Source organism: Cololabis saira, unplaced genomic scaffold (assembly GCF_033807715.1).
Source record: "Cololabis saira isolate AMF1-May2022 unplaced genomic scaffold, fColSai1.1 scf112, whole genome shotgun sequence".
In the NCBI taxonomy this organism is placed as follows: domain Eukaryota; kingdom Metazoa; phylum Chordata; class Actinopteri; order Beloniformes; family Belonidae; genus Cololabis; species Cololabis saira.
In genome coordinates this window covers 25,001-96,029 of record NW_026906276.1, presented here as the reverse complement: position 1 = coordinate 96,029, position 71,029 = coordinate 25,001, and the positions used below count along the sequence as shown (strand labels likewise).

The window sequence follows — 71,029 nt, the reverse complement described above, 5'->3', positions numbered from 1 at the left end:
AGAGGTCCAGAGAAGCTGGTGATGAAGGTGTGGAGGTGGATCAGTCTGTCAGAGACGACTTCATAGAAGGACAGAGTTCCAGCAGGAACGTCCACGTAAACTGCTGCTCTGCCAGAGCGTGGACATGGAGATGAGGAGGTGGTGGATGTTTCTCTGTTATTGTGACGGACATAGTACTGACCACCTGGACAACAGTCCAGCTTCCAGGAATGATCGTTTCCTCCAAACCTACAGTCATCAGAGTTTCCTTTCCTGCTGATTCTTGTGTAACTCACTGATACGGAAACACGTCCGCTCCACTGGACCTCCCGGTGACAGCGACCCGTCAGAACTTCTCTACACAGCAGCTGGTACCAGAGATCAAACCTGTCTGGATGATCAGGATACGACTGATCCTCCCCCACATACATCATCTTCCTGTTGTCATCAGACAGTTTGATGTCGTTGTGGACTGTGTTTGTGTCGACGGTGAGTCGACAGGAATCTGATGGAGAGAACAAACAAGCAGCTGCAGTTATTATTGATCAGTTATTGATCACTGATGGACTCATGAAGGAGTGAAGACGGTTGAATAAAAACACACTTACACTTCCTCAGACCTGGTGTCAGCCATCGTTGTCCAGCAGGCTCCACCCTGGAAGGAGGAGGAGGGTCAATTCAATTCAATTCAATTCAATTCAATTCAATTCAATTCAATTCAATTCAATTCAATTCAATTCAATTCAATTCAATTCAATTCAATTCAACTTTATTTCTATAGCGTCTAATACAACAGATGTTTGTCTCTAGACGCTTTTCAGAGATCCAGAACATGAACATGAACATAAACATAAACCCCTGAGCAATGATTACATAAACAGACCGGCTCAGTCTCTCTCAGAGGAAGCAGAGATGTCACAGCTTTTTCTCAACATTTACACTTCTTTCTCGAAATTTCAACTTTTTTCTCGAAATTGTACTTCGACATTCATTTTGACATTTCAACATTTTTCTCTACATTTCCACTTTTTCCTCAAAGTGCATAATGAAAAGAAAATCTTCCTCCTCTAAAATATTATTTCTATTTTTCTCCTGTCTAGCCCTGATACTCTCCCGTATTGTGGTCATGTGACGATAACGATAATTAAATATACAATGTAATATTGTACAGGAATAAAAACCGGACTAAAATGTAGACTACAAAATAAAAGCTCTGCTAAAATGTGTCTTCATTTTCGTTGTCCAAAACGAGACCAGGGCTGAAACGATTCCTGGAATAATTTGAGTAATTGGATTAGAAGACATGACACAATATGAAACTTGTATGATTTGGGGACCTATAAGCAGTGGCGGAGCCAGAATGTAGCTAATGGGTGGGCCTGCAAAAATTTGGGTGGGCCTGATTTTTTATAAGTTCAGATGTGCGTACAAATAATATTTTGTAAAAAAATCTGGGAAGTTCGTTTTTATATTTTTTTATTTTAAATTCTAAATGTTAAGAAAATAGTTACACAGTTATACTTTTAAGGCAGACACAATGGTAACTGATCATGAATTGTCAATGGTTGAATTGAATTGGCCGAGGGGGGGGTGCAGTTCTGTGTTCCTGCCACGGCACGGCGACATTCTTTCCCTCGCCCCTTCCTGTTGGCGCCGCCACGCCCCTTCCTGTTCCCGCCGAGAGTTTGTCACGCCACTTCCTGTTCCCGCCGAGAGTTTGTCACGCCCCTTCCTGCTGGCGTCCATCTTTCACACGTTGCAGCCTCCCCGTCAGGTGGACGCCTCATCTCCTCCGATCCTCCAGGTAAGGATGAAAATGGTGTTTTAAACCGAGTTGTATCGGTTGCTGGTGACGCGGAGCAGCTCCTGAGCTCTGTATTGTTGAATTCCGACCTTTCTAGAGCGGCGGGACGTCGACCGACGGGATGCTCGGCATGGTGGGGAGCCTGGGGCCGCACCTGCTCCGGGGGAAGGATCCGAGCTGCACGTGGGTGAGTGAGAACGCTCTTTAGCCTCTTATAAAGGCATGTATTATTAGATTATGTCCGTGCTCGTCGGCTAGACGGCCTCGGAAAAGGCTCTAATGCTGTGTGGCCCGTGTTGCCATGCTGCTTAGCTGCTTAGCTCCGGGCTTAGCCACTTAGCTGCTAATTGCTTAAAACATGCTTAAACCTGCTTAAAACATGCTTAAACCTGCTTAAAACATGCTTAAAACATGCTTAAAACATGCTTAAAACATGCTTAAAACATGCTTAAACCTGCTTAAAACATGCTTAAACCTGCTTAAACCTGCATGCCTCTTAGTTACTTTGAACCGAAATTAAAGGGGGCCCTTTGTCATTTTTGTCAAATTATCTTTGCATTTGTGTGACTGATAAATGTCATTGTGCCGTTGTTTTGGCCGAGGGACGGCGACATTCTTTCCCTCGCCCCTTCCTGTTCCCGCCGAGAGTTTGTCACGCCACTTCCTGTTCCCGCCGAGAGTTTGTCACGCCCCTTCGTGCTGGCGTCCATCTTTCACACGTTGCAGCCTCCCCGTCAGGTCGACGTCTTCATCTCCTCCCATCCTCCAGGTAAGGATGAAAATGGTGTTTTAAACCGAGTTGTATCGGTTGCTGGTGACGCGGAGCAGCTCCTGAGCTCTGTATTGTTGAATTCCGACCTTTCTAGAGCGGCGGGACGTCGACCGACGGGATGCTCGGCATGGTGGGGAGCCTGGGGCCGCACCTGCTCCGGGTGAAAGATCCGGGCTGCACGTGGGTGAGTGAAAACGCTCTTTAGCCTCTTATAAAGGCATGTATTATTAGATTATGTCCGTGCTCGTCGGCTAGACGGCCTCGGAAAAGGCTCTAATGCTGTGTGGCCCGTGTTGCCATGCTGCTTAGCTTCTTAGCTGCTTAGCTCGGGGCTTAGCCACTTAGCTGCTAATTGCTTAAAACATGCTTAAAACATGCTTAAACCTGCTTAAAACATGCTTAAAACATGCTTAAACCTGCATGCCTCTTAGTTACTTTGAACCGAAATTAAAGGGGGCCCTTTGTCATTTTTGTCAAATTATCTTTGCATTTGTGTGACTGATAAATGTCATTGTGCCGTTGTTTTGGCCGAGGGACGGTGACATTCTTTCCCTCGCCCCTTCCTGTTCCCGCCGAGAGTTTGTCACGCCACTTCCTGTTCCCGCCGAGAGTTTGTCACGCCCCTTCGTGCTGGCGTCCATCTTTCACACGCTGCAGCCTCCCCGTCAGGTGGACGTCTTCATCTCCTCCCATCCTCCAGGTAAGGATGAAAATGGTGTTTTAAACCGAGTTGTATCGGTTGCTGGTGACGCGGAGCAGCTCCTGAGCTCTGTATTGTTGAATTCCGACCTTTCTAGAGCGGCGAGACGTCGACCCACACACACACACACACACACACACACACACACACACACAGACACAGACACATTCTCAGACACAGACACATTCTCAGACACAGACACATTCTCACACACAGACACATTCTCACACACACACACAGACACATTCTCACACACACACAGACACATTCTCACACACACACACACACAGACACATTCTCACACACACACACATTTTCACTCTCACACACACACATAGACACACACACACACACACACATTCTCACTCACACACATAGACACACACACACACACACATTCTCACTCACACACATAGACACACACACACACACACACATACACACACATAGACACACACACACATTCTCACTCACACACAGACACACACAGAGAGAGACACACACACACATTCTCACTCACACACATAGACACACACACATTCTCACTCACACACATACACACACATTCTCACTCACACACAGAGACACACACACACACACACAGACACACACACATTCTCACTCACACACATAGACACACACACACATAGACACACACACACACACATAGACACGGACACACACACAGTACTTTCAATGTATTTATTCAAACAGGCTGTGAATGTAACACCAACATTGTATATTTCCACAGGTGAACGGAGATGAAGATGGTGGTGATGAAGACGACGATGACCACGTGGTGAACTGTGAAGACGCAGATCAATAAACCAGCCGTAGACCGCTAGTAAGTGTTAGTTAACCTGTAGTTATCATGTAAATATGATCTCTGTCTTCCTCTCGTGGTGAAAACATGAATTATTCTATGTTCCCACAGGTGAACCTTCGGCGGCCTCCACCCCCCTCCCCCTCTGGTCGTCCTGCTGCTGACGCTGACGACGTCCCCGGCCGGCCCCCCACCTGACGGTCCTGAAGGAGGGATGACGGCGAATCGTGGGCGTGGATTTCTTCAGCTGCTCCGGCCTCCCTGCACAAATAAATGAATTAATCCATTCACACCCACTGCAAAACATCTTTACCAGTAGTCTGATTTCTAGCTTAAAATGTCTCATTTTTAGTCCAGAAACCCTTTAAACAAGACTCACTACCAGAAAAACGACTTATTTGACAATTGCCACTTGTTTCAAGTGGATTCTCACTTGAAACAAGTAGGAAAAATCTGCCAAGGGAACAAGATAAATCTTGTTCCACTGGCAGATTTTTCCTACCTATTTCCAGTGAAAATCTACTTTGAAACGGGAGGAAATTGTTGTTTTTTCCAGTGATGAGTCTTGTTTAAAGTGTTAGTGTTAGGTAGCTGCGTGGTAAGTGTTGGTTAGCCAGGAAAGTAACTGATTGGACAATTTTCACCTGTTTCACGTGGATTTTCACTTGAAACAAGTAGGAACATCTGCCAGTGGAACAAGATAAATGTTCTCATTACAAGCAAAAAAGTCTTGTTCCACTGGCAGGTTTTTCTACTTGTATTAAGTGGATTCTCACTTAAAATGAGTAGGACAATCTGCATGTGGAACAAGATTTATCTTGTTCCACATGCAGATTGTCCTACTTATTTGAAGTGGAAATTAACTTTGAAACAGGTGAAAATTGTAATTTTTTTCAAGTAATGAGTCTTGTTTCAAGTGTTGGCCTCTAGTGGTTAGCCGCTACTTAGCGGCTAACTAGCTGCTGGTTAGCCGCTACTTAGCGACTAACTAGAAGCTAGTTAGCCGCTACTTAGTGACTAACTAGAAGCTAGTTAGCCGCTACTTAGTGACTAACTAGAAGCTAGTTAGCCGCTACTTAGCGACTAACAAGCACCAACTAGCAGCTAACACTTTAAACAAGACTCGTTACCAGGAAAATAACTTATTTGACACAATTTCCACCCGTTTCAAGTGGATTTTAACTTGAAATTAGTAGGAAAACCTGATTTTTCTACTTGTTTCAAGTGGAAATCTACTTTGAAACAGGTGAAAATTGTAGTTTTTTCCAGTAAAGAGTCTTGTTTCAAGTGTTAGCCTCTAGTGGTTAGCGGCTAACTAGCTGCTGGTTAGCCGCTACTTAGCGACTAACTAGCAGCTAGTTAGCCGCTACTTAGTGACTAACAAGCACCAACTAGCAGCTAACACTTTTAACAAGACTCATTACCAGGAAAATAACTTATTTGACACAATTTCCACCCGTTTCAAGTGGATTTTAACTTGAAATTAGTGGGAAAACCTGATTTTTCTACTCGTTTCAAGTGGAAATCTACTTTGAAACAGTTGAAAATTTTAGTTTTTTCCAGTGATGACTCTTGTTTCAGGTCTTAGTGTTAGGTAGCTGCAAGGTAAGTGTTGTTTAGGTTACTACTTATGTTAAGTGGATTCTCACTTAAAATTAGTAGGACAATCTGCATGTGGAACAAGATTTATCTTGTTCCACATGCAGATTGTCCTACTAATTTTAAGTGGAAATTTACTTTGAAACAGGTGAAAATTGTAGTTTTTTCCAGTAATTACCAGGAATAACTACCAGGAAAATAACTTATTTGACACAATTTCCACCCGTTTCAAGTGGATTTAAACTTGAAATTAGTAGGAAAACCTGATTTTTCTACTTGTTTCAAGTGGAAATCTACTTTGAAACGGGTGAAAATTGTAGTTTTTTTCCAGTAATGAGTCTTGTTTAAAGTGTTAGCTGCTAGTTGGTGCTTGTTAGCCGCTACTTAGCGACTAACTAGCAGCTAACACTTTAAACAAGACTCATTACCAGGAAAATGACTTATTTGACACAATTTCCACCTGTTTCAAGTGGATTTTGACTTGAAATTAGTAGGAAAACCCGCCTAACTAGTGGTTAAGTAACACCAACTAGTATATTTCTCTTATTTCTAGTTAATATGTCTCATTTTGAGTCAAATCTCATGACACCTGCAAACAGGCCTCGTTGGCAGGAAAATAACTGATTTGAGCATTTTTAACTGTTTGGAGTAGATTTGTACGTTTTATCTTGGGAAAATACGTGAAACGGGCGAAAATGGTTGTTTCTGTCCAGTAACCACTTGTTTTAAGTGTCATGAGATTTTTCCTGACTAAAAACGAGACATTTTAACTTAAGACCAATATATTCCCGGTAAGATGTTCAGTTTTGACAACAACACGGTGAGTGGTACAAGTGTAACAGCATGACACTTGATAAAGTGCAAGCTCACAACTTGTTAAACGTCACAATTGTCACAAATACAGGGAGTGTAAGGTGAAAATACGAGAGTAATGAACCAGTTTGTCGTTTTTCTTCAAGTCCTGTGAAAGTTGTAACAATAAAAGATGATAAAAAAAAAGGTCATTTCCTCCTCCTTTCTTCAAGCACATGACGTATACTGAACAAACACAACATGACTGTTCACGTTTGTGAACTGTACAAATACGTGTGTGTGTACATTTTATAAAGTTTTTGTCTCTTTTATCTGAAACTTGTAATTAGACATAAGACAGTCAAACCAGATATAAGATCCTTAGTAAAAGTGTACAATATGAAACTTGTGTGATTTGGGGACCTATAAGAACAGTATATAATAGTAATTGTACATACAGACGGACCTGGTGACGTCACAGCCGCAGCAGCCGTGTTCTTTGGCCGTTATTGGAATAAATGTTGTTAAAACCTCCCCGTGTGTAAGAAGGATAACAAGATTAATTTCTGATATTTCACACTCTGGTAATTCCAGATGAAATGATGATGTTTATAAATCAGACGCCAGCAACCACAGTGTTATACCAGTTACCATGGTAACAGCATGGTAACAGCATGGTAACAGCATGGTAACAGCATGGTAACAGCATGGTAACAGCATGGTAACAGCATGGTAACAGCAGCAGCAGGAGCATCCCGCTCCGTGAAACACATGCACGGAGGAAGATGTGGATCATCTTTAGCCGTTTTGGCATGTTTATTGAAGACAAAGCAGAACACTGGGTCTTTACTGTCCGGGACCAGCTCGTCTCTCCTCCACCTGCAGAATTGCGCTTTGGGAACCCGGAAGTCGGCTGGAGCGTCGCGCATCACGGCACGGCGGCTTTAACCGGGCAATCGGACCGGTTCCGACCGGAGTAACTGGTGGCAGGGGCTCCCGGGGACCGACCACCGGAATTTCAGCCCGATCTGCAGCGGGGAAAGCGGGATTCGGACCCCGCAACCGCACGTGCGGGCGCCAGGCGCGTCCTCCGTGCATGCGCATCCTGTGCGCATCCTGTCGCTTCCCGGGGATCAAACCGATCAAACCCGGTCAAAATGCCCGTGATCCCACGGGGGTCCGACCTGGGACGGACCCCAGAGGATCCAGCTGCTTTGACCGCCGGGAACCTGCTGATCTAAGCCGGATCCCCCAGCTGTCAAACCAGATGCGCTCCGCCGCGTCAACGGCGCATCAAACCGATCAAACCCGGTCAAAATGCCCGTGATCCCACGGGGGTCCGACCTGGGACGGACCCCAGAGGATCCAGCTGCTTTGACCGCTGGGAACCTGCTGATCTAAGCCGGATCCCCCAGCTGTCAAACCAGATGCGCTCCGCCGCGTCAACGGCGCATCAAACCGATCAAACCCGGTCAAAATGCCCGTGATCCCACGGGGGTCCGACCTGGGACGGACCCCAGAGGATCCAGCTGCTTTGACCGCTGGGAACCTGCTGATCTAAGCCGGATCCCCCAGCTGTCAAACCAGATGCGCTCCGCCGCGTCAACGGCGCATCAAACCGATCAAACCCGGTCAAAATGCCCGTTCCCCCGCCGGGATCCGACTGATCCGACACCCCACGACACCCAGCTGTCAAACCCCCCCCCCCCGTCCACCAGCCGGCTCCGACCCCCAGAACCCCCATCCAAAAACCCTCGCGGGTTTGGATCGAGGAAAAAAAGCCCTCCCAGAGCCGGCTCGGGAACCTCGCTCTCCGTTAATCCTTGACCTCCCACGATTAAGCCCCCCCACTATCTACGTGCTGAGCATTATTAAAGCCAGCTGGCCGAAAAAAAAGTCCACGGTCCTGGTACCATAGCCCATTTTTGGCCCGCACAGTGGAGACCTCTGGCGGCCGAAAACAGTACTGCACCGGATTTTTTGGGCCGCGTTTTGGCTCCATCTAGTGGCCGAAAAAAAGTACTACAATTAATGAGATCAAAGAAAATCTCATTTATGATCACACTGAAACCTTTGGTTTCAGAGAAGAAGTGATGAAGCTGAACTTCAATCATCAATCACATTTGATTCATATAGCACCTCTCATCCGGGTACATGAAAATACAAGGTGCTTTGACATTCTGATTGAAAAACAAGCAAGACCAAAAAGATAAAAACTGGGAGACCAATGCCCCCTGACGTACAACATAGAATGTATCCAATGTACAACAAGGTCAAAGTTCAAGGATTAAGGCTAAAAAATAATCAGTCCACAACAATAAAAAAAAGTAATAAAAAAAACATTATAAGAGATAGATAGATAAATAAATTAAACAGATAGCTTTAAAAAATGTTCCTCAGGTTCCTTCTCCGGTTACTCCGGTCCGGTGAGTTTGAGGCTTTCATGGTTCTTTCAGTGGTTTTTCCAGCGGTCCCCCGGTCCCGGGGGAGACCTGAACCCTGATATTTAACACTCTGGTTATTCCAGATGAAATGGTGACGTTTATGAATCAGACGCCAGCACAGTTATGTCTGTTTATGAACATTTGATAACTGGATGCTTTATTAACCGCTAAACCACGTTTTAGGAGAAAATACTACAATTTGTTGGAAAAACTACATTTGGAATCAAGTGTCATAATCGAATTGTACTTAGATTTTGTTTTAATTAGTTCAGGTAATAATAGTAGCCGAGAAGTGAAAATGGATGAGCGTGTGAAAGTTGTGGGTCCAGTGAATGAGGAATTTACATTTCTAAACCGCCCCGAGACAGAGTCGGAATCAAGAATAAAACAAGAATAATGAGGTGAAAATCTCATTTATGATCAAACGTCAACATTCCAGTAAATAATAGTATTTACAGGTGAAGAATATCAAATAAAAACACTAAACCAAACCAACCGAACCAAAAAAAACTAAACAAACGGTGATCGTACCATATTGATTATTCATCAGGGCAAAAGTACTAAATGAACAGCGTGTGCAATTTTGCTCATTTCAGAGACGCAGTCGTCTTTGCACGATGTTTGTAGATCAGCTGGCACTTTGGTTTGCGGGTGCTGTCAAGTTTGCACACGTTTTAACACACGCAAACCTTTAGTAAATCGGGCCCATTGAAGGTTAAGACAGAATAAGATGTCTTTAATAACTTTCTGAAGGAGGTAAAAGATAATGTCGACTTCAGCGACTCATTCAAGTCATTCCAGAGTTTTGGATCTAAATGTTATATTAAATTGATGACCAGATGTTGGACAGAAGGCTAAATGAAGATTGCCACTGTGTCTTGTTGGATATGAATTAAAATCAGATGAAATTCATGTTTATGATTCACTTATCTAAAAAAAAATCATTCAAATCTTTGGTAACTCAGACTTATAATAAAGAGAATAAGCAGAAACATGTGGGGTGGGGGGTCCGTGGTTGGGCTCAGAAAGGATCCGGAGGGATCTGGATAATGTCTGCAGTTTCTCTGATGGGACAAAGCCGGTCCTGATTATCTTTTCCTCTGCAGACGGGGCCTCGTTTATAAAAGAGTGCGTAGGATTCATGCTAAAAGTATACGTGTGCAAGAATTATGTAAGGACAGTCATAAAGGATCCCGGTCCCCGGGGGGGACCGGGGACAATTTTTCCCATTTACTAGAATCATCATCATCATCATCATCATCATCTTCATCATCTTCATCATCATCATCATCATCATCATCATCATCATCATCATCATCATCATCATCATCATCATCATCATCATCATCATCATCATCATTCATAGAAGGACAGAGTTCCAGCAGGAACGTCCACGTAAACTGCTGCTCTGCCAGAGTCTGGACATGGAGATGAGGAGGTGGTGGATGTTCCTCTTTTATTGTGAAGGAGCCGGTACCGACCACCTGGAGAACAGTCCAGCCTCCAGGAATGATCTGATACATATGATGACTGATACATAAACCTCTCCGCTCCACTGGACCTCCCAGTAGCAGCGACCCGTCAGAACTTCTCCACACAGCAGCTGCTCCCAGAGATCAGACCTGTCTGGATGGTCCAGCAGCAGCAGCAGCATCAGGCTCCACCACCCTGACAGGAGGAGGAGGACGGGGGTCAGACCGGCTCAGTCTCTGTCAGGGGGGGGGATGGTGGGGGGTGGGGGGGTGGTGTCTAGAGGCCCCGGGGAGTGCCCGCTGGGGCCTCTAGACACCTGTTTAGAGGCCCAGCCACCCTCCCCCCCCGACGGGAGGAGGGGGGGGGGGTGGTGTTTAGAGGCCCCGGGAGTGCCCGCTGGGCACTCCCGGGGCCTCTAAACACCACCCCCCCCCCTCCCCCCCTCCTGACGGGAGGAGGGGGGGAGGAGGAAGATGTTCCTCTTTTATTGTGAAGGAGCCGGTACCGACCACCTGGAGAACAGTCCAGACTCCAGGAATGATCGTTTCCTCCAAACCTACAGTCATCAGAGCCTCCTTTCCTGCTGATTCTTCTGTAACTCACTGATACAGAAACACGTCCGCTCCACTGGACCTCCCAGTGACAGCGACCCGTCAGAACTTCTCTACACAGCAGCTGATCACAGAGATCAAACCTGTGTGGATGATCAGGATACGACTGATCCTCCCCCACCAACATCATCTTCCTGTTGTCATCAGACAGTTTGATCTTGTTGTGGACTGTGTTTGTGTCGACGGTGAGTCGACAGGAATCTGATGGAGAGAACAAACAAGCAGCTGCAGTTATTATTGATCAGTTATTGATCACTGATGGACTCATGAAGGAGTGAAGACGGTTGAATAAAAACACACTTACACTTCCTCAGACCTGGTGTCAGCCATCGTTGTCCAGCAGGCTCCACCCTGGAAGGAGGAGGAGGGTCAATTCAATTCAATTCAATTCAATTCAATTCAATTCAATTCAATTCAATTCAATTCAATTCAATTCAATTCAATTCAATTCAATTCAATTCAACTTTATTTCTATAGCGTCTAATACAACAGATGTTTGTCTCTAGACGCTTTTCAGAGATCCAGAACATGAACATGAACATAAACATAAACCCCTGAGCAATGATTACATAAACAGACCGGCTCAGTCTCTCTCAGAGGAAGCAGAGATGTCACAGCTTTTTCTCAACATTTACACTTCTTTCTCGAAATTTCAACTTTTTTCTCGAAATTGTACTTCGACATTCATTTTGACATTTCAACATTTTTCTCTACATTTCCACTTTTTCCTCAAAGTGCATAATGAAAAGAAAATCTTCCTCCTCTAAAATATTATTTCTATTTTTCTCCTGTCTAGCCCTGATACTCTCCCGTATTGTGGTCATGTGACGATAACGATAATTAAATATACAATGTAATATTGTACAGGAATAAAAACCGGACTAAAATGTAGACTACAAAATAAAAGCTCTGCTAAAATGTGTCTTCATTTTCGTTGTCCAAAACGAGACCAGGGCTGAAACGATTCCTGGAATAATTTGAGTAATTGGATTAGAAGACATGACACAATATGAAACTTGTATGATTTGGGGACCTATAAGCAGTGGCGGAGCCAGAATGTAGCTAATGGGTGGGCCTGCAAAAATTTGGGTGGGCCTGATTTTTTATAAGTTCAGATGTGCGTACAAATAATATTTTGTAAAAAAATCTGGGAAGTTCGTTTTTATATTTTTTTATTTTAAATTCTAAATGTTAAGAAAATAGTTACACAGTTATACTTTTAAGGCAGACACAATGGTAACTGATCATGAATTGTCAATGGTTGAATTGAATTGGCCGAGGGGGGGGTGCAGTTCTGTGTTCCTGCCACGGCACGGCGACATTCTTTCCCTCGCCCCTTCCTGTTGGCGCCGCCACGCCCCTTCCTGTTCCCGCCGAGAGTTTGTCACGCCACTTCCTGTTCCCGCCGAGAGTTTGTCACGCCCCTTCCTGCTGGCGTCCATCTTTCACACGTTGCAGCCTCCCCGTCAGGTGGACGCCTCATCTCCTCCGATCCTCCAGGTAAGGATGAAAATGGTGTTTTAAACCGAGTTGTATCGGTTGCTGGTGACGCGGAGCAGCTCCTGAGCTCTGTATTGTTGAATTCCGACCTTTCTAGAGCGGCGGGACGTCGACCGACGGGATGCTCGGCATGGTGGGGAGCCTGGGGCCGCACCTGCTCCGGGGGAAGGATCCGAGCTGCACGTGGGTGAGTGAGAACGCTCTTTAGCCTCTTATAAAGGCATGTATTATTAGATTATGTCCGTGCTCGTCGGCTAGACGGCCTCGGAAAAGGCTCTAATGCTGTGTGGCCCGTGTTGCCATGCTGCTTAGCTGCTTAGCTCCGGGCTTAGCCACTTAGCTGCTAATTGCTTAAAACATGCTTAAACCTGCTTAAAACATGCTTAAACCTGCTTAAAACATGCTTAAAACATGCTTAAAACATGCTTAAAACATGCTTAAAACATGCTTAAAACATGCTTAAACCTGCTTAAAACATGCTTAAACCTGCTTAAACCTGCATGCCTCTTAGTTACTTTGAACCGAAATTAAAGGGGGCCCTTTGTCATTTTTGTCAAATTATCTTTGCATTTGTGTGACTGATAAATGTCATTGTGCCGTTGTTTTGGCCGAGGGACGGCGACATTCTTTCCCTCGCCCCTTCCTGTTCCCGCCGAGAGTTTGTCACGCCACTTCCTGTTCCCGCCGAGAGTTTGTCACGCCCCTTCGTGCTGGCGTCCATCTTTCACACGTTGCAGCCTCCCCGTCAGGTCGACGTCTTCATCTCCTCCCATCCTCCAGGTAAGGATGAAAATGGTGTTTTAAACCGAGTTGTATCGGTTGCTGGTGACGCGGAGCAGCTCCTGAGCTCTGTATTGTTGAATTCCGACCTTTCTAGAGCGGCGGGACGTCGACCGACGGGATGCTCGGCATGGTGGGGAGCCTGGGGCCGCACCTGCTCCGGGTGAAAGATCCGGGCTGCACGTGGGTGAGTGAAAACGCTCTTTAGCCTCTTATAAAGGCATGTATTATTAGATTATGTCCGTGCTCGTCGGCTAGACGGCCTCGGAAAAGGCTCTAATGCTGTGTGGCCCGTGTTGCCATGCTGCTTAGCTTCTTAGCTGCTTAGCTCGGGGCTTAGCCACTTAGCTGCTAATTGCTTAAAACATGCTTAAAACATGCTTAAAACATGCTTAAACCTGCTTAAAACATGCTTAAAACATGCTTAAACCTGCATGCCTCTTAGTTACTTTGAACCGAAATTAAAGGGGGCCCTTTGTCATTTTTGTCAAATTATCTTTGCATTTGTGTGACTGATAAATGTCATTGTGCCGTTGTTTTGGCCGAGGGACGGTGACATTCTTTCCCTCGCCCCTTCCTGTTCCCGCCGAGAGTTTGTCACGCCCCTTCGTGCTGGCGTCCATCTTTCACACGCTGCAGCCTCCCCGTCAGGTGGACGTCTTCATCTCCTCCCATCCTCCAGGTAAGGATGAAAATGGTGTTTTAAACCGAGTTGTATCGGTTGCTGGTGACGCGGAGCAGCTCCTGAGCTCTGTATTGTTGAATTCCGACCTTTCTAGAGCGGCGAGACGTCGACCCACACACACACACACACACACACACACACACACACAGACACAGACACATTCTCAGACACAGACACATTCTCAGACACAGACACATTCTCACACACAGACACATTCTCACACACACACACAGACACATTCTCACACACACACAGACACATTCTCACACACACACACACACAGACACATTCTCACACACACACACATTTTCACTCTCACACACACACATAGACACACACACACACACACACATTCTCACTCACACACATAGACACACACACACACACACATTCTCACTCACACACATAGACACACACACACACACACACATACACACACATAGACACACACACACATTCTCACTCACACACAGACACACACAGAGAGAGACACACACACACATTCTCACTCACACACATAGACACACACACATTCTCACTCACACACATACACACACATTCTCACTCACACACAGAGACACACACACACACACACAGACACACACACATTCTCACTCACACACATAGACACACACACACATAGACACACACACACACACATAGACACGGACACACACACAGTACTTTCAATGTATTTATTCAAACAGGCTGTGAATGTAACACCAACATTGTATATTTCCACAGGTGAACGGAGATGAAGATGGTGGTGATGAAGACGACGATGACCACGTGGTGAACTGTGAAGACGCAGATCAATAAACCAGCCGTAGACCGCTAGTAAGTGTTAGTTAACCTGTAGTTATCATGTAAATATGATCTCTGTCTTCCTCTCGTGGTGAAAACATGAATTATTCTATGTTCCCACAGGTGAACCTTCGGCGGCCTCCACCCCCCTCCCCCTCTGGTCGTCCTGCTGCTGACGCTGACGACGTCCCCGGCCGGCCCCCCACCTGACGGTCCTGAAGGAGGGATGACGGCGAATCGTGGGCGTGGATTTCTTCAGCTGCTCCGGCCTCCCTGCACAAATAAATGAATTAATCCATTCACACCCACTGCAAAACATCTTTACCAGTAGTCTGATTTCTAGCTTAAAATGTCTCATTTTTAGTCCAGAAACCCTTTAAACAAGACTCACTACCAGAAAAACGACTTATTTGACAATTGCCACTTGTTTCAAGTGGATTCTCACTTGAAACAAGTAGGAAAAATCTGCCAAGGGAACAAGATAAATCTTGTTCCACTGGCAGATTTTTCCTACCTATTTCCAGTGAAAATCTACTTTGAAACGGGAGGAAATTGTTGTTTTTTCCAGTGATGAGTCTTGTTTAAAGTGTTAGTGTTAGGTAGCTGCGTGGTAAGTGTTGGTTAGCCAGGAAAGTAACTGATTGGACAATTTTCACCTGTTTCACGTGGATTTTCACTTGAAACAAGTAGGAACATCTGCCAGTGGAACAAGATAAATGTTCTCATTACAAGCAAAAAAGTCTTGTTCCACTGGCAGGTTTTTCTACTTGTATTAAGTGGATTCTCACTTAAAATGAGTAGGACAATCTGCATGTGGAACAAGATTTATCTTGTTCCACATGCAGATTGTCCTACTTATTTGAAGTGGAAATTAACTTTGAAACAGGTGAAAATTGTAATTTTTTTCAAGTAATGAGTCTTGTTTCAAGTGTTGGCCTCTAGTGGTTAGCCGCTACTTAGCGGCTAACTAGCTGCTGGTTAGCCGCTACTTAGCGACTAACTAGAAGCTAGTTAGCCGCTACTTAGTGACTAACTAGAAGCTAGTTAGCCGCTACTTAGTGACTAACTAGAAGCTAGTTAGCCGCTACTTAGCGACTAACAAGCACCAACTAGCAGCTAACACTTTAAACAAGACTCGTTACCAGGAAAATAACTTATTTGACACAATTTCCACCCGTTTCAAGTGGATTTTAACTTGAAATTAGTAGGAAAACCTGATTTTTCTACTTGTTTCAAGTGGAAATCTACTTTGAAACAGGTGAAAATTGTAGTTTTTTCCAGTAAAGAGTCTTGTTTCAAGTGTTAGCCTCTAGTGGTTAGCGGCTAACTAGCTGCTGGTTAGCCGCTACTTAGCGACTAACTAGCAGCTAGTTAGCCGCTACTTAGTGACTAACAAGCACCAACTAGCAGCTAACACTTTTAACAAGACTCATTACCAGGAAAATAACTTATTTGACACAATTTCCACCCGTTTCAAGTGGATTTTAACTTGAAATTAGTGGGAAAACCTGATTTTTCTACTCGTTTCAAGTGGAAATCTACTTTGAAACAGTTGAAAATTTTAGTTTTTTCCAGTGATGACTCTTGTTTCAGGTCTTAGTGTTAGGTAGCTGCAAGGTAAGTGTTGTTTAGGTTACTACTTATGTTAAGTGGATTCTCACTTAAAATTAGTAGGACAATCTGCATGTGGAACAAGATTTATCTTGTTCCACATGCAGATTGTCCTACTAATTTTAAGTGGAAATTTACTTTGAAACAGGTGAAAATTGTAGTTTTTTCCAGTAATTACCAGGAATAACTACCAGGAAAATAACTTATTTGACACAATTTCCACCCGTTTCAAGTGGATTTAAACTTGAAATTAGTAGGAAAACCTGATTTTTCTACTTGTTTCAAGTGGAAATCTACTTTGAAACGGGTGAAAATTGTAGTTTTTTTCCAGTAATGAGTCTTGTTTAAAGTGTTAGCTGCTAGTTGGTGCTTGTTAGCCGCTACTTAGCGACTAACTAGCAGCTAACACTTTAAACAAGACTCATTACCAGGAAAATGACTTATTTGACACAATTTCCACCTGTTTCAAGTGGATTTTGACTTGAAATTAGTAGGAAAACCCGCCTAACTAGTGGTTAAGTAACACCAACTAGTATATTTCTCTTATTTCTAGTTAATATGTCTCATTTTGAGTCAAATCTCATGACACCTGCAAACAGGCCTCGTTGGCAGGAAAATAACTGATTTGAGCATTTTTAACTGTTTGGAGTAGATTTGTACGTTTTATCTTGGGAAAATACGTGAAACGGGCGAAAATGGTTGTTTCTGTCCAGTAACCACTTGTTTTAAGTGTCATGAGATTTTTCCTGACTAAAAACGAGACATTTTAACTTAAGACCAATATATTCCCGGTAAGATGTTCAGTTTTGACAACAACACGGTGAGTGGTACAAGTGTAACAGCATGACACTTGATAAAGTGCAAGCTCACAACTTGTTAAACGTCACAATTGTCACAAATACAGGGAGTGTAAGGTGAAAATACGAGAGTAATGAACCAGTTTGTCGTTTTTCTTCAAGTCCTGTGAAAGTTGTAACAATAAAAGATGATAAAAAAAAAGGTCATTTCCTCCTCCTTTCTTCAAGCACATGACGTATACTGAACAAACACAACATGACTGTTCACGTTTGTGAACTGTACAAATACGTGTGTGTGTACATTTTATAAAGTTTTTGTCTCTTTTATCTGAAACTTGTAATTAGACATAAGACAGTCAAACCAGATATAAGATCCTTAGTAAAAGTGTACAATATGAAACTTGTGTGATTTGGGGACCTATAAGAACAGTATATAATAGTAATTGTACATACAGACGGACCTGGTGACGTCACAGCCGCAGCAGCCGTGTTCTTTGGCCGTTATTGGAATAAATGTTGTTAAAACCTCCCCGTGTGTAAGAAGGATAACAAGATTAATTTCTGATATTTCACACTCTGGTAATTCCAGATGAAATGATGATGTTTATAAATCAGACGCCAGCAACCACAGTGTTATACCAGTTACCATGGTAACAGCATGGTAACAGCATGGTAACAGCATGGTAACAGCATGGTAACAGCATGGTAACAGCATGGTAACAGCATGGTAACAGCAGCAGCAGGAGCATCCCGCTCCGTGAAACACATGCACGGAGGAAGATGTGGATCATCTTTAGCCGTTTTGGCATGTTTATTGAAGACAAAGCAGAACACTGGGTCTTTACTGTCCGGGACCAGCTCGTCTCTCCTCCACCTGCAGAATTGCGCTTTGGGAACCCGGAAGTCGGCTGGAGCGTCGCGCATCACGGCACGGCGGCTTTAACCGGGCAATCGGACCGGTTCCGACCGGAGTAACTGGTGGCAGGGGCTCCCGGGGACCGACCACCGGAATTTCAGCCCGATCTGCAGCGGGGAAAGCGGGATTCGGACCCCGCAACCGCACGTGCGGGCGCCAGGCGCGTCCTCCGTGCATGCGCATCCTGTGCGCATCCTGTCGCTTCCCGGGGATCAAACCGATCAAACCCGGTCAAAATGCCCGTGATCCCACGGGGGTCCGACCTGGGACGGACCCCAGAGGATCCAGCTGCTTTGACCGCTGGGAACCTGCTGATCTAAGCCGGATCCCCCAGCTGTCAAACCAGATGCGCTCCGCCGCGTCAACGGCGCATCAAACCGATCAAACCCGGTCAAAATGCCCGTGATCCCACGGGGGTCCGACCTGGGACGGACCCCAGAGGATCCAGCTGCTTTGACCGCTGGGAACCTGCTGATCTAAGCCGGATCCCCCAGCTGTCAAACCAGATGCGCTCCGCCGCGTCAACGGCGCATCAAACCGATCAAACCCGGTCAAAATGCCCGTGATCCCACGGGGGTCCGACCTGGGACGGACCCCAGAGGATCCAGCTGCTTTGACCGCTGGGAACCTGCTGATCTAAGCCGGATCCCCCAGCTGTCAAACCAGATGCGCTCCGCCGCGTCAACGGCGCATCAAACCGATCAAACCCGGTCAAAATGCCCGTGATCCCACGGGGGTCCGACCTGGGACGGACCCCAGAGGATCCAGCTGCTTTGACCGCTGGGAACCTGCTGATCTAAGCCGGATCCCCCAGCTGTCAAACCAGATGCGCTCCGCCGCGTCAACGGCGCATCAAACCGATCAAACCCGGTCAAAATGCCCGTTCCCCCGCCGGGATCCGACTGATCCGACACCCCACGACACCCAGCTGTCAAACCCCCCCCCCCCGTCCACCAGCCGGCTCCGACCCCCAGAACCCCCATCCAAAAACCCTCGCGGGTTTGGATCGAGGAAAAAAAGCCCTCCCAGAGCCGGCTCGGGAACCTCGCTCTCCGTTAATCCTTGACCTCCCACGATTAAGCCCCCCCACTATCTACGTGCTGAGCATTATTAAAGCCAGCTGGCCGAAAAAAAAGTCCACGGTCCTGGTACCATAGCCCATTTTTGGCCCGCACAGTGGAGACCTCTGGCGGCCGAAAACAGTACTGCACCGGATTTTTTGGGCCGCGTTTTGGCTCCATCTAGTGGCCGAAAAAAAGTACTACAATTAATGAGATCAAAGAAAATCTCATTTATGATCACACTGAAACCTTTGGTTTCAGAGAAGAAGTGATGAAGCTGAACTTCAATCATCAATCACATTTGATTCATATAGCACCTCTCATCCGGGTACATGAAAATACAAGGTGCTTTGACATTCTGATTGAAAAACAAGCAAGACCAAAAAGATAAAAACTGGGAGACCAATGCCCCCTGACGTACAACATAGAATGTATCCAATGTACAACAAGGTCAAAGTTCAAGGATTAAGGCTAAAAAATAATCAGTCCACAACAATAAAAAAAAGTAATAAAAAAAACATTATAAGAGATAGATAGATAAATAAATTAAACAGATAGCTTTAAAAAATGTTCCTCAGGTTCCTTCTCCGGTTACTCCGGTCCGGTGAGTTTGAGGCTTTCATGGTTCTTTCAGTGGTTTTTCCAGCGGTCCCCCGGTCCCGGGGGAGACCTGAACCCTGATATTTAACACTCTGGTTATTCCAGATGAAATGGTGACGTTTATGAATCAGACGCCAGCACAGTTATGTCTGTTTATGAACATTTGATAACTGGATGCTTTATTAACCGCTAAACCACGTTTTAGGAGAAAATACTACAATTTGTTGGAAAAACTACATTTGGAATCAAGTGTCATAATCGAATTGTACTTAGATTTTGTTTTAATTAGTTCAGGTAATAATAGTAGCCGAGAAGTGAAAATGGATGAGCGTGTGAAAGTTGTGGGTCCAGTGAATGAGGAATTTACATTTCTAAACCGCCCCGAGACAGAGTCGGAATCAAGAATAAAACAAGAATAATGAGGTGAAAATCTCATTTATGATCAAACGTCAACATTCCAGTAAATAATAGTATTTACAGGTGAAGAATATCAAATAAAAACACTAAACCAAACCAACCGAACCAAAAAAAACTAAACAAACGGTGATCGTACCATATTGATTATTCATCAGGGCAAAAGTACTAAATGAACAGCGTGTGCAATTTTGCTCATTTCAGAGACGCAGTCGTCTTTGCACGATGTTTGTAGATCAGCTGGCACTTTGGTTTGCGGGTGCTGTCAAGTTTGCACACGTTTTAACACACGCAAACCTTTAGTAAATCGGGCCCATTGAAGGTTAAGACAGAATAAGATGTCTTTAATAACTTTCTGAAGGAGGTAAAAGATAATGTCGACTTCAGCGACTCATTCAAGTCATTCCAGAGTTTTGGATCTAAATGTTATATTAAATTGATGACCAGATGTTGGACAGAAGGCTAAATGAAGATTGCCACTGTGTCTTGTTGGATATGAATTAAAATCAGATGAAATTCATGTTTATGATTCACTTATCTAAAAAAAAATCATTCAAATCTTTGGTAACTCAGACTTATAATAAAGAGAATAAGCAGAAACATGTGGGGTGGGGGGTCCGTGGTTGGGCTCAGAAAGGATCCGGAGGGATCTGGATAATGTCTGCAGTTTCTCTGATGGGACAAAGCCGGTCCTGATTATCTTTTCCTCTGCAGACGGGGCCTCGTTTATAAAAGAGTGCGTAGGATTCATGCTAAAAGTATACGTGTGCAAGAATTATGTAAGGACAGTCATAAAGGATCCCGGTCCCCGGGGGGGACCGGGGACAATTTTTCCCATTTACTAGAATCATCATCATCATCATCATCATCATCTTCATCATCTTCATCATCATCATCATCATCATCATCATCATCATCATCATCATCATCATCATCATCATCATCATCATCATCATCATCATCATCATTCATAGAAGGACAGAGTTCCAGCAGGAACGTCCACGTAAACTGCTGCTCTGCCAGAGTCTGGACATGGAGATGAGGAGGTGGTGGATGTTCCTCTTTTATTGTGAAGGAGCCGGTACCGACCACCTGGAGAACAGTCCAGCCTCCAGGAATGATCTGATACATATGATGACTGATACATAAACCTCTCCGCTCCACTGGACCTCCCAGTAGCAGCGACCCGTCAGAACTTCTCCACACAGCAGCTGCTCCCAGAGATCAGACCTGTCTGGATGGTCCAGCAGCAGCAGCAGCAGCATCAGGCTCCACCACCCTGACAGGAGGAGGAGGACGGGGGTCAGACCGGCTCAGTCTCTGTCAGGGGGGGGGATGGTGGGGGGTGGGGGGGTGGTGTCTAGAGGCCCCGGGGAGTGCCCGCTGGGGCCTCTAGACACCTGTTTAGAGGCCCAGCCACCCTCCCCCCCCGACGGGAGGAGGGGGGGGGGGTGGTGTTTAGAGGCCCCGGGAGTGCCCGCTGGGCACTCCCGGGGCCTCTAAACACCACCCCCCCCCCTCCCCCCCTCCTGACGGGAGGAGGGGGGGAGGAGGAAGATGTTCCTCTTTTATTGTGAAGGAGCCGGTACCGACCACCTGGAGAACAGTCCAGACTCCAGGAATGATCGTTTCCTCCAAACCTACAGTCATCAGAGCCTCCTTTCCTGCTGATTCTTCTGTAACTCACTGATACAGAAACACGTCCGCTCCACTGGACCTCCCAGTGACAGCGACCCGTCAGAACTTCTCTACACAGCAGCTGATCACAGAGATCAAACCTGTGTGGATGATCAGGATACGACTGATCCTCCCCCACCAACATCATCTTCCTGTTGTCATCAGACAGTTTGATCTTGTTGTGGACTGTGTTTGTGTCGACGGTGAGTCGACAGGAATCTGATGGAGAGAACAAACAAGCAGCTGCAGTTATTATTGATCAGTTATTGATCACTGATGGACTCATGAAGGAGTGAAGACGGTTGAATAAAAACACACTTACACTTCCTCAGACCTGGTGTCAGCCATCGTTGTCCAGCAGGCTCCACCCTGGAAGGAGGAGGAGGGTCAATTCAATTCAATTCAATTCAATTCAATTCAATTCAATTCAATTCAATTCAATTCAATTCAATTCAATTCAATTCAATTCAATTCAATTCAACTTTATTTCTATAGCGTCTAATACAACAGATGTTTGTCTCTAGACGCTTTTCAGAGATCCAGAACATGAACATGAACATAAACATAAACCCCTGAGCAATGATTACATAAACAGACCGGCTCAGTCTCTCTCAGAGGAAGCAGAGATGTCACAGCTTTTTCTCAACATTTACACTTCTTTCTCGAAATTTCAACTTTTTTCTCGAAATTGTACTTCGACATTCATTTTGACATTTCAACATTTTTCTCTACATTTCCACTTTTTCCTCAAAGTGCATAATGAAAAGAAAATCTTCCTCCTCTAAAATATTATTTCTATTTTTCTCCTGTCTAGCCCTGATACTCTCCCGTATTGTGGTCATGTGACGATAACGATAATTAAATATACAATGTAATATTGTACAGGAATAAAAACCGGACTAAAATGTAGACTACAAAATAAAAGCTCTGCTAAAATGTGTCTTCATTTTCGTTGTCCAAAACGAGACCAGGGCTGAAACGATTCCTGGAATAATTTGAGTAATTGGATTAGAAGACATGACACAATATGAAACTTGTATGATTTGGGGACCTATAAGCAGTGGCGGAGCCAGAATGTAGCTAATGGGTGGGCCTGCAAAAATTTGGGTGGGCCTGATTTTTTATAAGTTCAGATGTGCGTACAAATAATATTTTGTAAAAAAATCTGGGAAGTTCGTTTTTATATTTTTTTATTTTAAATTCTAAATGTTAAGAAAATAGTTACACAGTTATACTTTTAAGGCAGACACAATGGTAACTGATCATGAATTGTCAATGGTTGAATTGAATTGGCCGAGGGGGGGGTGCAGTTCTGTGTTCCTGCCACGGCACGGCGACATTCTTTCCCTCGCCCCTTCCTGTTGGCGCCGCCACGCCCCTTCCTGTTCCCGCCGAGAGTTTGTCACGCCACTTCCTGTTCCCGCCGAGAGTTTGTCACGCCCCTTCCTGCTGGCGTCCATCTTTCACACGTTGCAGCCTCCCCGTCAGGTGGACGCCTCATCTCCTCCGATCCTCCAGGTAAGGATGAAAATGGTGTTTTAAACCGAGTTGTATCGGTTGCTGGTGACGCGGAGCAGCTCCTGAGCTCTGTATTGTTGAATTCCGACCTTTCTAGAGCGGCGGGACGTCGACCGACGGGATGCTCGGCATGGTGGGGAGCCTGGGGCCGCACCTGCTCCGGGGGAAGGATCCGAGCTGCACGTGGGTGAGTGAGAACGCTCTTTAGCCTCTTATAAAGGCATGTATTATTAGATTATGTCCGTGCTCGTCGGCTAGACGGCCTCGGAAAAGGCTCTAATGCTGTGTGGCCCGTGTTGCCATGCTGCTTAGCTGCTTAGCTCCGGGCTTAGCCACTTAGCTGCTAATTGCTTAAAACATGCTTAAACCTGCTTAAAACATGCTTAAACCTGCTTAAAACATGCTTAAAACATGCTTAAAACATGCTTAAAACATGCTTAAAACATGCTTAAAACATGCTTAAACCTGCTTAAAACATGCTTAAACCTGCTTAAACCTGCATGCCTCTTAGTTACTTTGAACCGAAATTAAAGGGGGCCCTTTGTCATTTTTGTCAAATTATCTTTGCATTTGTGTGACTGATAAATGTCATTGTGCCGTTGTTTTGGCCGAGGGACGGCGACATTCTTTCCCTCGCCCCTTCCTGTTCCCGCCGAGAGTTTGTCACGCCACTTCCTGTTCCCGCCGAGAGTTTGTCACGCCCCTTCGTGCTGGCGTCCATCTTTCACACGTTGCAGCCTCCCCGTCAGGTCGACGTCTTCATCTCCTCCCATCCTCCAGGTAAGGATGAAAATGGTGTTTTAAACCGAGTTGTATCGGTTGCTGGTGACGCGGAGCAGCTCCTGAGCTCTGTATTGTTGAATTCCGACCTTTCTAGAGCGGCGGGACGTCGACCGACGGGATGCTCGGCATGGTGGGGAGCCTGGGGCCGCACCTGCTCCGGGTGAAAGATCCGGGCTGCACGTGGGTGAGTGAAAACGCTCTTTAGCCTCTTATAAAGGCATGTATTATTAGATTATGTCCGTGCTCGTCGGCTAGACGGCCTCGGAAAAGGCTCTAATGCTGTGTGGCCCGTGTTGCCATGCTGCTTAGCTTCTTAGCTGCTTAGCTCGGGGCTTAGCCACTTAGCTGCTAATTGCTTAAAACATGCTTAAAACATGCTTAAAACATGCTTAAACCTGCTTAAAACATGCTTAAAACATGCTTAAACCTGCATGCCTCTTAGTTACTTTGAACCGAAATTAAAGGGGGCCCTTTGTCATTTTTGTCAAATTATCTTTGCATTTGTGTGACTGATAAATGTCATTGTGCCGTTGTTTTGGCCGAGGGACGGTGACATTCTTTCCCTCGCCCCTTCCTGTTCCCGCCGAGAGTTTGTCACGCCCCTTCGTGCTGGCGTCCATCTTTCACACGCTGCAGCCTCCCCGTCAGGTGGACGTCTTCATCTCCTCCCATCCTCCAGGTAAGGATGAAAATGGTGTTTTAAACCGAGTTGTATCGGTTGCTGGTGACGCGGAGCAGCTCCTGAGCTCTGTATTGTTGAATTCCGACCTTTCTAGAGCGGCGAGACGTCGACCCACACACACACACACACACACACACACACACACACAGACACAGACACATTCTCAGACACAGACACATTCTCAGACACAGACACATTCTCACACACAGACACATTCTCACACACACACACAGACACATTCTCACACACACACAGACACATTCTCACACACACACACACACAGACACATTCTCACACACACACACATTTTCACTCTCACACACACACATAGACACACACACACACACACACATTCTCACTCACACACATAGACACACACACACACACACATTCTCACTCACACACATAGACACACACACACACACACACATACACACACATAGACACACACACACATTCTCACTCACACACAGACACACACAGAGAGAGACACACACACACATTCTCACTCACACACATAGACACACACACATTCTCACTCACACACATACACACACATTCTCACTCACACACAGAGACACACACACACACACACAGACACACACACATTCTCACTCACACACATAGACACACACACACATAGACACACACACACACACATAGACACGGACACACACACAGTACTTTCAATGTATTTATTCAAACAGGCTGTGAATGTAACACCAACATTGTATATTTCCACAGGTGAACGGAGATGAAGATGGTGGTGATGAAGACGACGATGACCACGTGGTGAACTGTGAAGACGCAGATCAATAAACCAGCCGTAGACCGCTAGTAAGTGTTAGTTAACCTGTAGTTATCATGTAAATATGATCTCTGTCTTCCTCTCGTGGTGAAAACATGAATTATTCTATGTTCCCACAGGTGAACCTTCGGCGGCCTCCACCCCCCTCCCCCTCTGGTCGTCCTGCTGCTGACGCTGACGACGTCCCCGGCCGGCCCCCCACCTGACGGTCCTGAAGGAGGGATGACGGCGAATCGTGGGCGTGGATTTCTTCAGCTGCTCCGGCCTCCCTGCACAAATAAATGAATTAATCCATTCACACCCACTGCAAAACATCTTTACCAGTAGTCTGATTTCTAGCTTAAAATGTCTCATTTTTAGTCCAGAAACCCTTTAAACAAGACTCACTACCAGAAAAACGACTTATTTGACAATTGCCACTTGTTTCAAGTGGATTCTCACTTGAAACAAGTAGGAAAAATCTGCCAAGGGAACAAGATAAATCTTGTTCCACTGGCAGATTTTTCCTACCTATTTCCAGTGAAAATCTACTTTGAAACGGGAGGAAATTGTTGTTTTTTCCAGTGATGAGTCTTGTTTAAAGTGTTAGTGTTAGGTAGCTGCGTGGTAAGTGTTGGTTAGCCAGGAAAGTAACTGATTGGACAATTTTCACCTGTTTCACGTGGATTTTCACTTGAAACAAGTAGGAACATCTGCCAGTGGAACAAGATAAATGTTCTCATTACAAGCAAAAAAGTCTTGTTCCACTGGCAGGTTTTTCTACTTGTATTAAGTGGATTCTCACTTAAAATGAGTAGGACAATCTGCATGTGGAACAAGATTTATCTTGTTCCACATGCAGATTGTCCTACTTATTTGAAGTGGAAATTAACTTTGAAACAGGTGAAAATTGTAATTTTTTTCAAGTAATGAGTCTTGTTTCAAGTGTTGGCCTCTAGTGGTTAGCCGCTACTTAGCGGCTAACTAGCTGCTGGTTAGCCGCTACTTAGCGACTAACTAGAAGCTAGTTAGCCGCTACTTAGTGACTAACTAGAAGCTAGTTAGCCGCTACTTAGTGACTAACTAGAAGCTAGTTAGCCGCTACTTAGCGACTAACAAGCACCAACTAGCAGCTAACACTTTAAACAAGACTCGTTACCAGGAAAATAACTTATTTGACACAATTTCCACCCGTTTCAAGTGGATTTTAACTTGAAATTAGTAGGAAAACCTGATTTTTCTACTTGTTTCAAGTGGAAATCTACTTTGAAACAGGTGAAAATTGTAGTTTTTTCCAGTAAAGAGTCTTGTTTCAAGTGTTAGCCTCTAGTGGTTAGCGGCTAACTAGCTGCTGGTTAGCCGCTACTTAGCGACTAACTAGCAGCTAGTTAGCCGCTACTTAGTGACTAACAAGCACCAACTAGCAGCTAACACTTTTAACAAGACTCATTACCAGGAAAATAACTTATTTGACACAATTTCCACCCGTTTCAAGTGGATTTTAACTTGAAATTAGTGGGAAAACCTGATTTTTCTACTCGTTTCAAGTGGAAATCTACTTTGAAACAGTTGAAAATTTTAGTTTTTTCCAGTGATGACTCTTGTTTCAGGTCTTAGTGTTAGGTAGCTGCAAGGTAAGTGTTGTTTAGGTTACTACTTATGTTAAGTGGATTCTCACTTAAAATTAGTAGGACAATCTGCATGTGGAACAAGATTTATCTTGTTCCACATGCAGATTGTCCTACTAATTTTAAGTGGAAATTTACTTTGAAACAGGTGAAAATTGTAGTTTTTTCCAGTAATTACCAGGAATAACTACCAGGAAAATAACTTATTTGACACAATTTCCACCCGTTTCAAGTGGATTTTAACTTGAAATTAGTAGGAAAACCTGATTTTTCTACTTGTTTCAAGTGGAAATCTACTTTGAAACGGGTGAAAATTGTAGTTTTTTTCCAGTAATGAGTCTTGTTTAAAGTGTTAGCTGCTAGTTGGTGCTTGTTAGCCGCTACTTAGCGACTAACTAGCAGCTAACACTTTAAACAAGACTCATTACCAGGAAAATGACTTATTTGACACAATTTCCACCTGTTTCAAGTGGATTTTGACTTGAAATTAGTAGGAAAACCCGCCTAACTAGTGGTTAAGTAACACCAACTAGTATATTGCTCTTATTTCTAGTTAATATGTCTCATTTTGCCTGGAGCCTTCCTGATCTTCTGCCTTTTGAACAGCCGGCACACGTCTTCCTGCACTGAAGATCTCAGTGGAAGACGTGTGCCGGCTGTTCAAAAGGCAGAAGATCAGGAAGGCTCCAGGCCCGGACGGCGTGTCGCCCTCCTGCCTGAGAGCCTGCGCCGAGCAGCTGGCTCCCACCTTCACACGGATCTTTAACCGGTCCCTGGAGCTGTGTGAGGTGCCCTCATGCTTCAAACGCTCCACCATCATCCCAGTCCCCAAGAAACCCACCATCACAGGTCTAAATGACTACAGACCCGTCGCCCTGACGTCTGTGGTCATGAAGACCTTTGAGCGACTGGTGTTGAGCCACCTGAAAGACACCACAGGCTCCCTGCTCGACCCCCTGCAGTTTGCCTACCGGGCAAACAGGTCGGTGGATGACGCAGTCAACATAGGACTGCATTACATCCTGCGTCATCTCGACACCTCAGGGACTTATGCAAGGATCCTGTTTGTGGACTTCAGCTCTGCGTTCAACACGATCGCTCCCGCAATCCTCCACCAGAAGCTCACCCAGCTCACCGTGCCTGCCCCCACCTGTCAGTGGATTACCAGCTTCCTGAGTGACAGGAGGCAGCAGGTGAGGCTGGGGAGCATCACATCCAGCACCCGTACCATCAGCACTGGCGCCCCCCAGGGGTGCGTCCTCTCACCACTGCTCTTCTCCCTATACACTAACGACTGCACCTCAGGGGACTCGTCTGTGAAGCTCCTGAAGTACGCGGACGACACCACCGTCATCGGCCTGATCCGGGAAGGTGACGAGTCCGCGTACAGACGGGAGGTGGATCAGCTGGTCCACTGGTGCGGTCGGAACCACCTGGAACTGAACCCGCTCAAGACTGTGGAGTTGACAGTGGACTTCAGGAAAAACCCACTGCCACTCCTCCCCCTCACCATCCTCAACAGCACCGTCTCCTCCACAGACTCCTTCAAGTTCCTGGGGTCCACCATCTCCCGGGACCTGAAGTGGTCCACCCACATCAACTCCATCAGGAAGAAGGCGCAGCAGAGGTTGTACTTCCTGCGGCAGCTCAGGAAGTTCAACCTGCCACAGCAGCTGCTGATCACATTTTACACTGCAATAATCCAGTCTGTTCTCTGCTCCTCCATCACTGTCTGGTTTGGATCAGCCACCAAACTGGACAGGCACAGACTGCAACGGACCATCAGGACTGCAGAGAGGATAGTTGGGACTAACCTCCCATCTATCGACGACCTGTACCGGTCCAGGACCAGGAAACGGGCAGGTCGAATCTCTGCAGACCCCTCACACCCGGGACACCGCCTGTTCCAACTCCTCCCCTCTGGACGGCGCTACAGAGCACTGTACGCCAAAACCTCCAGACACAAAGACAGTTTCTTCCCGCAAGCGGTTGCTCTGATGAACTCCCACAAATAATAAGTCTCAGAGTAACCAAACACGTGCAATAAAATCGTTAATAATCATGTCTGCCTCACTCTGCTGCACCTCTCACTTTTGTACTTCCTTTTGTATAATTTTTTGTATTTTTTGTATAATTTGTCTGTTAAAATTGTATATAGGTTATACTTATACTTTATTCTTATACTTATTCTTATTTTTATTCAGAACTATCCTTCTTTTATCACTACCTCAAACTGCTGCACCTTAAAATGTTAAAATGTTTATATGTATATAGTAATACCACATTTGTTTATTGTTTATTTGTTTATTGTTTATTTTTTATTTTTTATTTTTTTTTTACTACCAAAGAGCGAAATAACCGAATCAAATTCCTTGTTGGACAATGTTCGAACCTGGCCAATAAAGCTGATTCTGATTCTGATTCTGATTCTGATTTTGAGTCAAATCTCATCACACCTGCAAACAGGCCTCGTTGGCAGGAAAATAACTGATTTGAGCATTTTTAACTGTTTGGAGTAGATTTGTACGTTTTATCTTGGGAAAATACGTGAAACGGGCGAAAATGGTTGTTTCTGTCCAGTAACCACTTGTTTTAAGTGTCATGAGATTTTTCCTGACTAAAAACGAGACATTTTAACTTAAGACCAATATATTCCCGGTAAGATGTTCAGTTTTGACAACAACACGGTGAGTGGTACAAGTGTAACAGCATGACACTTGATAAAGTGCAAGCTCACAACTTGTTAAACGAGTGTAAGGTGAAAATACGAGAGTAATGAACCAGTTTGTCGTTTTTCTTCAAGTCCTGTGAAAGTTGTAACAATAAAAGATGATAAAAAAAAGGTCATTTCCTCCTCCTTTCTTCAAGCACATGACGTATACTGAACAAACACAACATGACTGTTCACGTTTGTGAACTGTACAAATACGTGTGTGTGTACATTTTATAAAGTTTTTGTCTCTTTTATCTGAAACTTGTAATTAGACATAAGACAGTCAAACCAGATATAAGATCCTTAGTAAAAGTGTACAATATGAAACTTGTGTGATTTGGGGACCTATAAGAACAGTATATAATAGTAATTGTACATACAGACGGACCTGGTGACGTCACAGCCGCAGCAGCCGTGTTCTTTGGCCGTTATTGGAATAAATGTTGTTAAAACCTCCCCGTGTGTAAGAAGGATAACAAGATCCATTTCTGATATTTCACACTCTGGTAATTCCAGATGAAATGATGATGTTTATAAATCAGACGCCAGCAACCACAGTGTTATACCAGTTACCATGGTAACAGCATGGTAACAGCATGGTAACAGCATGGTAACAGCAGCAGCAGGAGCATCCCGCTCCGTGAAACACATGCACGGAGGAAGATGTGGATCATCTTTAGCCGTTTTGGCATGTTTATTGAAGACAAAGCAGAACACTGGGTCTTTACTGTCCGGGACCAGCTCGTCTCTCCTCCACCTGCAGAATTGCGCTTTGGGAACCCGGAAGTCGGCTGGAGCGTCGCGCATCACGGCACGGCGGCTTTAACCGGGCAATCGGACCGGTTCCGACCGGAGTAACTGGTGGCAGGGGCTCCCGGGGACCGACCACCGGAATTTCAGCCCGATCTGCAGCGGGGAAAGCGGGATTCGGACCCCGCAACCGCACGTGCGGGCGCCAGGCGCGTCCTCCGTGGCGCATCCTGTGCGCATCCTGTCGCTTCCCGGGGATCAAACCGATCAAACCCGGTCAAAATGCCCGTGATCCCACGGGGGTCCGACCTGGGACGGACCCCAGAGGATCCAGCTGCTTTGACCGCCGGGAACCTGCTGATCTAAGCCGGATCCCCCAGCTGTCAAACCAGATGCGCTCCGCCGCGTCAACGGCGCATCAAACCGATCAAACCCGGTCAAAATGCCCGTTCCCCCGCCGGGATCCGACTGATCCGACACCCCACGACACCCAGCTGTCAAACCCCCCCCCCCCCCCGTCCACCAGCCGGCTCCGACCCCCAGAACCCCCATCCAAAAACCCTCGCGGGTTTGGATCGAGGAAAAAAAGCCCTCCCAGAGCCGGCTCGGGAACCTCGCTCTCCGTTAATCCTTGACCTCCCACGATTAAGCCCCCCCACTATTTACGTGCTGAGCATTGTTAAAGCCAGCTGGCCGAAAAAAAAGTCCACGGTCCTGGTACCATAGCCCATTTTTGGCCCGCACAGTGGAGACCTCTGGCGGCCGAAAACAGTACTGCACCGGATTTTCTGGGCCGCGTTTTGGCTCCCTCTGGTGGCCGAAAAAAAGTACTACAAATAATGAGATCAAAGAAAATCTCATTTATGATCACACTGAGAGAAGAAGTGATGAAGCTGAACTTCAATCATCAATCACATTTGATTCATATAGCACCTCTCATCCGGGTACATGAAAACACGAGGTGCTTTGACATTTTGATTGAAAAACAAGCAAGACCAAAAAGATAAAAGCTGGGAGACCAATGCACCCTGACATACAACATAGAATGTATCCAATGTATAAAAAGGTCAAAGTTCAAGGATTAAGGCTAAAAAATAATCAGTCCACAACAATAAAAAAAAATAATAAAAAAACATTATAAGAGATAGATAGATAAATAAATAAAACAGATAGCTTTAAAAAATGTTCCTCCGGTTCCTTCTCCGGTTACTCCGGTCCGGTGAGTTTGAGGCTTTTGTGGTTCTTTCAGTGGTTTTTCCAGCGGTCCCCGGTCCCGGGGGAGACCTGAACCCTGATATTTAACACTCTGGTTATTCCAGATGAAATGGTGACGTTTATGAATCAGACGCCAGCACAGTTATGTCTGTTTATGAACATTTGATAACTGGATGCTTTATTAACCGCTAAACCACGTTTTAGGAGAAAATACTACAATTTGTTGGAAAAACTACATTTGGAATCAAGTGTCATAATCGAATTGTACTTAGATTTTGTTTTAATTAGTTCAGGTAATAATAGTAGCCGAGAAGTGAAAATGGATGAGCGTGTGAAAGTTGTGGGTCCAGTGAATGAGGAATTTACATTTCTAAACCGCCCCGAGACAGAGTCAGAATCAAGAATAAAACAAGAATAATGAGGTGAAAATCTCATTTATGATCAAACGTCAACATTCCAGTAAATAATAGTATTTACAGGTGAAGAATATCAAATAAAAAAACACTAAACCAAACCAACCGAACCAAAAAAACTAAACAAACGGTGATCGTACCATATTGATTATTCATCAGGGCAAAAGTACTAAATGAACAGCGTGTGCAATTTTGCTCATTTCAGAGACGCAGTCGTCTTTGCACGATGTTTGTAGATCAGCTGGCACTTTGGTTTGCGGGTGCTGTCAAGTTTGCACACGTTTTAACACACGCAAACCTTTAGTAAATCGGGCCCATTGAAGGTTAAGACAGAATAAGATGTCTTTAATAACTTTCTGAAGGAGGTAAAAGATAATGTCGACTTCAGCGACTCATTCAAGTCATTCCAGAGTTTTGGATCTAAATGTTATATTAAATTGATGACCAGATGTTGGACAGAAGGCTAAATGAAGATTGCCACTGTGTCTTGTTGGATATGAATTAAAATCAGATGAAATTCATGTTTATGATTCACTTATCTAAAAAGAAATCATTCAAATCTTTGGTAACTCAGACTTATAATAAAGAGAATAAGCAGAAACATGTGGGGTGGGGGGTCCGTGGTTGGGCTCAGAAAGGATCCGGAGGGATCTGGATAATGTCTGCAGTTTCTCTGATGGGACAAAGCCGGTCCTGATTATCTTTTCCTCTGCAGACGGGGCCTCATTTATAAAAGAGTGCGTAGGATTCATGCTAAAAGTATACGTGTGCAAGAATTATGTAAGGACAGTCATAAAGGATCCCGGTCCCCGGGGGGGACCGGGGACAATTTTTCCCATTTACTAGAATCATCATCATCATCATCATCATCATCTTCATCATCTTCATCATCATCATCATCATCATCATCATCATCATCATCATCATCATCATCATCATCATCATCATCATCATCATCATCATCATCATCATCATCATTCATAGAAGGACAGAGTTCCAGCAGGAACGTCCACGTAAACTGCTGCTCTGCCAGAGTCTGGACATGGAGATGAGGAGGTGGTGGATGTTCCTCTTTTATTGTGAAGGAGCCGGTACCGACCACCTGGAGAACAGTCCAGCCTCCAGGAATGATCTGATACATATGATGACTGATACATAAACCTCTCCGCTCCACTGGACCTCCCAGTAGCAGCGACCCGTCAGAACTTCTCCACACAGCAGCTGCTCCCAGAGATCAGACCTGTCTGGATGGTCCAGCAGCAGCAGCAGCAGCAGCAGCATCAGGCTCCACCACCCTGACAGGAGGAGGAGGACGGGGGTCAGACCGGCTCAGTCTCTGTCAGGGGGGGGGGGGGGGGGGGGTGGGGGGGGTGGTGTCTAGAGGCCCCGGGGAGTGCCCGCTGGGGCCTCTAGACACCTGTTTAGAGGCCCAGCCACCCTCCCCCCCCGACGGGAGGAGGGGGGGGGGGTGGTGTCTAGAGGCCCCGGGAGTGCCCGCTGGGCACTCCCGGGGCCTCTAAACACCACCCCCCCCCCTCCCCCCCTCCTGACGGGAGGAGGGGGGGAGGGGGAAGATGTTCCTCTTTTATTGTGAAGGAGCCGGTACCGACCACCTGGAGAACAGTCCAGACTCCAGGAATGATCGTTTCCTCCAAACCTACAGTCATCAGAGCCTCCTTTCCTGCTGATTCTTCTGTAACTCACTGATACAGAAACACGTCCGCTCCACTGGACCTCCCAGTGACAGCGACCCGTCAGAACTTCTCTACACAGCAGCTGATCACAGAGATCAAACCTGTGTGGATGATCAGGATACGACTGATCCTCCCCCACCAACATCATCTTCCTGTTGTCATCAGACAGTTTGATCTTGTTGTGGACTGTGTTTGTGTCGACGGTGAGTCGACAGGAATCTGATGGAGAGAACAAACAAGCAGCTGCAGTTATTATTGATCAGTTATTGATCACTGATGGACTCATGAAGGAGTGAAGACGGTTGAATAAAAACACACTTACACTTCCTCAGACCTGGTGTCAGCCATCGTTGTCCAGCAGGCTCCACCCTGGAAGGAGGAGGAGGGTCAATTCAATTCAATTCAATTCAATTCAATTCAATTCAATTCAATTCAATTCAATTCAATTCAATTCAATTCAATTCAATTCAATTCAATTCAATTCAATTCAATTCAATTCAATTCAATTCAACTTTATTTCTATAGCGTCTAATACAACAGATGTTTGTCTCTAGACGCTTTTCAGAGATCCAGAACATGAACATGAACATAAACATAAACCCCTGAGCAATGATTACATAAACAGACCGGCTCAGTCTCTCTCAGAGGAAGCAGAGATGTCACAGCTTTTTCTCAACATTTACACTTCTTTCTCGAAATTTCAACTTTTTTCTCGAAATTGTACTTCGACATTCATTTTGACATTTCAACATTTTTCTCTACATTTCCACTTTTTCCTCAAAGTGCATAATGAAAAGAAAATCTTCCTCCTCTAAAATATTATTTCTATTTTTCTCCTGTCTAGCCCTGATACTCTCCCGTATTGTGGTCATGTGACGATAACGATAATTAAATATACAATGTAATATTGTACAGGAATAAAAACCGGACTAAAATGTAGACTACAAAATAAAAGCTCTGCTAAAATGTGTCTTCATTTTCGTTGTCCAAAACGAGACCAGGGCTGAAACGATTCCTGGAATAATTTGAGTAATTGGATTAGAAGACATGACACAATATGAAACTTGTATGATTTGGGGACCTATAAGCAGTGGCGGAGCCAGAATGTAGCTAATGGGTGGGCCTGCAAAAATTTGGGTGGGCCTGATTTTTTATAAGTTCAGATGTGCGTACAAATAATATTTTGTAAAAAAATCTGGGAAGTTCGTTTTTATATTTTTTTATTTTAAATTCTAAATGTTAAGAAAATAGTTACACAGTTATACTTTTAAGGCAGACACAATGGTAACTGATCATGAATTGTCAATGGTTGAATTGAATTGGCCGAGGGGGGGGTGCAGTTCTGTGTTCCTGCCACGGCACGGCGACATTCTTTCCCTCGCCCCTTCCTGTTGGCGCCGCCACGCCCCTTCCTGTTCCCGCCGAGAGTTTGTCACGCCACTTCCTGTTCCCGCCGAGAGTTTGTCACGCCCCTTCCTGCTGGCGTCCATCTTTCACACGTTGCAGCCTCCCCGTCAGGTGGACGCCTCATCTCCTCCGATCCTCCAGGTAAGGATGAAAATGGTGTTTTAAACCGAGTTGTATCGGTTGCTGGTGACGCGGAGCAGCTCCTGAGCTCTGTATTGTTGAATTCCGACCTTTCTAGAGCGGCGGGACGTCGACCGACGGGATGCTCGGCATGGTGGGGAGCCTGGGGCCGCACCTGCTCCGGGGGAAGGATCCGAGCTGCACGTGGGTGAGTGAGAACGCTCTTTAGCCTCTTATAAAGGCATGTATTATTAGATTATGTCCGTGCTCGTCGGCTAGACGGCCTCGGAAAAGGCTCTAATGCTGTGTGGCCCGTGTTGCCATGCTGCTTAGCTGCTTAGCTCCGGGCTTAGCCACTTAGCTGCTAATTGCTTAAAACATGCTTAAACCTGCTTAAAACATGCTTAAACCTGCTTAAAACATGCTTAAAACATGCTTAAAACATGCTTAAAACATGCTTAAAACATGCTTAAAACATGCTTAAACCTGCTTAAAACATGCTTAAACCTGCTTAAACCTGCATGCCTCTTAGTTACTTTGAACCGAAATTAAAGGGGGCCCTTTGTCATTTTTGTCAAATTATCTTTGCATTTGTGTGACTGATAAATGTCATTGTGCCGTTGTTTTGGCCGAGGGACGGCGACATTCTTTCCCTCGCCCCTTCCTGTTCCCGCCGAGAGTTTGTCACGCCACTTCCTGTTCCCGCCGAGAGTTTGTCACGCCCCTTCGTGCTGGCGTCCATCTTTCACACGTTGCAGCCTCCCCGTCAGGTCGACGTCTTCATCTCCTCCCATCCTCCAGGTAAGGATGAAAATGGTGTTTTAAACCGAGTTGTATCGGTTGCTGGTGACGCGGAGCAGCTCCTGAGCTCTGTATTGTTGAATTCCGACCTTTCTAGAGCGGCGGGACGTCGACCGACGGGATGCTCGGCATGGTGGGGAGCCTGGGGCCGCACCTGCTCCGGGTGAAAGATCCGGGCTGCACGTGGGTGAGTGAAAACGCTCTTTAGCCTCTTATAAAGGCATGTATTATTAGATTATGTCCGTGCTCGTCGGCTAGACGGCCTCGGAAAAGGCTCTAATGCTGTGTGGCCCGTGTTGCCATGCTGCTTAGCTTCTTAGCTGCTTAGCTCGGGGCTTAGCCACTTAGCTGCTAATTGCTTAAAACATGCTTAAAACATGCTTAAAACATGCTTAAACCTGCTTAAAACATGCTTAAAACATGCTTAAACCTGCATGCCTCTTAGTTACTTTGAACCGAAATTAAAGGGGGCCCTTTGTCATTTTTGTCAAATTATCTTTGCATTTGTGTGACTGATAAATGTCATTGTGCCGTTGTTTTGGCCGAGGGACGGTGACATTCTTTCCCTCGCCCCTTCCTGTTCCCGCCGAGAGTTTGTCACGCCACTTCCTGTTCCCGCCGAGAGTTTGTCACGCCCCTTCGTGCTGGCGTCCATCTTTCACACGCTGCAGCCTCCCCGTCAGGTGGACGTCTTCATCTCCTCCCATCCTCCAGGTAAGGATGAAAATGGTGTTTTAAACCGAGTTGTATCGGTTGCTGGTGACGCGGAGCAGCTCCTGAGCTCTGTATTGTTGAATTCCGACCTTTCTAGAGCGGCGAGACGTCGACCCACACACACACACACACACACACACACACACACACAGACACAGACACATTCTCAGACACAGACACATTCTCAGACACAGACACATTCTCACACACAGACACATTCTCACACACACACACAGACACATTCTCACACACACACAGACACATTCTCACACACACACACACACAGACACATTCTCACACACACACACATTTTCACTCTCACACACACACATAGACACACACACACACACACACATTCTCACTCACACACATAGACACACACACACACACACATTCTCACTCACACACATAGACACACACACACACACACACATACACACACATAGACACACACACACATTCTCACTCACACACAGACACACACAGAGAGAGACACACACACACATTCTCACTCACACACATAGACACACACACATTCTCACTCACACACATACACACACATTCTCACTCACACACAGAGACACACACACACACACACAGACACACACACATTCTCACTCACACACATAGACACACACACACATAGACACACACACACACACATAGACACGGACACACACACAGTACTTTCAATGTATTTATTCAAACAGGCTGTGAATGTAACACCAACATTGTATATTTCCACAGGTGAACGGAGATGAAGATGGTGGTGATGAAGACGACGATGACCACGTGGTGAACTGTGAAGACGCAGATCAATAAACCAGCCGTAGACCGCTAGTAAGTGTTAGTTAACCTGTAGTTATCATGTAAATATGATCTCTGTCTTCCTCTCGTGGTGAAAACATGAATTATTCTATGTTCCCACAGGTGAACCTTCGGCGGCCTCCACCCCCCTCCCCCTCTGGTCGTCCTGCTGCTGACGCTGACGACGTCCCCGGCCGGCCCCCCACCTGACGGTCCTGAAGGAGGGATGACGGCGAATCGTGGGCGTGGATTTCTTCAGCTGCTCCGGCCTCCCTGCACAAATAAATGAATTAATCCATTCACACCCACTGCAAAACATCTTTACCAGTAGTCTGATTTCTAGCTTAAAATGTCTCATTTTTAGTCCAGAAACCCTTTAAACAAGACTCACTACCAGAAAAACGACTTATTTGACAATTGCCACTTGTTTCAAGTGGATTCTCACTTGAAACAAGTAGGAAAAATCTGCCAAGGGAACAAGATAAATCTTGTTCCACTGGCAGATTTTTCCTACCTATTTCCAGTGAAAATCTACTTTGAAACGGGAGGAAATTGTTGTTTTTTCCAGTGATGAGTCTTGTTTAAAGTGTTAGTGTTAGGTAGCTGCGTGGTAAGTGTTGGTTAGCCAGGAAAGTAACTGATTGGACAATTTTCACCTGTTTCACGTGGATTTTCACTTGAAACAAGTAGGAACATCTGCCAGTGGAACAAGATAAATGTTCTCATTACAAGCAAAAAAGTCTTGTTCCACTGGCAGGTTTTTCTACTTGTATTAAGTGGATTCTCACTTCAAATGAGTAGGACAATCTGCATGTGGAACAAGATTTATCTTGTTCCACATGCAGATTGTCCTACTTATTTGAAGTGGAAATTAACTTTGAAACAGGTGAAAATTGTAATTTTTTTCAAGTAATGAGTCTTGTTTCAAGTGTTGGCCTCTAGTGGTTAGCCGCTACTTAGCGGCTAACTAGCTGCTGGTTAGCCGCTACTTAGCGACTAACTAGAAGCTAGTTAGCCGCTACTTAGTGACTAACTAGAAGCTAGTTAGCCGCTACTTAGTGACTAACTAGAAGCTAGTTAGCCGCTACTTAGCGACTAACAAGCACCAACTAGCAGCTAACACTTTAAACAAGACTCGTTACCAGGAAAATAACTTATTTGACACAATTTCCACCCGTTTCAAGTGGATTTTAACTTGAAATTAGTAGGAAAACCTGATTTTTCTACTTGTTTCAAGTGGAAATCTACTTTGAAACAGGTGAAAATTGTAGTTTTTTCCAGTAAAGAGTCTTGTTTCAAGTGTTAGCCTCTAGTGGTTAGCGGCTAACTAGCTGCTGGTTAGCCGCTACTTAGCGACTAACTAGCAGCTAGTTAGCCGCTACTTAGTGACTAACAAGCACCAACTAGCAGCTAACACTTTTAACAAGACTCATTACCAGGAAAATAACTTATTTGACACAATTTCCACCCGTTTCAAGTGGATTTTAACTTGAAATTAGTGGGAAAACCTGATTTTTCTACTCGTTTCAAGTGGAAATCTACTTTGAAACAGTTGAAAATTTTAGTTTTTTCCAGTGATGACTCTTGTTTCAGGTCTTAGTGTTAGGTAGCTGCAAGGTAAGTGTTGTTTAGGTTACTACTTATGTTAAGTGGATTCTCACTTAAAATTAGTAGGACAATCTGCATGTGGAACAAGATTTATCTTGTTCCACATGCAGATTGTCCTACTAATTTTAAGTGGAAATTTACTTTGAAACAGGTGAAAATTGTAGTTTTTTCCAGTAATTACCAGGAATAACTACCAGGAAAATAACTTATTTGACACAATTTCCACCCGTTTCAAGTGGATTTAAACTTGAAATTAGTAGGAAAACCTGATTTTTCTACTTGTTTCAAGTGGAAATCTACTTTGAAACGGGTGAAAATTGTAGTTTTTTTCCAGTAATGAGTCTTGTTTAAAGTGTTAGCTGCTAGTTGGTGCTTGTTAGCCGCTACTTAGCGACTAACTAGCAGCTAACACTTTAAACAAGACTCATTACCAGGAAAATGACTTATTTGACACAATTTCCACCTGTTTCAAGTGGATTTTGACTTGAAATTAGTAGGAAAACCCGCCTAACTAGTGGTTAAGTAACACCAACTAGTATATTTCTCTTATTTCTAGTTAATATGTCTCATTTTGAGTCAAATCTCATGACACCTGCAAACAGGCCTCGTTGGCAGGAAAATAACTGATTTGAGCATTTTTAACTGTTTGGAGTAGATTTGTACGTTTTATCTTGGGAAAATACGTGAAACGGGCGAAAATGGTTGTTTCTGTCCAGTAACCACTTGTTTTAAGTGTCATGAGATTTTTCCTGACTAAAAACGAGACATTTTAACTTAAGACCAATATATTCCCGGTAAGATGTTCAGTTTTGACAACAACACGGTGAGTGGTACAAGTGTAACAGCATGACACTTGATAAAGTGCAAGCTCACAACTTGTTAAACGTCACAATTGTCACAAATACAGGGAGTGTAAGGTGAAAATACGAGAGTAATGAACCAGTTTGTCGTTTTTCTTCAAGTCCTGTGAAAGTTGTAACAATAAAAGATGATAAAAAAAAAGGTCATTTCCTCCTCCTTTCTTCAAGCACATGACGTATACTGAACAAACACAACATGACTGTTCACGTTTGTGAACTGTACAAATACGTGTGTGTGTACATTTTATAAAGTTTTTGTCTCTTTTATCTGAAACTTGTAATTAGACATAAGACAGTCAAACCAGATATAAGATCCTTAGTAAAAGTGTACAATATGAAACTTGTGTGATTTGGGGACCTATAAGAACAGTATATAATAGTAATTGTACATACAGACGGACCTGGTGACGTCACAGCCGCAGCAGCCGTGTTCTTTGGCCGTTATTGGAATAAATGTTGTTAAAACCTCCCCGTGTGTAAGAAGGATAACAAGATTAATTTCTGATATTTCACACTCTGGTAATTCCAGATGAAATGATGATGTTTATAAATCAGACGCCAGCAACCACAGTGTTATACCAGTTACCATGGTAACAGCATGGTAACAGCATGGTAACAGCATGGTAACAGCATGGTAACAGCATGGTAACAGCATGGTAACAGCATGGTAACAGCAGCAGCAGGAGCATCCCGCTCCGTGAAACACATGCACGGAGGAAGATGTGGATCATCTTTAGCCGTTTTGGCATGTTTATTGAAGACAAAGCAGAACACTGGGTCTTTACTGTCCGGGACCAGCTCGTCTCTCCTCCACCTGCAGAATTGCGCTTTGGGAACCCGGAAGTCGGCTGGAGCGTCGCGCATCACGGCACGGCGGCTTTAACCGGGCAATCGGACCGGTTCCGACCGGAGTAACTGGTGGCAGGGGCTCCCGGGGACCGACCACCGGAATTTCAGCCCGATCTGCAGCGGGGAAAGCGGGATTCGGACCCCGCAACCGCACGTGCGGGCGCCAGGCGCGTCCTCCGTGCATGCGCATCCTGTGCGCATCCTGTCGCTTCCCGGGGATCAAACCGATCAAACCCGGTCAAAATGCCCGTGATCCCACGGGGGTCCGACCTGGGACGGACCCCAGAGGATCCAGCTGCTTTGACCGCTGGGAACCTGCTGATCTAAGCCGGATCCCCCAGCTGTCAAACCAGATGCGCTCCGCCGCGTCAACGGCGCATCAAACCGATCAAACCCGGTCAAAATGCCCGTGATCCCACGGGGGTCCGACCTGGGACGGACCCCAGAGGATCCAGCTGCTTTGACCGCTGGGAACCTGCTGATCTAAGCCGGATCCCCCAGCTGTCAAACCAGATGCGCTCCGCCGCGTCAACGGCGCATCAAACCGATCAAACCCGGTCAAAATGCCCGTGATCCCACGGGGGTCCGACCTGGGACGGACCCCAGAGGATCCAGCTGCTTTGACCGCTGGGAACCTGCTGATCTAAGCCGGATCCCCCAGCTGTCAAACCAGATGCGCTCCGCCGCGTCAACGGCGCATCAAACCGATCAAACCCGGTCAAAATGCCCGTGATCCCACGGGGGTCCGACCTGGGACGGACCCCAGAGGATCCAGCTGCTTTGACCGCTGGGAACCTGCTGATCTAAGCCGGATCCCCCAGCTGTCAAACCAGATGCGCTCCGCCGCGTCAACGGCGCATCAAACCGATCAAACCCGGTCAAAATGCCCGTTCCCCCGCCGGGATCCGACTGATCCGACACCCCACGACACCCAGCTGTCAAACCCCCCCCCCCCGTCCACCAGCCGGCTCCGACCCCCAGAACCCCCATCCAAAAACCCTCGCGGGTTTGGATCGAGGAAAAAAAGCCCTCCCAGAGCCGGCTCGGGAACCTCGCTCTCCGTTAATCCTTGACCTCCCACGATTAAGCCCCCCCACTATCTACGTGCTGAGCATTATTAAAGCCAGCTGGCCGAAAAAAAAGTCCACGGTCCTGGTACCATAGCCCATTTTTGGCCCGCACAGTGGAGACCTCTGGCGGCCGAAAACAGTACTGCACCGGATTTTTTGGGCCGCGTTTTGGCTCCATCTAGTGGCCGAAAAAAAGTACTACAATTAATGAGATCAAAGAAAATCTCATTTATGATCACACTGAAACCTTTGGTTTCAGAGAAGAAGTGATGAAGCTGAACTTCAATCATCAATCACATTTGATTCATATAGCACCTCTCATCCGGGTACATGAAAATACAAGGTGCTTTGACATTCTGATTGAAAAACAAGCAAGACCAAAAAGATAAAAACTGGGAGACCAATGCCCCCTGACGTACAACATAGAATGTATCCAATGTACAACAAGGTCAAAGTTCAAGGATTAAGGCTAAAAAATAATCAGTCCACAACAATAAAAAAAAGTAATAAAAAAAACATTATAAGAGATAGATAGATAAATAAATTAAACAGATAGCTTTAAAAAATGTTCCTCAGGTTCCTTCTCCGGTTACTCCGGTCCGGTGAGTTTGAGGCTTTCATGGTTCTTTCAGTGGTTTTTCCAGCGGTCCCCCGGTCCCGGGGGAGACCTGAACCCTGATATTTAACACTCTGGTTATTCCAGATGAAATGGTGACGTTTATGAATCAGACGCCAGCACAGTTATGTCTGTTTATGAACATTTGATAACTGGATGCTTTATTAACCGCTAAACCACGTTTTAGGAGAAAATACTACAATTTGTTGGAAAAACTACATTTGGAATCAAGTGTCATAATCGAATTGTACTTAGATTTTGTTTTAATTAGTTCAGGTAATAATAGTAGCCGAGAAGTGAAAATGGATGAGCGTGTGAAAGTTGTGGGTCCAGTGAATGAGGAATTTACATTTCTAAACCGCCCCGAGACAGAGTCGGAATCAAGAATAAAACAAGAATAATGAGGTGAAAATCTCATTTATGATCAAACGTCAACATTCCAGTAAATAATAGTATTTACAGGTGAAGAATATCAAATAAAAACACTAAACCAAACCAACCGAACCAAAAAAAACTAAACAAACGGTGATCGTACCATATTGATTATTCATCAGGGCAAAAGTACTAAATGAACAGCGTGTGCAATTTTGCTCATTTCAGAGACGCAGTCGTCTTTGCACGATGTTTGTAGATCAGCTGGCACTTTGGTTTGCGGGTGCTGTCAAGTTTGCACACGTTTTAACACACGCAAACCTTTAGTAAATCGGGCCCATTGAAGGTTAAGACAGAATAAGATGTCTTTAATAACTTTCTGAAGGAGGTAAAAGATAATGTCGACTTCAGCGACTCATTCAAGTCATTCCAGAGTTTTGGATCTAAATGTTATATTAAATTGATGACCAGATGTTGGACAGAAGGCTAAATGAAGATTGCCACTGTGTCTTGTTGGATATGAATTAAAATCAGATGAAATTCATGTTTATGATTCACTTATCTAAAAAAAAATCATTCAAATCTTTGGTAACTCAGACTTATAATAAAGAGAATAAGCAGAAACATGTGGGGTGGGGGGTCCGTGGTTGGGCTCAGAAAGGATCCGGAGGGATCTGGATAATGTCTGCAGTTTCTCTGATGGGACAAAGCCGGTCCTGATTATCTTTTCCTCTGCAGACGGGGCCTCGTTTATAAAAGAGTGCGTAGGATTCATGCTAAAAGTATACGTGTGCAAGAATTATGTAAGGACAGTCATAAAGGATCCCGGTCCCCGGGGGGGACCGGGGACAATTTTTCCCATTTACTAGAATCATCATCATCATCATCATCATCATCTTCATCATCTTCATCATCATCATCATCATCATCATCATCATCATCATCATCATCATCATCATCATCATCATCATCATCATCATCATCATCATCATTCATAGAAGGACAGAGTTCCAGCAGGAACGTCCACGTAAACTGCTGCTCTGCCAGAGTCTGGACATGGAGATGAGGAGGTGGTGGATGTTCCTCTTTTATTGTGAAGGAGCCGGTACCGACCACCTGGAGAACAGTCCAGCCTCCAGGAATGATCTGATACATATGATGACTGATACATAAACCTCTCCGCTCCACTGGACCTCCCAGTAGCAGCGACCCGTCAGAACTTCTCCACACAGCAGCTGCTCCCAGAGATCAGACCTGTCTGGATGGTCCAGCAGCAGCAGCAGCATCAGGCTCCACCACCCTGACAGGAGGAGGAGGACGGGGGTCAGACCGGCTCAGTCTCTGTCAGGGGGGGGGATGGTGGGGGGTGGGGGGGTGGTGTCTAGAGGCCCCGGGGAGTGCCCGCTGGGGCCTCTAGACACCTGTTTAGAGGCCCAGCCACCCTCCCCCCCCGACGGGAGGAGGGGGGGGGGGTGGTGTTTAGAGGCCCCGGGAGTGCCCGCTGGGCACTCCCGGGGCCTCTAAACACCACCCCCCCCCCTCCCCCCCTCCTGACGGGAGGAGGGGGGGAGGAGGAAGATGTTCCTCTTTTATTGTGAAGGAGCCGGTACCGACCACCTGGAGAACAGTCCAGACTCCAGGAATGATCGTTTCCTCCAAACCTACAGTCATCAGAGCCTCCTTTCCTGCTGATTCTTCTGTAACTCACTGATACAGAAACACGTCCGCTCCACTGGACCTCCCAGTGACAGCGACCCGTCAGAACTTCTCTACACAGCAGCTGATCACAGAGATCAAACCTGTGTGGATGATCAGGATACGACTGATCCTCCCCCACCAACATCATCTTCCTGTTGTCATCAGACAGTTTGATCTTGTTGTGGACTGTGTTTGTGTCGACGGTGAGTCGACAGGAATCTGATGGAGAGAACAAACAAGCAGCTGCAGTTATTATTGATCAGTTATTGATCACTGATGGACTCATGAAGGAGTGAAGACGGTTGAATAAAAACACACTTACACTTCCTCAGACCTGGTGTCAGCCATCGTTGTCCAGCAGGCTCCACCCTGGAAGGAGGAGGAGGGTCAATTCAATTCAATTCAATTCAATTCAATTCAATTCAATTCAATTCAATTCAATTCAATTCAATTCAATTCAATTCAATTCAATTCAATTCAACTTTATTTCTATAGCGTCTAATACAACAGATGTTTGTCTCTAGACGCTTTTCAGAGATCCAGAACATGAACATGAACATAAACATAAACCCCTGAGCAATGATTACATAAACAGACCGGCTCAGTCTCTCTCAGAGGAAGCAGAGATGTCACAGCTTTTTCTCAACATTTACACTTCTTTCTCGAAATTTCAACTTTTTTCTCGAAATTGTACTTCGACATTCATTTTGACATTTCAACATTTTTCTCTACATTTCCACTTTTTCCTCAAAGTGCATAATGAAAAGAAAATCTTCCTCCTCTAAAATATTATTTCTATTTTTCTCCTGTCTAGCCCTGATACTCTCCCGTATTGTGGTCATGTGACGATAACGATAATTAAATATACAATGTAATATTGTACAGGAATAAAAACCGGACTAAAATGTAGACTACAAAATAAAAGCTCTGCTAAAATGTGTCTTCATTTTCGTTGTCCAAAACGAGACCAGGGCTGAAACGATTCCTGGAATAATTTGAGTAATTGGATTAGAAGACATGACACAATATGAAACTTGTATGATTTGGGGACCTATAAGCAGTGGCGGAGCCAGAATGTAGCTAATGGGTGGGCCTGCAAAAATTTGGGTGGGCCTGATTTTTTATAAGTTCAGATGTGCGTACAAATAATATTTTGTAAAAAAATCTGGGAAGTTCGTTTTTATATTTTTTTATTTTAAATTCTAAATGTTAAGAAAATAGTTACACAGTTATACTTTTAAGGCAGACACAATGGTAACTGATCATGAATTGTCAATGGTTGAATTGAATTGGCCGAGGGGGGGGTGCAGTTCTGTGTTCCTGCCACGGCACGGCGACATTCTTTCCCTCGCCCCTTCCTGTTGGCGCCGCCACGCCCCTTCCTGTTCCCGCCGAGAGTTTGTCACGCCACTTCCTGTTCCCGCCGAGAGTTTGTCACGCCCCTTCCTGCTGGCGTCCATCTTTCACACGTTGCAGCCTCCCCGTCAGGTGGACGCCTCATCTCCTCCGATCCTCCAGGTAAGGATGAAAATGGTGTTTTAAACCGAGTTGTATCGGTTGCTGGTGACGCGGAGCAGCTCCTGAGCTCTGTATTGTTGAATTCCGACCTTTCTAGAGCGGCGGGACGTCGACCGACGGGATGCTCGGCATGGTGGGGAGCCTGGGGCCGCACCTGCTCCGGGGGAAGGATCCGAGCTGCACGTGGGTGAGTGAGAACGCTCTTTAGCCTCTTATAAAGGCATGTATTATTAGATTATGTCCGTGCTCGTCGGCTAGACGGCCTCGGAAAAGGCTCTAATGCTGTGTGGCCCGTGTTGCCATGCTGCTTAGCTGCTTAGCTCCGGGCTTAGCCACTTAGCTGCTAATTGCTTAAAACATGCTTAAACCTGCTTAAAACATGCTTAAACCTGCTTAAAACATGCTTAAAACATGCTTAAAACATGCTTAAAACATGCTTAAAACATGCTTAAAACATGCTTAAACCTGCTTAAAACATGCTTAAACCTGCTTAAACCTGCATGCCTCTTAGTTACTTTGAACCGAAATTAAAGGGGGCCCTTTGTCATTTTTGTCAAATTATCTTTGCATTTGTGTGACTGATAAATGTCATTGTGCCGTTGTTTTGGCCGAGGGACGGCGACATTCTTTCCCTCGCCCCTTCCTGTTCCCGCCGAGAGTTTGTCACGCCACTTCCTGTTCCCGCCGAGAGTTTGTCACGCCCCTTCGTGCTGGCGTCCATCTTTCACACGTTGCAGCCTCCCCGTCAGGTCGACGTCTTCATCTCCTCCCATCCTCCAGGTAAGGATGAAAATGGTGTTTTAAACCGAGTTGTATCGGTTGCTGGTGACGCGGAGCAGCTCCTGAGCTCTGTATTGTTGAATTCCGACCTTTCTAGAGCGGCGGGACGTCGACCGACGGGATGCTCGGCATGGTGGGGAGCCTGGGGCCGCACCTGCTCCGGGTGAAAGATCCGGGCTGCACGTGGGTGAGTGAAAACGCTCTTTAGCCTCTTATAAAGGCATGTATTATTAGATTATGTCCGTGCTCGTCGGCTAGACGGCCTCGGAAAAGGCTCTAATGCTGTGTGGCCCGTGTTGCCATGCTGCTTAGCTTCTTAGCTGCTTAGCTCGGGGCTTAGCCACTTAGCTGCTAATTGCTTAAAACATGCTTAAAACATGCTTAAAACATGCTTAAACCTGCTTAAAACATGCTTAAAACATGCTTAAACCTGCATGCCTCTTAGTTACTTTGAACCGAAATTAAAGGGGGCCCTTTGTCATTTTTGTCAAATTATCTTTGCATTTGTGTGACTGATAAATGTCATTGTGCCGTTGTTTTGGCCGAGGGACGGTGACATTCTTTCCCTCGCCCCTTCCTGTTCCCGCCGAGAGTTTGTCACGCCCCTTCGTGCTGGCGTCCATCTTTCACACGCTGCAGCCTCCCCGTCAGGTGGACGTCTTCATCTCCTCCCATCCTCCAGGTAAGGATGAAAATGGTGTTTTAAACCGAGTTGTATCGGTTGCTGGTGACGCGGAGCAGCTCCTGAGCTCTGTATTGTTGAATTCCGACCTTTCTAGAGCGGCGAGACGTCGACCCACACACACACACACACACACACACACACACACACAGACACAGACACATTCTCAGACACAGACACATTCTCAGACACAGACACATTCTCACACACAGACACATTCTCACACACACACACAGACACATTCTCACACACACACAGACACATTCTCACACACACACACACACAGACACATTCTCACACACACACACATTTTCACTCTCACACACACACATAGACACACACACACACACACACATTCTCACTCACACACATAGACACACACACACACACACATTCTCACTCACACACATAGACACACACACACACACACACATACACACACATAGACACACACACACATTCTCACTCACACACAGACACACACAGAGAGAGACACACACACACATTCTCACTCACACACATAGACACACACACATTCTCACTCACACACATACACACACATTCTCACTCACACACAGAGACACACACACACACACACAGACACACACACATTCTCACTCACACACATAGACACACACACACATAGACACACACACACACACATAGACACGGACACACACACAGTACTTTCAATGTATTTATTCAAACAGGCTGTGAATGTAACACCAACATTGTATATTTCCACAGGTGAACGGAGATGAAGATGGTGGTGATGAAGACGACGATGACCACGTGGTGAACTGTGAAGACGCAGATCAATAAACCAGCCGTAGACCGCTAGTAAGTGTTAGTTAACCTGTAGTTATCATGTAAATATGATCTCTGTCTTCCTCTCGTGGTGAAAACATGAATTATTCTATGTTCCCACAGGTGAACCTTCGGCGGCCTCCACCCCCCTCCCCCTCTGGTCGTCCTGCTGCTGACGCTGACGACGTCCCCGGCCGGCCCCCCACCTGACGGTCCTGAAGGAGGGATGACGGCGAATCGTGGGCGTGGATTTCTTCAGCTGCTCCGGCCTCCCTGCACAAATAAATGAATTAATCCATTCACACCCACTGCAAAACATCTTTACCAGTAGTCTGATTTCTAGCTTAAAATGTCTCATTTTTAGTCCAGAAACCCTTTAAACAAGACTCACTACCAGAAAAACGACTTATTTGACAATTGCCACTTGTTTCAAGTGGATTCTCACTTGAAACAAGTAGGAAAAATCTGCCAAGGGAACAAGATAAATCTTGTTCCACTGGCAGATTTTTCCTACCTATTTCCAGTGAAAATCTACTTTGAAACGGGAGGAAATTGTTGTTTTTTCCAGTGATGAGTCTTGTTTAAAGTGTTAGTGTTAGGTAGCTGCGTGGTAAGTGTTGGTTAGCCAGGAAAGTAACTGATTGGACAATTTTCACCTGTTTCACGTGGATTTTCACTTGAAACAAGTAGGAACATCTGCCAGTGGAACAAGATAAATGTTCTCATTACAAGCAAAAAAGTCTTGTTCCACTGGCAGGTTTTTCTACTTGTATTAAGTGGATTCTCACTTCAAATGAGTAGGACAATCTGCATGTGGAACAAGATTTATCTTGTTCCACATGCAGATTGTCCTACTTATTTGAAGTGGAAATTAACTTTGAAACAGGTGAAAATTGTAATTTTTTTCAAGTAATGAGTCTTGTTTCAAGTGTTGGCCTCTAGTGGTTAGCCGCTACTTAGCGGCTAACTAGCTGCTGGTTAGCCGCTACTTAGCGACTAACTAGAAGCTAGTTAGCCGCTACTTAGTGACTAACTAGAAGCTAGTTAGCCGCTACTTAGTGACTAACTAGAAGCTAGTTAGCCGCTACTTAGCGACTAACAAGCACCAACTAGCAGCTAACACTTTAAACAAGACTCGTTACCAGGAAAATAACTTATTTGACACAATTTCCACCCGTTTCAAGTGGATTTTAACTTGAAATTAGTAGGAAAACCTGATTTTTCTACTTGTTTCAAGTGGAAATCTACTTTGAAACAGGTGAAAATTGTAGTTTTTTCCAGTAAAGAGTCTTGTTTCAAGTGTTAGCCTCTAGTGGTTAGCGGCTAACTAGCTGCTGGTTAGCCGCTACTTAGCGACTAACTAGCAGCTAGTTAGCCGCTACTTAGTGACTAACAAGCACCAACTAGCAGCTAACACTTTTAACAAGACTCATTACCAGGAAAATAACTTATTTGACACAATTTCCACCCGTTTCAAGTGGATTTTAACTTGAAATTAGTGGGAAAACCTGATTTTTCTACTCGTTTCAAGTGGAAATCTACTTTGAAACAGTTGAAAATTTTAGTTTTTTCCAGTGATGACTCTTGTTTCAGGTCTTAGTGTTAGGTAGCTGCAAGGTAAGTGTTGTTTAGGTTACTACTTATGTTAAGTGGATTCTCACTTAAAATTAGTAGGACAATCTGCATGTGGAACAAGATTTATCTTGTTCCACATGCAGATTGTCCTACTAATTTTAAGTGGAAATTTACTTTGAAACAGGTGAAAATTGTAGTTTTTTCCAGTAATTACCAGGAATAACTACCAGGAAAATAACTTATTTGACACAATTTCCACCCGTTTCAAGTGGATTTTAACTTGAAATTAGTAGGAAAACCTGATTTTTCTACTTGTTTCAAGTGGAAATCTACTTTGAAACGGGTGAAAATTGTAGTTTTTTTCCAGTAATGAGTCTTGTTTAAAGTGTTAGCTGCTAGTTGGTGCTTGTTAGCCGCTACTTAGCGACTAACTAGCAGCTAACACTTTAAACAAGACTCATTACCAGGAAAATGACTTATTTGACACAATTTCCACCTGTTTCAAGTGGATTTTGACTTGAAATTAGTAGGAAAACCCGCCTAACTAGTGGTTAAGTAACACCAACTAGTATATTGCTCTTATTTCTAGTTAATATGTCTCATTTTGCCTGGAGCCTTCCTGATCTTCTGCCTTTTGAACAGCCGGCACACGTCTTCCTGCACTGAAGATCTCAGTGGAAGACGTGTGCCGGCTGTTCAAAAGGCAGAAGATCAGGAAGGCTCCAGGCCCGGACGGCGTGTCGCCCTCCTGCCTGAGAGCCTGCGCCGAGCAGCTGGCTCCCACCTTCACACGGATCTTTAACCGGTCCCTGGAGCTGTGTGAGGTGCCCTCATGCTTCAAACGCTCCACCATCATCCCAGTCCCCAAGAAACCCACCATCACAGGTCTAAATGACTACAGACCCGTCGCCCTGACGTCTGTGGTCATGAAGACCTTTGAGCGACTGGTGTTGAGCCACCTGAAAGACACCACAGGCTCCCTGCTCGACCCCCTGCAGTTTGCCTACCGGGCAAACAGGTCGGTGGATGACGCAGTCAACATAGGACTGCATTACATCCTGCGTCATCTCGACACCTCAGGGACTTATGCAAGGATCCTGTTTGTGGACTTCAGCTCTGCGTTCAACACGATCGCTCCCGCAATCCTCCACCAGAAGCTCACCCAGCTCACCGTGCCTGCCCCCACCTGTCAGTGGATTACCAGCTTCCTGAGTGACAGGAGGCAGCAGGTGAGGCTGGGGAGCATCACATCCAGCACCCGTACCATCAGCACTGGCGCCCCCCAGGGGTGCGTCCTCTCACCACTGCTCTTCTCCCTATACACTAACGACTGCACCTCAGGGGACTCGTCTGTGAAGCTCCTGAAGTACGCGGACGACACCACCGTCATCGGCCTGATCCGGGAAGGTGACGAGTCCGCGTACAGACGGGAGGTGGATCAGCTGGTCCACTGGTGCGGTCGGAACCACCTGGAACTGAACCCGCTCAAGACTGTGGAGTTGACAGTGGACTTCAGGAAAAACCCACTGCCACTCCTCCCCCTCACCATCCTCAACAGCACCGTCTCCTCCACAGACTCCTTCAAGTTCCTGGGGTCCACCATCTCCCGGGACCTGAAGTGGTCCACCCACATCAACTCCATCAGGAAGAAGGCGCAGCAGAGGTTGTACTTCCTGCGGCAGCTCAGGAAGTTCAACCTGCCACAGCAGCTGCTGATCACATTTTACACTGCAATAATCCAGTCTGTTCTCTGCTCCTCCATCACTGTCTGGTTTGGATCAGCCACCAAACTGGACAGGCACAGACTGCAACGGACCATCAGGACTGCAGAGAGGATAGTTGGGACTAACCTCCCATCTATCGACGACCTGTACCGGTCCAGGACCAGGAAACGGGCAGGTCGAATCTCTGCAGACCCCTCACACCCGGGACACCGCCTGTTCCAACTCCTCCCCTCTGGACGGCGCTACAGAGCACTGTACGCCAAAACCTCCAGACACAAAGACAGTTTCTTCCCGCAAGCGGTTGCTCTGATGAACTCCCACAAATAATAAGTCTCAGAGTAACCAAACACGTGCAATAAAATCGTTAATAATCATGTCTGCCTCACTCTGCTGCACCTCTCACTTTTGTACTTCCTTTTGTATAATTTTTTGTATTTTTTGTATAATTTGTCTGTTAAAATTGTATATAGGTTATACTTATACTTTATTCTTATACTTATTCTTATTTTTATTCAGAACTATCCTTCTTTTATCACTACCTCAAACTGCTGCACCTTAAAATGTTAAAATGTTTATATGTATATAGTAATACCACATTTGTTTATTGTTTATTTGTTTATTGTTTATTTTTTATTTTTTATTTTTTTTTTACTACCAAAGAGCGAAATAACCGAATCAAATTCCTTGTTGGACAATGTTCGAACCTGGCCAATAAAGCTGATTCTGATTCTGATTCTGATTCTGATTTTGAGTCAAATCTCATCACACCTGCAAACAGGCCTCGTTGGCAGGAAAATAACTGATTTGAGCATTTTTAACTGTTTGGAGTAGATTTGTACGTTTTATCTTGGGAAAATACGTGAAACGGGCGAAAATGGTTGTTTCTGTCCAGTAACCACTTGTTTTAAGTGTCATGAGATTTTTCCTGACTAAAAACGAGACATTTTAACTTAAGACCAATATATTCCCGGTAAGATGTTCAGTTTTGACAACAACACGGTGAGTGGTACAAGTGTAACAGCATGACACTTGATAAAGTGCAAGCTCACAACTTGTTAAACGAGTGTAAGGTGAAAATACGAGAGTAATGAACCAGTTTGTCGTTTTTCTTCAAGTCCTGTGAAAGTTGTAACAATAAAAGATGATAAAAAAAAGGTCATTTCCTCCTCCTTTCTTCAAGCACATGACGTATACTGAACAAACACAACATGACTGTTCACGTTTGTGAACTGTACAAATACGTGTGTGTGTACATTTTATAAAGTTTTTGTCTCTTTTATCTGAAACTTGTAATTAGACATAAGACAGTCAAACCAGATATAAGATCCTTAGTAAAAGTGTACAATATGAAACTTGTGTGATTTGGGGACCTATAAGAACAGTATATAATAGTAATTGTACATACAGACGGACCTGGTGACGTCACAGCCGCAGCAGCCGTGTTCTTTGGCCGTTATTGGAATAAATGTTGTTAAAACCTCCCCGTGTGTAAGAAGGATAACAAGATCCATTTCTGATATTTCACACTCTGGTAATTCCAGATGAAATGATGATGTTTATAAATCAGACGCCAGCAACCACAGTGTTATACCAGTTACCATGGTAACAGCATGGTAACAGCATGGTAACAGCATGGTAACAGCAGCAGCAGGAGCATCCCGCTCCGTGAAACACATGCACGGAGGAAGATGTGGATCATCTTTAGCCGTTTTGGCATGTTTATTGAAGACAAAGCAGAACACTGGGTCTTTACTGTCCGGGACCAGCTCGTCTCTCCTCCACCTGCAGAATTGCGCTTTGGGAACCCGGAAGTCGGCTGGAGCGTCGCGCATCACGGCACGGCGGCTTTAACCGGGCAATCGGACCGGTTCCGACCGGAGTAACTGGTGGCAGGGGCTCCCGGGGACCGACCACCGGAATTTCAGCCCGATCTGCAGCGGGGAAAGCGGGATTCGGACCCCGCAACCGCACGTGCGGGCGCCAGGCGCGTCCTCCGTGGCGCATCCTGTGCGCATCCTGTCGCTTCCCGGGGATCAAACCGATCAAACCCGGTCAAAATGCCCGTGATCCCACGGGGGTCCGACCTGGGACGGACCCCAGAGGATCCAGCTGCTTTGACCGCCGGGAACCTGCTGATCTAAGCCGGATCCCCCAGCTGTCAAACCAGATGCGCTCCGCCGCGTCAACGGCGCATCAAACCGATCAAACCCGGTCAAAATGCCCGTTCCCCCGCCGGGATCCGACTGATCCGACACCCCACGACACCCAGCTGTCAAACCCCCCCCCCCCCCCGTCCACCAGCCGGCTCCGACCCCCAGAACCCCCATCCAAAAACCCTCGCGGGTTTGGATCGAGGAAAAAAAGCCCTCCCAGAGCCGGCTCGGGAACCTCGCTCTCCGTTAATCCTTGACCTCCCACGATTAAGCCCCCCCACTATTTACGTGCTGAGCATTGTTAAAGCCAGCTGGCCGAAAAAAAAGTCCACGGTCCTGGTACCATAGCCCATTTTTGGCCCGCACAGTGGAGACCTCTGGCGGCCGAAAACAGTACTGCACCGGATTTTCTGGGCCGCGTTTTGGCTCCCTCTGGTGGCCGAAAAAAAGTACTACAAATAATGAGATCAAAGAAAATCTCATTTATGATCACACTGAGAGAAGAAGTGATGAAGCTGAACTTCAATCATCAATCACATTTGATTCATATAGCACCTCTCATCCGGGTACATGAAAACACGAGGTGCTTTGACATTTTGATTGAAAAACAAGCAAGACCAAAAAGATAAAAGCTGGGAGACCAATGCACCCTGACATACAACATAGAATGTATCCAATGTATAAAAAGGTCAAAGTTCAAGGATTAAGGCTAAAAAATAATCAGTCCACAACAATAAAAAAAAATAATAAAAAAACATTATAAGAGATAGATAGATAAATAAATAAAACAGATAGCTTTAAAAAATGTTCCTCCGGTTCCTTCTCCGGTTACTCCGGTCCGGTGAGTTTGAGGCTTTTGTGGTTCTTTCAGTGGTTTTTCCAGCGGTCCCCGGTCCCGGGGGAGACCTGAACCCTGATATTTAACACTCTGGTTATTCCAGATGAAATGGTGACGTTTATGAATCAGACGCCAGCACAGTTATGTCTGTTTATGAACATTTGATAACTGGATGCTTTATTAACCGCTAAACCACGTTTTAGGAGAAAATACTACAATTTGTTGGAAAAACTACATTTGGAATCAAGTGTCATAATCGAATTGTACTTAGATTTTGTTTTAATTAGTTCAGGTAATAATAGTAGCCGAGAAGTGAAAATGGATGAGCGTGTGAAAGTTGTGGGTCCAGTGAATGAGGAATTTACATTTCTAAACCGCCCCGAGACAGAGTCAGAATCAAGAATAAAACAAGAATAATGAGGTGAAAATCTCATTTATGATCAAACGTCAACATTCCAGTAAATAATAGTATTTACAGGTGAAGAATATCAAATAAAAAAACACTAAACCAAACCAACCGAACCAAAAAAACTAAACAAACGGTGATCGTACCATATTGATTATTCATCAGGGCAAAAGTACTAAATGAACAGCGTGTGCAATTTTGCTCATTTCAGAGACGCAGTCGTCTTTGCACGATGTTTGTAGATCAGCTGGCACTTTGGTTTGCGGGTGCTGTCAAGTTTGCACACGTTTTAACACACGCAAACCTTTAGTAAATCGGGCCCATTGAAGGTTAAGACAGAATAAGATGTCTTTAATAACTTTCTGAAGGAGGTAAAAGATAATGTCGACTTCAGCGACTCATTCAAGTCATTCCAGAGTTTTGGATCTAAATGTTATATTAAATTGATGACCAGATGTTGGACAGAAGGCTAAATGAAGATTGCCACTGTGTCTTGTTGGATATGAATTAAAATCAGATGAAATTCATGTTTATGATTCACTTATCTAAAAAGAAATCATTCAAATCTTTGGTAACTCAGACTTATAATAAAGAGAATAAGCAGAAACATGTGGGGTGGGGGGTCCGTGGTTGGGCTCAGAAAGGATCCGGAGGGATCTGGATAATGTCTGCAGTTTCTCTGATGGGACAAAGCCGGTCCTGATTATCTTTTCCTCTGCAGACGGGGCCTCATTTATAAAAGAGTGCGTAGGATTCATGCTAAAAGTATACGTGTGCAAGAATTATGTAAGGACAGTCATAAAGGATCCCGGTCCCCGGGGGGGACCGGGGACAATTTTTCCCATTTACTAGAATCATCATCATCATCATCATCATCATCTTCATCATCTTCATCATCATCATCATCATCATCATCATCATCATCATCATCATCATCATCATCATCATCATCATCATCATCATCATCATCATCATCATTCATAGAAGGACAGAGTTCCAGCAGGAACGTCCACGTAAACTGCTGCTCTGCCAGAGTCTGGACATGGAGATGAGGAGGTGGTGGATGTTCCTCTTTTATTGTGAAGGAGCCGGTACCGACCACCTGGAGAACAGTCCAGCCTCCAGGAATGATCTGATACATATGATGACTGATACATAAACCTCTCCGCTCCACTGGACCTCCCAGTAGCAGCGACCCGTCAGAACTTCTCCACACAGCAGCTGCTCCCAGAGATCAGACCTGTCTGGATGGTCCAGCAGCAGCAGCAGCAGCAGCAGCATCAGGCTCCACCACCCTGACAGGAGGAGGAGGACGGGGGTCAGACCGGCTCAGTCTCTGTCAGGGGGGGGGGGGGGGGGGGGTGGGGGGGGTGGTGTCTAGAGGCCCCGGGGAGTGCCCGCTGGGGCCTCTAGACACCTGTTTAGAGGCCCAGCCACCCTCCCCCCCCGACGGGAGGAGGGGGGGGGGGTGGTGTCTAGAGGCCCCGGGAGTGCCCGCTGGGCACTCCCGGGGCCTCTAAACACCACCCCCCCCCCTCCCCCCCTCCTGACGGGAGGAGGGGGGGAGGGGGAAGATGTTCCTCTTTTATTGTGAAGGAGCCGGTACCGACCACCTGGAGAACAGTCCAGACTCCAGGAATGATCGTTTCCTCCAAACCTACAGTCATCAGAGCCTCCTTTCCTGCTGATTCTTCTGTAACTCACTGATACAGAAACACGTCCGCTCCACTGGACCTCCCAGTGACAGCGACCCGTCAGAACTTCTCTACACAGCAGCTGATCACAGAGATCAAACCTGTGTGGATGATCAGGATACGACTGATCCTCCCCCACCAACATCATCTTCCTGTTGTCATCAGACAGTTTGATCTTGTTGTGGACTGTGTTTGTGTCGACGGTGAGTCGACAGGAATCTGATGGAGAGAACAAACAAGCAGCTGCAGTTATTATTGATCAGTTATTGATCACTGATGGACTCATGAAGGAGTGAAGACGGTTGAATAAAAACACACTTACACTTCCTCAGACCTGGTGTCAGCCATCGTTGTCCAGCAGGCTCCACCCTGGAAGGAGGAGGAGGGTCAATTCAATTCAATTCAATTCAATTCAATTCAATTCAATTCAATTCAATTCAATTCAATTCAATTCAATTCAATTCAATTCAATTCAATTCAATTCAATTCAATTCAATTCAATTCAATTCAACTTTATTTCTATAGCGTCTAATACAACAGATGTTTGTCTCTAGACGCTTTTCAGAGATCCAGAACATGAACATGAACATAAACATAAACCCCTGAGCAATGATTACATAAACAGACCGGCTCAGTCTCTCTCAGAGGAAGCAGAGATGTCACAGCTTTTTCTCAACATTTACACTTCTTTCTCGAAATTTCAACTTTTTTCTCGAAATTGTACTTCGACATTCATTTTGACATTTCAACATTTTTCTCTACATTTCCACTTTTTCCTCAAAGTGCATAATGAAAAGAAAATCTTCCTCCTCTAAAATATTATTTCTATTTTTCTCCTGTCTAGCCCTGATACTCTCCCGTATTGTGGTCATGTGACGATAACGATAATTAAATATACAATGTAATATTGTACAGGAATAAAAACCGGACTAAAATGTAGACTACAAAATAAAAGCTCTGCTAAAATGTGTCTTCATTTTCGTTGTCCAAAACGAGACCAGGGCTGAAACGATTCCTGGAATAATTTGAGTAATTGGATTAGAAGACATGACACAATATGAAACTTGTATGATTTGGGGACCTATAAGCAGTGGCGGAGCCAGAATGTAGCTAATGGGTGGGCCTGCAAAAATTTGGGTGGGCCTGATTTTTTATAAGTTCAGATGTGCGTACAAATAATATTTTGTAAAAAAATCTGGGAAGTTCGTTTTTATATTTTTTTATTTTAAATTCTAAATGTTAAGAAAATAGTTACACAGTTATACTTTTAAGGCAGACACAATGGTAACTGATCATGAATTGTCAATGGTTGAATTGAATTGGCCGAGGGGGGGGTGCAGTTCTGTGTTCCTGCCACGGCACGGCGACATTCTTTCCCTCGCCCCTTCCTGTTGGCGCCGCCACGCCCCTTCCTGTTCCCGCCGAGAGTTTGTCACGCCACTTCCTGTTCCCGCCGAGAGTTTGTCACGCCCCTTCCTGCTGGCGTCCATCTTTCACACGTTGCAGCCTCCCCGTCAGGTGGACGCCTCATCTCCTCCGATCCTCCAGGTAAGGATGAAAATGGTGTTTTAAACCGAGTTGTATCGGTTGCTGGTGACGCGGAGCAGCTCCTGAGCTCTGTATTGTTGAATTCCGACCTTTCTAGAGCGGCGGGACGTCGACCGACGGGATGCTCGGCATGGTGGGGAGCCTGGGGCCGCACCTGCTCCGGGGGAAGGATCCGAGCTGCACGTGGGTGAGTGAGAACGCTCTTTAGCCTCTTATAAAGGCATGTATTATTAGATTATGTCCGTGCTCGTCGGCTAGACGGCCTCGGAAAAGGCTCTAATGCTGTGTGGCCCGTGTTGCCATGCTGCTTAGCTGCTTAGCTCCGGGCTTAGCCACTTAGCTGCTAATTGCTTAAAACATGCTTAAACCTGCTTAAAACATGCTTAAACCTGCTTAAAACATGCTTAAAACATGCTTAAAACATGCTTAAAACATGCTTAAAACATGCTTAAAACATGCTTAAACCTGCTTAAAACATGCTTAAACCTGCTTAAACCTGCATGCCTCTTAGTTACTTTGAACCGAAATTAAAGGGGGCCCTTTGTCATTTTTGTCAAATTATCTTTGCATTTGTGTGACTGATAAATGTCATTGTGCCGTTGTTTTGGCCGAGGGACGGCGACATTCTTTCCCTCGCCCCTTCCTGTTCCCGCCGAGAGTTTGTCACGCCACTTCCTGTTCCCGCCGAGAGTTTGTCACGCCCCTTCGTGCTGGCGTCCATCTTTCACACGTTGCAGCCTCCCCGTCAGGTCGACGTCTTCATCTCCTCCCATCCTCCAGGTAAGGATGAAAATGGTGTTTTAAACCGAGTTGTATCGGTTGCTGGTGACGCGGAGCAGCTCCTGAGCTCTGTATTGTTGAATTCCGACCTTTCTAGAGCGGCGGGACGTCGACCGACGGGATGCTCGGCATGGTGGGGAGCCTGGGGCCGCACCTGCTCCGGGTGAAAGATCCGGGCTGCACGTGGGTGAGTGAAAACGCTCTTTAGCCTCTTATAAAGGCATGTATTATTAGATTATGTCCGTGCTCGTCGGCTAGACGGCCTCGGAAAAGGCTCTAATGCTGTGTGGCCCGTGTTGCCATGCTGCTTAGCTTCTTAGCTGCTTAGCTCGGGGCTTAGCCACTTAGCTGCTAATTGCTTAAAACATGCTTAAAACATGCTTAAAACATGCTTAAACCTGCTTAAAACATGCTTAAAACATGCTTAAACCTGCATGCCTCTTAGTTACTTTGAACCGAAATTAAAGGGGGCCCTTTGTCATTTTTGTCAAATTATCTTTGCATTTGTGTGACTGATAAATGTCATTGTGCCGTTGTTTTGGCCGAGGGACGGTGACATTCTTTCCCTCGCCCCTTCCTGTTCCCGCCGAGAGTTTGTCACGCCACTTCCTGTTCCCGCCGAGAGTTTGTCACGCCCCTTCGTGCTGGCGTCCATCTTTCACACGCTGCAGCCTCCCCGTCAGGTGGACGTCTTCATCTCCTCCCATCCTCCAGGTAAGGATGAAAATGGTGTTTTAAACCGAGTTGTATCGGTTGCTGGTGACGCGGAGCAGCTCCTGAGCTCTGTATTGTTGAATTCCGACCTTTCTAGAGCGGCGAGACGTCGACCCACACACACACACACACACACACACACACACACACAGACACAGACACATTCTCAGACACAGACACATTCTCAGACACAGACACATTCTCACACACAGACACATTCTCACACACACACACAGACACATTCTCACACACACACAGACACATTCTCACACACACACACACACAGACACATTCTCACACACACACACATTTTCACTCTCACACACACACATAGACACACACACACACACACACATTCTCACTCACACACATAGACACACACACACACACACATTCTCACTCACACACATAGACACACACACACACACACACATACACACACATAGACACACACACACATTCTCACTCACACACAGACACACACAGAGAGAGACACACACACACATTCTCACTCACACACATAGACACACACACATTCTCACTCACACACATACACACACATTCTCACTCACACACAGAGACACACACACACACACACAGACACACACACATTCTCACTCACACACATAGACACACACACACATAGACACACACACACACACATAGACACGGACACACACACAGTACTTTCAATGTATTTATTCAAACAGGCTGTGAATGTAACACCAACATTGTATATTTCCACAGGTGAACGGAGATGAAGATGGTGGTGATGAAGACGACGATGACCACGTGGTGAACTGTGAAGACGCAGATCAATAAACCAGCCGTAGACCGCTAGTAAGTGTTAGTTAACCTGTAGTTATCATGTAAATATGATCTCTGTCTTCCTCTCGTGGTGAAAACATGAATTATTCTATGTTCCCACAGGTGAACCTTCGGCGGCCTCCACCCCCCTCCCCCTCTGGTCGTCCTGCTGCTGACGCTGACGACGTCCCCGGCCGGCCCCCCACCTGACGGTCCTGAAGGAGGGATGACGGCGAATCGTGGGCGTGGATTTCTTCAGCTGCTCCGGCCTCCCTGCACAAATAAATGAATTAATCCATTCACACCCACTGCAAAACATCTTTACCAGTAGTCTGATTTCTAGCTTAAAATGTCTCATTTTTAGTCCAGAAACCCTTTAAACAAGACTCACTACCAGAAAAACGACTTATTTGACAATTGCCACTTGTTTCAAGTGGATTCTCACTTGAAACAAGTAGGAAAAATCTGCCAAGGGAACAAGATAAATCTTGTTCCACTGGCAGATTTTTCCTACCTATTTCCAGTGAAAATCTACTTTGAAACGGGAGGAAATTGTTGTTTTTTCCAGTGATGAGTCTTGTTTAAAGTGTTAGTGTTAGGTAGCTGCGTGGTAAGTGTTGGTTAGCCAGGAAAGTAACTGATTGGACAATTTTCACCTGTTTCACGTGGATTTTCACTTGAAACAAGTAGGAACATCTGCCAGTGGAACAAGATAAATGTTCTCATTACAAGCAAAAAAGTCTTGTTCCACTGGCAGGTTTTTCTACTTGACAATCTGATTGTCAGATCAGATTGTCCTACTTATTTCCAGTGAAAATCTACTTTGAAACAGGTGAAAATTGTAATTTTTTCCAGTAATGAGTCTTGTTTCAAGTGTTGGCCTCTAGTGGTTAGCCGCTACTTAGCGGCTAACTAGCTGCTGGTTAGCCGCTACTTAGCGACTAACTAGAAGCTAGTTAGCCGCTACTTAGTGACTAACTAGAAGCTAGTTAGCCGCTACTTAGCGACTAACAAGCACCAACTATCAGCTAACACTTTAAACAAGACTCGTTACCAGGAAAATGACTTATTTGACACAATTTCCACCCGTTTCAAGTGGATTTTAACTTGAAATTAGTAGGAAAACCTGAATTTTCTACTTGTTTCAAGTGGAAATCTACTTTGAAACAGGTGAAAATTGTAGTTTTTTCCAGTAAAGAGTCTTGTTTCAAGTGTTAGCCTCTAGTGGTTAGCCGCTACTTAGTGGCTAACTAGCTGCTGGTTAGCCGCTACTTGGCGACTAACTAGCAGCTATTTAGCCGCTACTTAGTGACTAACAAGCACCAACTAGCAGCTAACACTTTAAACAAGACTCGTTACCAGGAAAATGACTTATTTGACACAATTTCCACCCGTTTCAAGTGGATTTTAACTTGAAATTAGTAGGAAAACCTGAATTTTCTACTTGTTTCAAGTGGAAATCTACTTTGAAACAGGTGAAAATTGTAGTTTTTTCCAGTAAAGAGTCTTGTTTCAAGTGTTAGCCTCTAGTGGTTAGCCGCTACTTAGCGGCTAACTAGCTGCTGGTTAGCCGCTACTTAGCGACTAACTAGCAGCTAGTTAGCCGCTACTTAGTGACTAACAAGCACCAACTAGCAGCTAACACTTTAAACAAGACTCGTTACCAGGAAAATGACTTATTTGACACAATTTCCACCCGTTTCAAGTGGATTTTAACTTGAAATTAGGAGGAAAACCTGATTTTTCTACTTGTTTCAAGTGGAAATTAACTTTGAAACGGGTGAAAATTGTAGTTTTTTCCAGTAATGAGTCTTGTTTAAAGTGTTAGCTGCTAGTTGGTGCTTGTTAGCCGCTACTTAGCGGCTAACTAGCTTCTGGTTAGTCGCTAAGTAGCGGCTAACTAGCAGCTAGTTAGCCGCTACTTAGTGACTAACTAGAAGCTAGTTAGCCGCTACTTAGCGACTAACTAGCAGCTAACACTTTAAACAAGACTCGTTACCAGGAAAATAACTTATTTGACACAATTTCCACCCGTTTCAAGTGGATTTTAACTTGAAATTAGTAGGAAAACCTGATTTTTCTACTAGTTTCAAGTGGAAATCTACTTTGAAACAGGTGAAAATTTTAGTTTTTTCCAGTAAAGAGTCTTGTTTCAAGTGTTAGCCTCTAGTTGTTAGCGGCTAACTAGCTGCTAGTTAGCGACTAACTAGCAGCTAACACTTTAAACAAGACTCATTACCAGGAAAATAACCTATTTGACACAATTTCCACTTGTTTCAAGTGGATTTTAACTTGAAATTAGTAGGAAAACCCGCCTTGGCGGATTTTTCTACTAATTTCAAGCGGAAATCTACTTTGAAACAGTTGAAAATTTTAGTTTTTTCCAGTGATGACTCTTGTTTCAGGTCTTAGTGTTAGGTAGCTGCAAGGTAAGTGTTGTTTAGGTTACTACTTATGTTAAGTGGATTCTCACTTAAAATTAGTAGGACAATCTGCATGTGGAACAAGATTTATCTTGTTCCACATGCAGATTGTCCTACTAATTTTAAGTGGAAATTTACTTTGAAACGGGTGGAAATTGTAGTTTTTTCCAGTAATTACCAGGAATATAACCAGGAATAACTACCAGGAAAATAACTTATTTGACACAATTTCCACCCGTTTCAAGTGGATTTTAACTTTAAATTAGTAGGAAAACCTGATTTTTCTACTTGTTTCAAGTGGAAATCTACTTTGAAACGGGTGAAAATCTTAGTTTTTTCCAGTAATGAGCTGGTTGTTTCAAGTGTTAGCCTCTAGTTGTTAGTGGCTAACTAGCTGCTAGTTAGCCGCTACTTAGCGACTAACTAGCAGCTAACACTTTAAACAAGACTCATTACCAGGAAAATGACTTATTTGACACAATTTCCACCTGTTTCAAGTGGATTTTAACTTGAAATTAGTAGGAAAACCCGCCTAACTAGTGGTTAAGTAACACCAACTAGTATATTTCTCTTATTTCTAGTTAATGTGTCTCATTTTGAGTCAAATCTCATGACACCTGAAACAAGACTCGTTGGCAGGAAAATAACTGATTTGAGCATTTTTAACTGTTTGGAGTAGATTTGTACGTTTTATCTTGTGAAAATCTACGTGAAACGGGCGAAAATGGTTGTTTCTGTCCAGTAACCACTTGTTTCAAGTGTCATGAGATTTTTCCTGACTAAAAACGAGACATTTTAACTTAAGACCAATATATTCCCGGTAAGATGTTCAGTTTTGACAACAACATGGTGAGTGGTACAAGTGTAACAGCATGAAACTTGATAAAGTGCAAGCTCACAACTTGTTAAACGTCACAATCAGTCCTGTGAAAGTTGTAACAATAAAAGATGATAAAAATGGTCATTTCCTCCTCCTTTCTTCAAGCACATGACGTATACTGAACAAACACAACATGACTGTTCACGTTTGTGAACTGTACAAATACGTGTGTGTGTGTGAGTGAGTGAGTGAGTGAGTGAGTGAGTGAGTGAGTGAGTGAGTGAGTGAGTGAGTGAGTGAGTGAGTGAGTGAGTGAGTGAGTGAGTGAGTGAGTGAGTGAGTGAGTGAGTGAGTGAGTGAGTGAGTGAGTGAGTGAGTGAGTGAGTGAGTGAGTGAGTGAGTGTGTGTGTGTGTGTGTGTGTGTGTGTGTGTGTGTGTGTGTGTGTGTGTGTGTGTGTGTGTGTGTGTGTGTGTGTGTGTGTGTGTGTGTGTGTGTGTGTGTGTGAGAGACACACACACACAGTCTGGTTCAATCAGGAGGACACTTGGATTCCCGACGGCGCTGGGACAGGAGCAGAAAGTGGTAGGCTACAAAGTGGCCTTAAATGAAGTCCAGAAAATCCAATAAAATACAGAATGACATCTCTGCTTGTGTCTACTTGTTGTTTTACCGTGAAATGTCCCATTTGGGCTTAAACAGCCGCGGTCGGAGCACACGATGAAACCACAACAGCATGTGCGTGGATGGAGACCGCGGCGCATTTACGGCTGTACCGGGGGGGTTGTAAGCGACAGATTACGCTGAAAATCTCGGAGCGTGACGCTGATCTGACCTGGGACCGGCACCAGAAATGCCAGCTCCCAAAGCCGTCGGGAACCTGGAGAATTCCGCTTTGGGAACCCGGAAGTCGGCTGGAGCGTCGCGCATCACGGCACGGCGGCTTTAACCGGGAAATCGGACCGGTTCCGACCGGCCAGGACCGGAGGAAACCACCTGCACTGGTGGCAGGGGCTCCCGGGGACCGACCACCGGAATTTCAGCCCGATCTGCCGCGGGGAAAGCGGGATTCGGACCCCGCAACCGCACGTGCGGGCGCCAGGCGCGTCCTCCGTGCATGCGCATCCTGTGCGCATCCTGTCGCTTCCCGGGGATCGAGCCGATCAAACCCGGTCAAAATGCCCGTGATCCCAAGAGGGTCCGACCTGGGACGGGACCCAGAGGATCCAGCTGCTTTGACAGCTGGGAACCTGCTGGTTCGCAGCTGTCAAAGCAGCTGATTTAACACGGATCCGCTCCGCCGCGTCAACGGCGGATCAAGCCGATCAAACCCGGTCCAAATGCCCGTGATCCCACGGGGGTCCGACCTGGGACGGACCCCCAGAGGATCCAGCTGCTTTGACAGCTGGGAACCTGCTGGTTCGCAGCTGTCAAAGCAGCTGATTTAACCCGGATCCGCTCCGCCGCGTCAACGGCGGATCAAGCCGATCAAACCCGGTCAAAATGCCCGTGATCCCACGGGGGTCCGAGCTGGAACGGACCCCAGAGGATCCAGCTGCTTTGACAGCTGGCAACCTGCTGGTTCACAGCTGTCAAAGCAGCTGATCTAAGCCGGACTCCGCCGCGTCAACGGCGCATCAAACCGATCAAACCCGGTCAAAATGCCCGTTCCCCCGCTGGGATCCGACTGATCCGACACCCCACGACACCCAGCTGTCAAACCCCCCCGTCCACCAGCCGGCTCCGACCCCCAGAACCCCCATCCAAAAACCCTCGCGGGTTTGGATCGAGGAAAAAAAGCCCTCCCAGAGCCGGCTCGGGAACCTCGCTCTCCGTTAATCCTTGACCTCCCACGATTAAGCCCCCCCACTATTTACGTGCTGAGCATTATTAAAGCCAGCTGGCCGAAAAAAAAGTCCACGGTCCTGGTACCATAGCCCATTTTTGGGCCCGCACAGTGGAGACCTCTGGCGGCCGAAAACAGTACTGCACCGGATTTTTTGGGCCGCGTTTTGGCTCCATCTAGTGGCCGAAAAAAAGTACTACAAATAATGAGATCAAAGAAAATCTCATTTATGATCACACTAAAACCTTTGGTTTCAGAGAAGAAGTGATGAAGCTGAACTTCAATCATCAATCACATTTGATTCATATAGCACCTCTCATCCGGGTACATGAAAACACGAGGTGCTTTGACATTTTGATTGAAAAACAAGCAAGACCAAAAAATACAAACTGGGAGACCAATGCGCCCTGACGTACAACATAGAATGTATCCAATGTACAAAAAGATCAAAGTTCAAGGATTAAGGCTAAAAAATAATCAGTCCACAACAATAAAAAAAAAAATAAAAAACTTTATAAGAGATAGATAGATAAATAAATAAAACAGATAGCTTTAAAAAATGTTCCTCCGGTTCCTTCTCCGGTTACTCCGGTCCGGTGAGTTTGAGGCTTTTATGGTTTTTTCAGTGGTTTTTCCAGCGGTCCCCGGTCCCAGGGGAGACCTGAACCCTGATATTTAACACTCTGGTTATTCCAGATGAAATGGTGACGTTTATGAATCAGACGCCAGCACAGTTATGTCTGTTTATGAACATTTGATAACCGGATGCTTTATTAACCGCTAAACCACGTTTTAGGAGAAAATACTACAATTTGTTGGAAAAACTACATTTGGAATCAAGTGTCATAATCGAATTGTACTTAGATTTTGTTTTAATTAGTTCAGGTAATAATAGTAGCGGAGAAGTGGAAATGGATGAGCGTGTGAAAGTTGTGGGTCCAGTGAATGAGGAATTTACATTTCTAAACCGCCCCCAGACAGAGTCAGAATCAAGAATAAAACAAGAATAATGAGATGAAAATCTCATTTATGATCAAACGTCAACATTCCAGTAAATAATAGTATTTACAGGTGAAAGATATCAAATAAAAACACAAAACCAAACCAACCGAACCAAAAAAACTAAACAAACGGTGATCGTCATCATCGTCATCATCATCATCATCATCTTCATCTTCATCATCATCATCATCATCATCATCATCATCATCATCATCATCATCATCATCATCTTCATCATCATCATCATCATCATCATCATCATCATCATCATCATCTTCATCATCATCCTCATCATCTTCATCATGGAGACACTGAGGAACCAGAACCAGAGTCCAAGTCCAGGATCCAACAGAGACGGTTTCTCTGAGCGGAGACTCTGGAGACTAAACTGACTAAAAAATTGGAGGCCAGTTACACTGTTGTGTAAAGATTATAAGATGTTAGCTCATGTATAGTCAAACCGCCTGGATTGTGGCATAACAAAACATGTTGATGAATGCCAGTCGGCTTTCATAAAAGGCAGAAATATACATAATCACACGAGGTTGATACTTGATATGCTGGATTATTGTCTGCCCCCATGTTTGGGCGTGTTTAGCTACGCTAGTAGTCTCCCGTTGTAGCTGGACAGGCCTGGTGAGGAACGGTGAGTAGCGGAGAAGTGAAAATGGAGGAGCATGTGAAAGTTGTCGCTCCAGTGAATGATGAATTTACATTTCTAAACCGCCCAGACGGCTCCATTGATAAAGGTAGAGTTATGTGTGTTTCTTTGAGGAAAGGACTTTGCTCAGCACCGAAGCAGCTCAAGTTTAGCCACGTAAATGCAAAGCACCCAGTCGCGTTTGACAGCACTAAGGGTGACATTGACAGACAGATCGGTGCAGCGTCGTCGGTGTTCCGGACCGTCGTGGTGAAGAAGGAGCTGAGTCGAAAGGAGAATCTCTCAATATTCTCCCAATCTCACCTATGGCCATGAACTCTGGGTAGTGACCAAAACGACAAGATCACAGATACAAGTGGCCGAGATGAGTTTCCTCCGCAGCCCAAGCCATGTTTTTGGGTTGCTGTTTTTGTTCCTTTCTGGACCTATTTTGTTTGGCAAATAAATGACTTTTATGTCCAATATGTTATAATATAAAGGAGAATAATTATAAAGTAATCATAGAAATATGACTAATATAATAACACAATTTGAATGATGACATGTTTAAACTATTATATGAATGATATTCCGATATTTTAAACATGTATGTTTACTCTGTAAACTGAGTTTTAGTAGCCTAAACATTGATTGAACATAAATAGCTGGTGCGTGTGTGTTCATTGCTCCTAACTGTTTATTTCCATCAGAAAGTCCCTGGTTGTAGCTCTGCTGTAGAATCTCTGCTGATAATTATTCATAAGTTTGCAGTGTCAGAACCACATCTGTCATGCTTAGAACAAAGTTTAGAAACATGTGGAAACCAAACATCCATCCGTTCCACGGACTCGCTGCTTCGGATCACGTGGTTCAGTCAAACAGCGACATCTGCTGCTGATTGGACGGACTTGGTGACGTCACAGCCGCAGCCGTGTTCTTTGGCCGTTATTGGAATAAATGTTGTTAAAACCTCCCCGTGTGGAAGAAGGAGCTTTCAATAACCCATGACACGGAAAGAATGTTGTTTTTAATCCAAGATTCATTTCTGATATTTAACACTCTGGTTATTCCAGATGAAATGATGATGTTTATAAATCAGACGCCAGCACAGTTATGTCTGTTTATGAACATTTGATAACTGGATGGTTTATTATGGTCCAGTGAAGACTAAACTGGACCCAGAGACACTGAGGAACCAGAACCGGACCAGAATCTAAATCCAGCACAGAGAGGTCCAGAGAAGCTGGTGATGAAGGTGTGGAGGTGGATCAGTCTGTCAGAGACTTCATAGAAGGACAGAGTTCCAGCAGGAACGTCCACGTAAACTGCTGCTCTGCCAGAGTCTGGACGTGGAGATGAGGAGGTGGTGGATGTGTAGCTGTTATTGTGACGGACACGGTACCGACCACCTGGATAACAGTCCAGACTCCAGGAATGATCGTTTCCTCCAAACCTACAGTCACCAGAGTTTCCTCTCCTGCTGATTCTTCTGTAACTCACTGATACAGAAACATCTCCGCTCCACTGGACCTCCCAGTGACAGCGACCCGTCAGAACTTCTCCACACAGCAGCTGAAGAACATCAAACCTGTCTGGATGGTCCAGCAGGCTCCTCCACCCTGACAGGAGGAGGAGGACGGGGGTCAGACCGGCTCAGTCTCTGTCAGGGGCTACTCCCGGGGCCTCTAGACACCCCCCCCCCCCCCCCCCCCCCCCCCCCCCCTCCTCCCATCAGGGGGGTGGGGGGGGGGGGGGGGGGGTGTTTAGAGGCCACCTGGAGAACAGTCCAGCCTCCAGGAATGATCGTTCCCTCCAAACCTACAGTCACCAGAGTTTCCTCTCCTGCTGACTCTTCTGTAACTCACTGATACAGAAACAGCTCTTCTCCACTGGACCTCCCGGTGACAGCGACCCGTCAGAACTTCTCCACACAGCAGCTGATCACAGAGATCAAACCTGTCTGGATGATCAGGATACGACTGATCCTCCCCCACACACATCATCTTCCTGTTGTCGTCAGACAGTTTGATGTCGTTGTGGACTGTGTTTGTGTCGACGGTGAGTCGACAGGAATCTGATGGAGAGAACAAACAAGCAGCTGCAGTTATTATTGATCACTTATTGATCACTGATGGACTCGTGAAGGAGTGAAGACGGTTGAATAAAAACACACGTACACTTCCTCAGACCTGGCGTCAGCCATCGTTGTCCAGCAGGCTCCCTGGAAGGAGGAGGAGGAGGGTCAATTCAATTCAATTCAATTCAATTCAACTTTATTTCTATAGCGTCTAATACAACAGATGTTTGTCTCTAGACGCTTTTCAGAGATCCAGAACATGAACATGAACATAAACATAAACCCCCGAGCAATGATTACACAAACAGACCGGCTCAGTCTCTCTCAGAGGAAGCAGAGATGTCACAGCTTTTTCTCAACATTTACACTTCTTTCTCGAAATTTCAACTTTTTTCTCGAAATTGAACTTCAACATTCATTTTGACATTTCAACATTTTTCTCTACATTTCCACTTTTTCCTCAAAGTGCATAATGAAAAGAAAATCTTCCTCCTCTAAAATATTATTTCTATTTTTCTCCTGTCTAGCCCTGATACTCTCCCGTATTGTGGTCATGTGACGATAACGATAATTAAATATACAATGTAATATTGTACAGGAATAAAAACCAGACTAAAACGTAGACTACAAAATAAAAGCTCTGCTAAAATGTGTCTTCATTTTCGTTGTCCAAAACGAGACTAGGAGTGAAACAATTCCTGGAATAATTTGAGTAATTGGATTAGAAGACATGACACAATATGAAACGTGTATGATTTGGGGACCTATAAGCAGTGGCGGAGCCAGAATGTAGCTAATGGGTGGGCCTGCAAAAATTTGGGTGGGCCTGATTTTTTACAAGTTCAGATGTGCGTACAAATAATATTGTGTAAAAAAATCTGGGAAGTTCGTTTTTATATTTTTTTATTTTAAATTCTAAATGTTAAGAAAATAGTTACACAGTTATACTTTTAAGGCAGACACAATGGTAACTGATCATGAATTGTCAATGGTTGAATTGAATTGGCCGAGGGACGGTGCAGTACTTTGTTCATGCCACGGCACGGCGACATTCTTTCCCTCGCCCCTTCCTGTTGGCGCCGTCACGCCCCTTCCTGTTCCCGCCGAGAGTTTGTCACGCCACTTCCTGTTCCCGCCGAGAGTTTGTCACGCCCCTTCCTGCTGGCGTCCATCTTTCACACGTTGCAGCCTCCCCGTCAGGTGGACGCCTCATCTCCTCCCATCCTCCAGGTAAGGATGAAAATGGTGTT

The 71,029-nt window shown here is 45.2% G+C and overlaps 5 protein-coding genes and 1 long non-coding RNA gene across 6 annotated transcripts; all 6 read right to left on the bottom strand.

The window, feature by feature from the left end:
* Positions 1-355: 355 nt before the first annotated feature.
* LOC133438628 (uncharacterized) lies at positions 356-4,326 on the bottom strand. The gene is made up of 3 exons (XR_009781696.1): positions 4,273-4,326; positions 588-634; positions 356-484 (listed from the first exon to the last, which is right to left on the bottom strand). It is a non-coding gene; the product is annotated as an uncharacterized LOC133438628 (long non-coding RNA).
* Positions 4,327-10,529: 6,203 nt separating this feature from the next.
* On the bottom strand, positions 10,530-15,176 carry LOC133438627 (stonustoxin subunit alpha-like). Its single transcript, XM_061717403.1, has 4 exons — positions 14,973-15,176; positions 11,302-11,348; positions 10,892-11,198; positions 10,530-10,581 (listed from the first exon to the last, which is right to left on the bottom strand). Exons 1-4 carry the CDS (start codon positions 15,122-15,124, stop codon positions 10,530-10,532), a joined length of 558 nt encoding a protein of 185 aa, XP_061573387.1. The 5' UTR covers positions 15,125-15,176.
* A 6,213-nt stretch (positions 15,177-21,389) lies between these two features.
* LOC133438626 (stonustoxin subunit alpha-like) lies at positions 21,390-26,039 on the bottom strand. The gene is made up of 4 exons (XM_061717402.1): positions 25,836-26,039; positions 22,165-22,211; positions 21,755-22,061; positions 21,390-21,444 (listed from the first exon to the last, which is right to left on the bottom strand). Exons 1-4 carry the CDS (start codon positions 25,985-25,987, stop codon positions 21,390-21,392), a joined length of 561 nt encoding a protein of 186 aa, XP_061573386.1. The 5' UTR covers positions 25,988-26,039.
* A 1,754-nt stretch (positions 26,040-27,793) lies between these two features.
* On the bottom strand, positions 27,794-38,284 carry LOC133438625 (uncharacterized). Its single transcript, XM_061717401.1, has 5 exons — positions 38,081-38,284; positions 34,348-34,394; positions 33,942-34,244; positions 33,572-33,626; positions 27,794-28,019 (listed from the first exon to the last, which is right to left on the bottom strand). Exons 1-5 carry the CDS (start codon positions 38,230-38,232, stop codon positions 27,794-27,796), a joined length of 783 nt encoding a protein of 260 aa, XP_061573385.1. The 5' UTR covers positions 38,233-38,284.
* A 6,213-nt stretch (positions 38,285-44,497) lies between these two features.
* LOC133438624 (stonustoxin subunit alpha-like) lies at positions 44,498-49,144 on the bottom strand. The gene is made up of 4 exons (XM_061717400.1): positions 48,941-49,144; positions 45,270-45,316; positions 44,860-45,166; positions 44,498-44,549 (listed from the first exon to the last, which is right to left on the bottom strand). Exons 1-4 carry the CDS (start codon positions 49,090-49,092, stop codon positions 44,498-44,500), a joined length of 558 nt encoding a protein of 185 aa, XP_061573384.1. The 5' UTR covers positions 49,093-49,144.
* A 1,754-nt stretch (positions 49,145-50,898) lies between these two features.
* Positions 50,899-61,383, bottom strand: LOC133438623 (uncharacterized). The gene is made up of 5 exons (XM_061717398.1): positions 61,180-61,383; positions 57,447-57,493; positions 57,041-57,343; positions 56,671-56,725; positions 50,899-51,124 (listed from the first exon to the last, which is right to left on the bottom strand). Exons 1-5 carry the CDS (start codon positions 61,329-61,331, stop codon positions 50,899-50,901), a joined length of 783 nt encoding a protein of 260 aa, XP_061573382.1. The 5' UTR covers positions 61,332-61,383.
* Between the last annotated feature and the right edge of the window lie 9,646 nt (positions 61,384-71,029).

Excerpts from the sequence above, each read along its gene's own strand:
- LOC133438627 (XM_061717403.1), bottom strand. The coding sequence starts at position 15,124 with ATGAGACATTTTAAGCTAGAAATCAGACTACTGGTAAAGATGTTTTGC. Across the intron at positions 11,349-14,972 it reads CCCTCCTTCAGGACCGTCAG|GGTGGAGCCTGCTGGACAAC; the intron begins GTGGGGGGCCGG and ends TCCTCCTTCCAG. Across the intron at positions 10,582-10,891 it reads GACTGTTCTCCAGGTGGTCG|GGTGGTGGAGCCTGATGCTG; the intron begins GTACCGGCTCCT and ends TCCTCCTGTCAG.
- LOC133438626 (XM_061717402.1), bottom strand. The coding sequence starts at position 25,987 with ATGAGACATTTTAAGCTAGAAATCAGACTACTGGTAAAGATGTTTTGC. Across the intron at positions 22,212-25,835 it reads CCCTCCTTCAGGACCGTCAG|GGTGGAGCCTGCTGGACAAC; the intron begins GTGGGGGGCCGG and ends TCCTCCTTCCAG. Across the intron at positions 21,445-21,754 it reads GACTGTTCTCCAGGTGGTCG|GGTGGTGGAGCCTGATGCTG; the intron begins GTACCGGCTCCT and ends TCCTCCTGTCAG.
- LOC133438625 (XM_061717401.1), bottom strand. The coding sequence starts at position 38,232 with ATGAGACATTTTAAGCTAGAAATCAGACTACTGGTAAAGATGTTTTGC. Across the intron at positions 34,245-34,347 it reads GACACCAGGTCTGAGGAAGT|ATTCCTGTCGACTCACCGTC; the intron begins GTAAGTGTGTTT and ends TCTCTCCATCAG. Across the intron at positions 28,020-33,571 it reads CTGCTGGACCATCCAGACAG|CTCCAGGGACCGGTTAAAGA; the intron begins GTCTGATCTCTG and ends CACCTCACACAG.
- LOC133438624 (XM_061717400.1), bottom strand. The coding sequence starts at position 49,092 with ATGAGACATTTTAAGCTAGAAATCAGACTACTGGTAAAGATGTTTTGC. Across the intron at positions 45,317-48,940 it reads CCCTCCTTCAGGACCGTCAG|GGTGGAGCCTGCTGGACAAC; the intron begins GTGGGGGGCCGG and ends TCCTCCTTCCAG. Across the intron at positions 44,550-44,859 it reads GACTGTTCTCCAGGTGGTCG|GGTGGTGGAGCCTGATGCTG; the intron begins GTACCGGCTCCT and ends TCCTCCTGTCAG.
- LOC133438623 (XM_061717398.1), bottom strand. The coding sequence starts at position 61,331 with ATGAGACATTTTAAGCTAGAAATCAGACTACTGGTAAAGATGTTTTGC. Across the intron at positions 57,344-57,446 it reads GACACCAGGTCTGAGGAAGT|ATTCCTGTCGACTCACCGTC; the intron begins GTAAGTGTGTTT and ends TCTCTCCATCAG. Across the intron at positions 51,125-56,670 it reads CTGCTGGACCATCCAGACAG|CTCCAGGGACCGGTTAAAGA; the intron begins GTCTGATCTCTG and ends CACCTCACACAG.